Here is a 72,089-nt window from a genome sequence, read left to right on the forward strand (position 1 = left end):
CGGCGCCCTCCAATCGCAAAGGGCGCCTTCGGCGCCCAAGGGGGGGCATGGCCCAGTGGCCCCCCCCCCTGCCTACGCCCCTGGTAGCGTTGACGCTACTACATAGTATCACACAACATTAATTCAATATCAAAAATTGGTTGAATCCAGATTAATTGTCAACATTGAGGATCAACCGTTTTTCGACATCGATCCAGCATTTATTTCACGTTGAATTTACGTTGTATTTGGTTGACAGGAGATTGATAGGTATGCAATATTGTGATACAACATCAAAACAATGTTGTATGCCGATCACTTTGTATCGCGTTGTATGTATCACTTTATGCCGATTAGTTACTTTCGACGGCAGGGGTCCCTTCAATCAATATATTACCATTGTAACATGTGAATATCCACCTTGTTACAGGAACGCAAAAAGGATGCGAGGATCGCGACATCACCACTCGAGATTCGTAGATCGATGGACGGAGCGGCAGCCGCGACGCGACGACGTGTGTCGTAATGTGACGGGATGTGACCCGGAAATGGCTGTGTATTTATCCCAGAAATACATTTATTCCGAATATTGACTTTGTCGGTAACGCGGGAACTCGTGGGTGGCTTTTCAGCATTCCTGGTCAACCGGCTCAAGATGCCCGAGTCGGAGCTGAGAGACGTGATCAGGCGCAAGATCAACGATGAAAATAGCGCGGCCCTTAAGCCCAAAAAGAGGGCTGAGCAAGGCCAGTGAGGGCGCTATGACCGCCGGAGTGCCCGGGCGCCCTACCCCCCACCCCCCCTCACAGCTGGAACGGAGGAATCTGTGCCCACTGCCCGTGTGTTAATGTAAATACGTGCAAGATGTATAGAAAGCTCTTTGTATTCGTAACTGGTTAATACAGTTTTCAACAGCGGCTCAGCACAATAACAAGATGCGGAATACTTATAGAATGGCGAGTGTGGTGCCCTGTACGAGATCCTTTACGATACCCTGTACGACACCGTGCACGGTATCCTGTACGACACCGTGCACGGTATCATGTACGACACCGTGCACGGTACCCTGTACGACACCGTGCACGGTACCCTGTACGACACCGTGCACGGTACCCTGTACGACACCGTGCACGGTATCATGTACGACACCGTGCACGGCACCCTGTACGACACCGTGCACGGCACCCTGTACGAAACCGTGCACGGCACCCTGTACGACACCGTGTACGACACCGTGTACGGTACCCTGTTCGACACCGTGCACGATACCATGCACGACACCGTGCACGGTACCCTGTACGATACCCTGTAGGAACCCTGGTAACAATTTCGTCAAAAATCCTGTAGGGTCAACCATACAGGGCTACCCTGTAAGATTTTTTCACTAGGGAAGGCTTAAGTTATACCATCTGTAAATGCGTAGGGGAGAGTGGGGTAATTTGGCCGCTTTTTTACAAAACGATGTAACTTAGAATCGGCAGCACATTTCTGCATTTTCTCAACGCTGACAGGTGTGGCATACAGTTTACTTTCTTGGACAGTAAACTTGAAATGATAGAGTAACTACTTATATTGAAATTGTGACGTATTACAAAGGTCTGCAAAGCGGCCAAATTGCCCCACTAGCAGGGTTATTTGGCCGGGAGTGTGGGGCAATTTGGCCGGTGCTATAGTTTGAGGCCATGATTTTTGTTATAGGCGAGTCAGCTTCACATTCAGCAATGACGCGTGTCCTACGACGCATTTGAAGCATTCTGGAGGTTGACTCAGCCGTCACAGGGGTCGAAAATAGTCAAAATAGCGGCTCTAGATGCGATGCCAGTTTTTTTACGAATAGGTTTTGAAGTAATCAAGCTGGGCCATAACTAAAAGTACCATCGTAATTCTCTCGTCATTCCGCATCGAAACATGTATGTGTTGATCTCGAGAGGTCAAGGTCAAAGGTTGACTTCAGGTCACGTTACTTCAGGTCGCTTGACCTCAAGGTTACGTGAGTTCAAGGTCATCATGAATATCATTCGGTTCGCCTTGACGAGCTGAGCACAATGACACCATTTGCGCGGCTGTATCTTTTTCTGTAAGTACATATTTATTAGCAAAAAAGCGTTAGGTAACTTTTGATGACGTCACATGCCCTTACAGCTGTCCAATAGGAAATATGCATCAAGGTAGTCAAAGTTGGTCATGAATTATGTCCTTTATGGTATAATTGACCATGACAACTCGGCCGTCCCAGCATAGTGACTCTGAGCGCACCGGCCAAGTTGCCCCGCTAGCCCCGGCCAAATAACCCCACATTGCCATTCTGAAAATTTTTGTCTATAAAGTCGTCATGGCTGTACAGAACTATAGATGAAATTGTTCTTGGAACCGCTGAACACCCTCAAAAATGGCGCTATAATGTTGGAATTCGTTTACAGCCCAAATACTACATGTGATACAAATTTTTAAACGGAAGTAAAAGTTACCATTTTCTAACGAAATTCACCTTTTATTAATTTTGAATAAAACTAAGAGGGGGAAAATTTTGACATTTGTTCTCAAGTTAGTTCTGCCGATGACAAATGAATAGAGACTAAAAATATTTCATTCACTTTTATCAGCTTTCGTACAGATGGGGGCGGCCAATTTACACCACCGGCCAAATTACCCCACTCTCCCCTAGCTTTTATTTGTAGCCGCATTTGCATGTTGATGAAAAAGTGTGTGTAGCTAGGTGGTTGACGGCTGACGCTATTGTTATATTTTTTTTTTGTTACTTACCGACTGTTTTTTTACAGCGAACTCAAGTTTATTCGAGTGGTTCTGTTGCTTTGTTATGACTTTTGATCATAAATGATATGTTATGGAGATCATAATGCAGATAATAAATGAATGAATGAATGAATGAATTTCTTTTATTGGGCGGTGCTACAAACAAAACCCTGCCCCGAGTGAGGATCGAACTCACGACCTTGAGATTATGAGACTCACGCGCTGCCTACTGCGCCATCGAGGCCTGAGAAGAGTGTAAATGGAGGTACATTTTATCATTATATTCCTGTATATTCCTCTTACTCTCTTCCCCTCTCTCTCTCTCCCACTCTCTTTCTCCCTCTCTCTCTCCCTCCCACTCTCTCTCCCTCTTTCACTCTTTGTTTCTTTGCCATCTCCGTTCTATGAGCTGCAGCCCTAAAGCGAACGGCAGCTCACAGGTCTCTGTAGACTGTCCCGCAAGGCTCCGTTGTGTTCCGGCACAGTATATCATACAGTGCTACTTCAAAGTGCAAACCACACTATAGGCGCTAGTCTGAAATGAAAAGAAACACATGGGCCCTGTTTCACCGGTGATAGCAGCACGCTGCTATCAAATTGCGCGAGCTGACGTAATGTGATGACGTCATACTGCTGACGTAAGGGGCAATTCTGGCGCACGATTGCCGCAATATTGTTTTACGTCATCAGCTAAATGTTCGAAGTTAATGTCAAAATTTTTCCTAAACCCAACTTCTTTTAAATACATCATATTGAAAAAATATATATCAAAAATATATATACTATCATGACTGCGTAAACTCTTACTTTTAGGCTCATACGTCACTTAATGCCGCCGCCAAGGTCGCGGCAATCGTGCGCCGGAACTACCCATTACGACAACAGTATGGCGTCACGACATGACGTCAGCTCGCGAAACGTCATAGCAGCTTGCTGCTATCACCAGTGAAACAGGGCCATGGTAAACATGACACATCCCACAATATAGTGAAATTTCCTATGGCATAGTCTCGAATTCACTATAGTAAAATGTGCACTCAACAGCTTTTAGGCCCCCGTTGCCCGCGCCACTATCACCAAGCGTTCGCCTCAGTTGGCTGTCAGCGGCCGAAACCACTCGCGTCGGCTCGTTTGTAGGGTAGGACGGCCCCTAAAAAACGCACCGACGGAGTGATAACGACGAGGTATATGGTCGGGATTAAGGATATGCAGGTTTGACGAATCTCGAAGTCGCATCTATTAAATAGGTGAGGGTGGGTGGGAAACTTCTCGCCCACTCTCTGCTCCACTCGCCGTCCGTCGCAGTCGACGACTGCCGTTCGCGCCTCTCGGCTCTGCTGCCAGCGGCGCGCCCGTTCCTACACTCCCCTTCGCACCACCCCTAGTCAGGGTCTGCTCCGCGTCTGTCGGCGGGGTGATTTATCTGTCTCCGACCCCCGTCTCCCTTTGCTCCGGTCACGTTCAGTGGCGCCCGGGCAGGGTCCTAACCTTCCATAGCCGCGTCGCCGCTATGAGTTGATTAGGCCCCCGTTGCCCGCGCCACTATCACCAAGCGTTCGCCTCAGTTGGCTGTCAGCGGCCGAAACCACTCGCGTCGGCTCGTTTGTAGGGTAGGACGGCCCCTAAAAAACCAGTTTAGTGAGACTAATTTTTAAAAGCTTGACACCGAAAATAGGTACCGACTGAGCTCTGTTTCTGCGATCAATGGCGTTGCTCAGAAAATATTCTCAAAATGTGTGATCTGTTTTGAATCGGGGACATTAGCCCGAAACTGATCTCTGAGACCAAAAATGGAGAAACTGTTTTCTCAGTGTGTGCGGATTGTTCGTTCGGTCTCGTCTGCCACCGCTGAGCCCAGTGTTTCAGACATTGGACGAACGAAGTTCATAGTCTGTCGATAGCTAGATGCCTGTCGAGTTGCAGAGCAGCCGATGCATGACGCAGACCGGGTGTGTATGTGTGTGTGTGTGGGGGGGGGGGTGCGTGTGTGTGTGTGTGTGCGTGTGTGTTAAGCGCAAAGTGGCCGAGGCGTCGGCAGCGGACCAGGTGTGTAGTGAAGACAGAGTGGCCGAGGCGTCGGCAGCGGACCAGGTGTGTAGTGAAGACAGAGTAGCCGAGGCGTCGGCAGCGGACCAGGTGTGTAGTGTAAACAGAGTAGCCGAGGCGTCGGCGCCGGACCGGATGTATGCGTATGTCGATGCAGAAATACGGAGGCGGCCACTTAGAAAATACTTGAGACCTTTTTACAAAGAGACTCCTTGAGTGCTAAACCGAGCCTCCAAGGTGACTGGCTGAGATGTGTTTCTGCGGCAGCGTATGTCCATCAAGTTGCGTTCGGAAGCGCTTCTCGAAATGCGTGGTCTGTTTTGACAAGGGGCATTATCCTAAAGCTGGTCTCTGAGGCAAAAAAAAAGAGATGCTGTTTTCCAGTCCCGGCGAAGAAAAAAAAAAGAATGTCGAGTTGCAGAGCAGCCGAGGCGTCGGCGGCGAACCTGTTGTATATGTATCTACGTATGTATGTATGTATGTATGTATGTATGTATGTATGTATGTATGTATGTATGTATTCACGTCATAGGGCACATCCCCGTAATTGAGGCTTTCCTGTACCCTGGAGTCGTTAATATAAAACAGACGATCAGTTGGGTCAGCATACACATACATACACATGCACACACGTGCACCCACATGCACACATCTAACCAACCCCCCACGTTGCCTCGTCCACAAGTGCTGCTTTATCTCGCTATTGAAGCGGCTCCCAGGCAGGTTTCGTGTCACGCTTAGCAAGATGTTATATGCGATGACAATAGCGTGTCTGAACTACGCCTGCCAGACTCCAATCGAATCGCCGGCGTGACTAAATGGTCTGCGTTCCGTGTTGTACGGTACGGCGGTGAACATCTCCACGAGTGACCAGGTCGCCGGCGATCGACTCAGGCTCTGATGTCACTAAAATGCGCTTTAGTAAGCTAAGTGCCTACCGTGTTGCAGAGGGCCGAGGTGACGGCGGCGCACCTGGCCCTGTAAATTGCAGAGTAGCCGAGGCGTCGGCGGCGGGCCTGATGCGTGTGCATGGGTTGCAGATTAGCCGAGGCGCCGGTGGCGGACCCGATGTGTGCAGGGGTTACAGTGCAGCCCAGGCGTCGGCGGCGGGCCCGATGTATGTGCATGAGTTGCAGAGTAGCTGAGGCGTCGGCGGCGGTCCTGATGTACTTACGTGCAAGGGTTGCAGCGTAGCCGAGGCGTCAGTGGCGGACCTGATGCGTGTGCGTGAGTTGCAGAGTAGCCGAGGCGTCGGCGGCGGGCCTGATGTATGTGCCGTTGCAGGGTAGCCGAGGCGTCGGCGGCGGACCTGATGCATGTGCAGTTGCAGAGAAGCCGAGGCGTCGGCGGCGGACCTGATGTATGTGCCGTTGCGGAGTAACCGAGGCGTCGGGGGCGGACCTCATGCATGTGTGTGAGTTGCAGAGTAGCCGAGGCGTCGGCGGCGGACCTCATGTACGTGCGAACATGGGTGGAGAATTGTTTTCAAAGTTGGTATGGCGCCAGTTGCTTGAAACAATACTATCGTGTTTTATTCTTATCAAACTGAAAACCTTAAATTTCGTAGCTTTTACCCTGAAAAAGTTGGTATGGCATTGCCATACCATCTTTTAAGTTGGTGTGGCGCGTGCCATGCCTGCCATACCATATTCTCGACCCATGCCGGTGCAGAGTTTATGGGGTGGCTGAGGCTATACGACGGCGAGCCTGATGTGTGTGCATGAGTAGCAGAGGAGCCGAGGCGTCGGCGGCGGACCTGATGCAAGTGCATGAGTTGCAGAGTAGCCGAGGCGTCGGCGGCGGACCTGATGTATGTGCGTGATTTGCAGAGTAGCCGAGGCGTCGGCGGCGGACCTGATGTATGTGCGTGATTTGCAGAGTGGCCGGGGCGTTGTCGGCGAACCTGATGTGTGTGCGTGGGTTGCAGAGTAGCCGAGGCGTCGGTGGCGGACCTGGTGTATGTGCAGTGCAGAGTAGTGATGTCAACTACGGAAAAATCGGAATACCGATACCAAACCAAGTACCAACCTAGGGTGCATTATACCAACAAATTACCGAACACATTAGGAATCAAATACCAAGTACCGAGTTGGTATCAGTATGGTATCGGTATACCGAAAAGTTGTATCCGAGGACATCTCTACTGCAGAGTAGCCGAGGCGTCGGCGGCGGACCTGATGCATGTGGGTGCCGAGGCGTCGGCGGCGGACCTGATGTATGTGCGGTGCAGAGTAGGACGTCGACTACGGAAAAATCGGAATACCGATACCAAACCAAGTACCAACCTAGGGTGCATTATACCAACAAAATACCGAACACATTAGGAATCAAATAGCAAGTACCGAGTTGGTATCAGTATGGTATCGGTATACCGAAAAGTTGTATCCGAGGACATCTCTACTGCAGAGTAGCCGAGGCGTCGGCGGCGGACCTGATGCATGTGGGTGCCGAGGCGTCGGCGGCGGACCTGATGTATGTGCGGTGCAGAGTAGGACGTCGACTACGGAAAATCGGAATACCGATACAAAACCAAGTACCAACCTAGGGTGCATTATACCAACAAAATACCGAACACATTAGGAATCAAATAGCAAGTACCGAGTTGGTATCAGTATGGTATCGGTATACCGAAAAGTTGTATCCGAGGACATCTCTACTGCAGAGTAGCCGAGGCGTCGGCGGCGGACCTGATGCATGTGCGTGCCGAGGCGTCGGCGGCGGACCTGATGCATGTGCGTGCCGAGGCGTCGGCGGCGGACCTGATGCATGTGCGTGCCGAGGCGTCGGCGGCGGACCTGATGTATGTGCGTGCCGAGGCGTCGGCGGCGGACCTGATGCATGTGCATGAGTATTTATGTGCGTGAGTTGCAGAGTAGCCGAGGCGTCGGCAGCGGGCTTGATGTATGTGCAGTGCGGAGTAGCCGGGGCGTCGGACGCATTGCAGTTGCAGAGTAGCCGAGGGGTCGGCGGCGGACCTGATGTGTGTGCATGAGTTGTAGGGTGGCCGGAACCAGGTGTTTTGTGTGTATCGCGTCGCAGGTTGGGGTGCCGCGTTGCACGACCCTTCAAAGCGTGCCTACCAGGCTCCCCGGTTTCCTTTACGATTGTGTGTGCGCTTAGTATGCCTCTGAATAGATGCGCGTCAGTCGCCTGGGAACCATCCTCATGGTGGCGCCGCGTCAGTCGCCGGGCAACCATCCTCGTGGTGTCGCCGCCAAGGAACCGCACTCCGCTGTACGTACCCCCGAGCCGTGCTCGATACGCCTCACCTGCCGTGCCGGCGTTAGTGTGCCTGACCATAGAATCCTTGTAGCCGTTGGTACTCCCCACAGCTTCCCTGGCTCCCTTCTCGCTCGCTCTCCGCTCCACTCGCCGGCGGCCATGTCGGCGTTAAGGAGTGCGTGATCGGATAATCCTCGTAGCCGTTGGCACTCCACACGGATTCCTTAGCTCACTTCTCGCCCACTCTCTGCTCCACTCGCCGTCCGTCGCAGTCGACGACTGCCGTTCGCGCCTCTCGGCTCTGCTGCCAGCGGCGCGCCCGTTCCTACACTCCCCTTCGCACCACCCCTAGTCAGGGTCTGCTCCGCGTCTGTCGGCGGGGTGATTTATCTGTCTCCGACCCCCGTCTCCCTTTGCTCCGGTCACGTTCAGTGGCGCCCGGGCAGGGTCCTAACCTTCCATAGCCGCGTCGCCGCTATGAGTTGATTAGCTTGAAACAACAGCACCACATTACGCAACTTTGTCAACAGGATGAGGCTCAATATATCGGACTTTGAAAGTACTCTTAACATCAAAATGTGGTTTGAAATCATTCAAAGCATGTCAATTCGAAAATCTGTCATTACATTACCAATTACCATCTCAAATACAGTTTTTTTAACCATGCAGGAAATACTCGATACCTACTTCCTAGTGTTACGTTCAATGTCTCCTTTTGGTGGGTGTTAAAGGGACCCTCCCACCTTAACATTAGTTTTGAGTTGAGATAGCCAAATTGGTGGCCATGGCCTGAAAATACCGGTTTGGGCATTCACAACATCGAAAAATGCTTTAATTCGGAGATATGGAATTTCAAACTTGCAGTTTTCGGATTCTAAGGGGCTAATGCATTGGTATGCCCCCTTAGAATTTGTGACGTCAGCGGAGATCTAACGATTTTTAAATCTTTTACTAAAACGTTTGGCAGCACGCGGTGGTATATGCTGCTTTGCGCGCAACAAATGCCGCACTTTCAAATAAAGTCGCTAGGAACAGCGGAGATCCCAAAAAGTAAACAAAAGTAAATGTCTAATATCTTGAAAACCGGTGAATATTTTTCGATGAAATTTGGTAGATATTCATTTTTGCTCTTTCTGAACCGAGCGACATCACTTTCATGCCAATTCATTAACTTTTTTGAAGGTGGGAGGGTCCCTTTAATGGCATCATGTTTTTTTTCTGCTACATGACTTGCTCGAATATGGTCTATGCAGTTTGAGGCCAACACCAGCTGAATACAGCAAACGTCAGGTCAGAGTTGTAACATCCTTTGATGAATAGATGCTTACCTCACATACATATGTATCAACCGTTCAGTCTCGGTCTGACGGCCGCTTCCGACAGCGGAATGAATGCCTTGAAATCGAGCCAAGACGAGCTAGTACGCTCATCGACCGGCCCTCCGATAGTGGCCGCGCCAATATGACCCGACGAGACGGCAGCCGGCAGATAAGGAGGCCGACGATGGAGGCCGACGATGCCGAGGGCTTTTATTGCTGAGCTAACTGCTGCCGTCAATTTGTTTGTCTACCTAACGCAAGGAAATCAGCAATCGAGAATCTATTGGCCACTAGCCTATGGTGCTGTGCTTCGGCATGAGTTTTGTGTGACTCATGATGAATGAATGCTCTTTACAGCTGAATACCTACATATTCTTAAGAAATTAGCGCTGCAATTACCTCTACAATAAGGTAATTATACTACGAGCTAATAAACAGTTGCATCTCACTTCCTAGCCCGTTTCAATTAGATATTCATGCAAGCTTACCAAATTTGAGCGCATCTTTCAAACTTCGTGAATTGAACTTGCAGGCGTCTCGATGATATCGACCGAGGCGTTAATTTTTTTACTGTCTTTCTGTTTGGCTACTGTTCGTCTGTTAGCTACTCAGAGCAACCATGGTTTCTCTGAGTAAAATGCATCGGCTGTCCTCCTCTAAATCTGTTTTCAGCCCCAGTAACAACTAACCCACAACAAACCAGTCCCACCGGCCACTCAGGCCTACACTGACAACCAAAACGATTCTCTATTCCCTTTGATCATGGTGTGTCATGCTCCTATAACTCTGCCGTTTTCCTGGCGGAATGCCCTTAAGATACTCAAATGATTTCTTAAATGATTCCTTTTAAGCATATCAGGGGTTTTGGTCTAAAACAACACCCTGATCATTTTCTTCGAACATACCCAAACTATACCCTCATTCTTTAAATACCTCCCTTGAATTCTTCTAATATACCCTAATGTACAGTCTCTGCCGCTACTGTCAGATACCGTACCTGTGCCGCTCGGCGCCTCCGGCGGTGACCGGTCGGCGGGCCGGGACTGGCCGGCCGGGCGGGCGAGGAGGACGGGCAGTCGCTCCCTGGACGTGTTGCTGACCACTAACCCGCGCCCCGCTGGGCTATTCAGCCATACGCGCCCTGCTGGGGATAGAACCTTAACCCTCGTTTTGGATGTGTTACGATATATAAAGGGAAATCGGACGAGGGAGCTGAGAGTAATGAGACAGGTTCTGAACAAGTTCTACGACGAATATACCTAGGGCATTATTATTTTCCCTTCTGGGTCTATGTGGGGTCTATTGCAAGAATACATTGAGATCAGTGATGGAAATCACAGAATAATACGGGAGTGTTACGTGGTATAATGCGAGTATAGTTTGCAAAATATTCCCCTTATACGCTTAGAAGGAATACTAGAGGTTTCGATGTACGGGTATTTTGGTAGGTTAAAAGGAGTGTACTGTGGGTATCGCAGGGAATAGAACAGGAGTCATATTCCTTTACTCTTCGGTACTTACTAGGGTATATTAGAAGAATTCAAGGGAGCTATTTAAAGAACAAGGGTATAGTTTGGGTATATTCGAAGAAATGATCAGGGTGTTGTTTTAGACCAAAACCCCTAATATGCTCAAAAGGAATCAAAAAGGTTCTCAGTGTAGGGTATATTAGAAGAATTTCAGAGTGATATTCAAAGAAAGTGTATTTGGGGTATATTCGGAGAAATGATCAGGGTGTTGTTTTAGACCAATTCCCCTAATATGCTTAAAAGGAATCAAAACAGCTCTCAGTGTAAATGGCCGCTGTCGGACCACGGGAAGGCCGTAATCGGTCCTGGCCTCGGGGGAATCGGCCCTGGATATGGAGGCTGTTGGCGTGGGATGCTGGAGATGATGACTAGGTCAGACGGCTAATCTAGGCGGTGCTCAGTGTAATGAGAATATACTGCAGGGCGTCATTGTTCGCAACTTTTAATGGTGCCTGACTAGCGTATATCAAAGTTCGTGCTGCTGCAATTGCGGTTTAGATCAGAACAGACAAATAACGATTTAATTACGCTATTTGGTAAAGTGCAGCTAGGTTGGTAAACTAACCAAGCATTAACATTTGACCAGTTGTCACTTGACATTCACCGGGCATTTGAGCGACAAGATTAAAGTTTGGCAGCGTTTCACAGCATTGTATCAGGTAGAGAGGAAATACAAGAACTGCCTTTACGGCATGAACTGCTTTAGTCGATAAGAATGTTTGACAAGTACAGTGAATGCTGATTACTTTACTGAATAGTGCATAGGAGCTACACCAGACCCGTGGCTGAAGTCTGAAGACGCCGCGTGACATGCCGTGAATAATGGCGCTTGTTGCCAGAGTTTGCACCGTGAGGAAGTGAACTGGTCTTCAGTTACAAATAAATAGATAATGCCGTTTCTGCCATGTCGCTTTCTCAGACACTTAACGTCACTCCGGCAGGCACCCAGCACGGCCCACGTGCAAGTCTCAACTTCACTGCGGCCGTTCAATTTACCATGATCTACGACCCACGCCGTTAAATGGCTGGTACGGAGATGAACTGTTTTAAAGTTCGCTCTCATGCACACGTCGCTGAAACTGAGCTAGTTTCATCGTGGGAAGTTGGGATGTAGTTTAAAATTTCCCACCAAAAGCATAGTCACTGAACGGGCGAGGTTGATTGATTTAATTACAGGCGACATGTTCGCGCAATAATTTTGCTCCCAAGCGCCAGGATTGGGTACTTGTGTGCTAATCTCATGAAATACACGAGGGTGTTCAAAACTGCAGGATACTACGCAAAATTTCATAGTTTATCTCTTCATAGTACCATTTTTGCATGCCATTATCATCAATATTCTTGTTCATTGTTTTTGGAAGATTTTTAAAGGATTTCGAAGGTTTTTAAGGCTTTTGGATTTTCAACGTCATCATAAAGACACACTTTTTGCCATCAAATGGCTGTTCCGACATTCTATTGTCATTTGGTACCAGCGAGTAAAACACAATCACTACATTTCACATGCATTCAATTCTTTCATTCAATAAAGCACCCCGAGTACCTACACTCCTCTCGTGCAACTTCCTCTCCAGCATACATACAAGAGTTTCATTTCTTTCGAGATGCAGTGAGCGTTTGTGGCAGTGCGAGACAGGTAAGCTACACTTCAGTCTTTAGCAAATAGCACGATGATTGAAAAGCATACACCCTCGCAACTCACACTCTCATATCATGTGTTCACATCCCTGGCAAGGCTAGAAGCTATAACAATCGATAAAGTAGCAACAGTGAAATAATTGTATATCAATACGGTGACCCAGATGAACAGTCAATAGTTCATATTTTACAGATGTTTAGGACACAAGTCAGTAGAAGGAACATACTTTCTAATCGAAAGTAAATAGTTGGGTATCATTGTGACGTAAACAAACATTGTTTTGGTATATGATGTCAACAACGGTTCGAGTCAACGACGGTGTACGCGATGTCTCAATCTGCATGCAGATTCACAAGCTTGTATCATTCACAAGGCAATAATGACAAAAAGAAACTTTCATGTCACCTCGCCATGAAGAATGGACAAACAAACAACAATGGACAAATAAGACAAATGTACAAACATGACGATCATTTTCACTAATATACTGGAGTTGTCGCAACTATAAAGAGATCATATGTATACCCAGCACACCATATAAAATTCATCTCACTATCTTTTCGATCACTCTAGCCTGCTGTTTTCGCTTTTAACTTCGCATGAGTCTTTGGACACATTCACATGTCTTCGCCAAGTTTTATCACTCGGTGCGTCGCCACTTAACCCGCGCCCGGCTGGGGGTCCTGGATTTCCACGCCCTGCTGGGGGGGGGGGGTGTTTGAACACCCCCCCTTGTAACTCGGCTCCTGGGCCACGTAGCGATACGCGGAAGGCGGCGTTCGAAAGAGCGTCAAAAATAATGACGAAATCACTTCGGTCAATTTTTTGGTCAGGTCAAAGGTCAGGTCACCAGAGGTCAATGAAGGCAAAATGTCGCCGATTTCCAGGTCGAATGTCGAAAATTTCCAAGAAGCCAACGCATAACTCGAGAACCAATAGAGCTACAGCGCCGCGGAAAAGCGCATTCGATAGCCCTATTAAAGCCCTTTCTGAGTAATTCTCTCAGATTTGACCTAACGTCAACGGTTTTGCCTGCAGGGGGCAAAAACTGCAAAAATAGCCGATTTTTTCGGAAACAGTTTTTCTGCAATAACTTTTGACCCAAGCCTTGTACGAGCTTACTTTTACCGGCATTGTGTTCCTCTCGTCAAGACGCATCGAATGAACTATAAGTTGACCTTGAAAGGTCAACTTGAAAATTTGACCTCAGGTCAAGGTCATGACCTGACCGGAAAGGGTCATGTTGCATATCAGTCGATCCGTATCGTCGAGCTGAACACATCTAAGGCGTTTTCATCGCTCTAGCATGCCTCTATCAAAAGTTATTTGCGAAAAACTGTTAGATACCATTCGTGACCTTAGATGACCTCAGGGCATAAACAAGGGTCATGGACACCATTTTCATGTTCAGTGTGTCTAAACCACTTGTAATTCGGTGTTTGGGAGTGTTTATAATGTCTTTTGTCCAAAAGCGGCGCATTTCAATTTTCTCCCATTGACTTACCTATAATGGGGAGGTCGCAAAATTGACCTGACCTTAGGTCATCGATATCAAAATTCTGAGATATACATTTTGTACATGCTATTGCTCTTAGCAATCGCTGAAAGTTTCAAAGCAATCGGTCACTCGGTGTAGCTATGACAGACATTGAAACTTTTTATGAGGTGAGGTCACTTCAAGTGACCTGGTGACCTGACCTTGAATGACCTTGGTCTGAAATTTTCACAACATGTGTAGAATTGATGTGTGATAAGGGGTACCAAAAACGGCGGCGCTCCGCGCCGCCGTTTTTGAGATATTCGCGAAAAACCACAAGGGGGGTGTTCAAACACCCCCCCCCAGCAGGGCGCGGGTTAACTTAGGTTAGTTCCAGTCACTTAAAACCTGCAGTAGGAAACGGCACATGATCTCCCCTTTCGCTAAGCCTCGCCGCGCCCCTGACAGACACTAGCGCCTCTGGTGGCGACACGGCGCACTGGCCAGGCGACCCGCTAGTGCCTGAGGCGCCGTTCGTGGGCGGCCTTGGGTAGTGGCGCCGGCGCGAACTGGCGCAGCTCGCCGTGTAGCCGGACTCCCGGCACAGAGAAGACACTCTGCCGGGGCGAGAGGTTAGCCAGACCGGGCGGAAGACTGGCCAGGTAGCAGTGACGCAGCGCCTGCTCTGCGGTGATTCGCCGCTCCGGGACCAGCTGGAACATCAACGACGTCATCGTCATCATCAACGACGTCATCGTCATCATCACCGTCGTCAATCGTCATTGCCTAACAGCGCCAGGTGGGGTGATGCTATTTTTTTTATTGAATCAACAACAAAATGCGAAATTGCGCATTTTAAAGGGGCATAAAATACACATGGAATAAACATAAATGCCAACGAGAGCGCAACAAGCCTTAACATTGTAGAGTTAACTTCTAAACCAATAAATAAAGCCTGTGTGTAAGTGTACATCTTCATCTGATCTTATCCAGCATCTATTCCCCACAACACAGTCCCTCCTCCCTCCACTCACATGCAGCATTCTGACTGCCAGCAGTTCGGCGTACGGCAGCTCGCCCAGTCTGGGGAACACTGCCGATAGCCGGCGCGCTCGGTGCTCCTTCAGCTTCTCGGGCCGGTAGTGCGGCAGCGTCTCCAGGTCCGGCCAAGAGCGCGGGTCCGGCGTGCCCATCACACGGAATATCTTGTCCAGCTGGTCGGAGACGTCACGCACGCCGGGGAAGGCGGGCACGCCGGCGATCATCTCTATGAAGATGCAGCCGACGCCCCACATGTCCAGTGACGTGGTGTACTCTGTCGCGGGAGTGTCTCGTGAGTTTAAGGAGGTGTTATCCTGCTTGATAAGTAGCAAGTTTCATCGCCGCACTAGCAGAGCCAGACGTCAAATATGTAAAGGGAATGCTACGTAGTAAATGCCGGTTCAGTACATTAAATCACTTAATTACTTATTACATCAGTCCATACCTGTGGACCCTAGCAGTACGTCTGGAGGTCGGTACCACAGTGTGACAACTTCATGTGAGTAGGTATGACTCGGTACCGACTTGGCTCGTGCTAGACCTGAAACAAGACAAGCACTATGGATGCGACGCTCACACAACGATACATGAGCTTTTGGATTTATGAAACGCTATGCTGATAATTTCGGGACAATCCTCAAGTACATACAATTTATGCAACTCTGCCAATGTCCCCTCTCTATTTCCCTTTTTCCTCTCTCTCTCTCTCTCTCTCTCTCTCTCTCTCTCTCTCTCTCTCTCTCTCTCTCTCTCTCTCTCTCTCTCTCTCTCTCTCTCTCTCTCTCTCTCTCTCTCTCTCTCTTTCTCTCTCTCTCTCTCTCTCCCTCTCCCTCCTTCTCTCACCAAAGTCGGCCAGTTTGAGCTCTCCGATCTGCGAGATGAGCAGGTTCTGTGGCTTGACGTCCCGATGAAGGATGCGCCGCTCGTGGCAGTAGCTGAGGCCGCGCAGCAGTTGGTACAGGAACAGTTGTACGTTTTTAGCGTGAAGACCGCCAGGGTGACGGTCCAAGTACTGTGCCAGGTCCGTGTGCTGTGCAGCAGTAAAATATTTCAATAGGGTGGAGAACAGTGTGGCGAAGACTGAAATGTCGGCAAGGGGAGCTGGCCAAATTTCAAAAAGTTCATGCCGGCCAGAAATACTGCCCGAGAAAAAGTACTCGTAACGATTCATAGATGAATGTAGTCAGCTTATCATTGGTGCCTTTTCAATGCAAAACATTGACGTGAATCACAAAACCATGCACCTTTCTCAGTACAATACTTATGTTAGTATCATAATCCATCCACCATCCATCTTTATCGTAAACGAGTCACTCACCACATATTCGAAGACAAAGGTGAGCGCGTTTCTGACGTGCACGATGTCGTGCAGGGTGACAATGTTGGCGTGTTTGAGCTCCTTCAGCAGACTGGCCTCGCGGATAGCGGTGAAGGGCGCTCCCTCCTCCTCTTGGAGGCGAATCTCCTTCAGCGCCACCGTCTGCTGCGTCAGACTGACGGAGAAGTGGTAAAAGAGGGATGAAGACATGCCGAAATACCGACTTATAGCTTGGGATTTATTCTGAAAGTGAATCTGATGTGAAGGTTCCTCAATCATCCCGTCGCATCCTGTACTCCTCTGTCTTTTTTTTTTTTTTAGCAAACGTGGGCTTTGCTATAGAACGCCATATACTTTAGAGTTGCAGGCTCAGCATCACCAACAACACCGAAAGCTTCAAACTTGGGAGAGCGCTGTATCTCTTAGGCATTTCTGGGCCTCAGTGAGTGCATCTTCTTTTCATTCGATGCCTCATTTCAAGGAGAAAATGAGTTGTTTTTCTTGTGCCAGCTCAGGCAGTTACAATTGATATATAGATGACGGAAGCAATGAAATGCAATGCCTAATATGTCCCAATTGTATCGTCCTTTTCGGTCTGAAGGTGAACGAACGTGAAAATAAAACCGAAAAGCAATTTGACATATTCGTATCGACCTCTGTTTTAGGCTGATAGTGTTATCACTCACTGTAGAGTTAAGCACCAGAAGGACTCATATGCCATAAGTAAGAACTACTTCATTATATGAAATGCAACACCTGCGAAATGACGAAATGACGACAGACGCCGTGCATAAGCACGCACAGCCCGAGACGGACTGTCGTCCGTTCAACCGGCCGACGGCTGTGCCGCAGTACCCACGTGTCGGGCGGGATAGTCTACCATCCCAGGAACGTGTGCGCCGTGCGGTCTGCAGTGCCGCGCTTGACTGCTTTTGTTTTCAGTATAGGGTTAGGGTTAGGTTATGTGACATGTGTGTGACATAAAAGCTTTTCTTCTCCGTCCTTGCCATTGATTTTCCTAGTATAGGTATCTGGCATCTGCCTATTTATATCCTCTATATTCTTCTATATTCCAATTCCTATATCATATATATTGTAATCTTCCTATTCAGTCTGATTATCGAGTTCCTGAGTAGGTAATGGTAAGTACATGGCAACATTGCGTTTCACTCAAAAGTATGATGAGTTACAAGCTGATAAAGAGTTTGTGCTCTTAGACAGAACCAACTAAAAATGTGGACATTTCTTCAACTCACTTGCTGTATCCCTTGAAGACAGTGGCGTATGAGCCTTCCCCAAGTTGGTTCAGTTTCAAGTAAGCCTCCTGTCGACCAAAAGGAGAATCTCCCTGCCAAGAAGAAACATGGAATGGTTAACAGGGCGCATGAAGTCACTGCTTCAGTTAGAGAGTTTACAATAGTTCGTCACATTTTTTCGATAACTATAATTTTCATTTCTTCACGTCAGCATGGATGAAAAATATGCCTGTTTGTGAGCCACGTCGTTCACAATTTACGAGCAGTTCAAGTTCATCTTTTAGAGGAGCTGTGGGTCAGCCTTCAAACGAGAAATCGATCGACATTGAAAAACGCCCGCATCATGACGGTGAAATGCGGTCCGTTCGGGCCGATTTGATCGAGTTAGCTGACAGGAATTCATGCGGGCAAAACAGGCATGTATCCCTTTGTGTGCTGAGCGGTAAGAGTGCTTCGTGGCTATTCCTGTCATGGCGTTGGTATTATTTTTCTTTTCTTTTTTTCAACTGTTGCTGCTCAGTTGTGTCTTATTGAGCTAGACAATTTTCTTTGCGATCCGAAAACGTTTTTAAAGGGGCCTTTTCTTCTACGTGGAATCCAGTGCATTCTTTACACACATCGACCCGACGTAGGAATGAATCCGGTCGGCAAATATAGGTTAAGTTAGGTGCGCCCAAAAATATCATATGACATATCCCAATGAAGGCGCACGACTTTCACCGTGATGTCTATATTTAGAATGTCATATCGTTGCCCTCACGTGCATCATTTCCGACTTCCATCAGCCCAATCCCGCGCAGATAGATTGACGATCAGTCGGTGGTGTGATGACCTCCATTTGCGGGGTCAAAGGTCAGCTCGGAACAACTCTGTAGACTGACGGTCATATACCTCCCTGACCGCCATTTACCGGGCGGGTCGCCATTGCGCGAGTTCGCCCGGATCGATGCCTGCTCTCTCCCACAGCCGCGTTACTGTGCAATATGAGCCTCTGTCGGCCGGCGCGGTGGCCAGGTCAATGAACGCGTGACCTGTGGGTGCTCTTCTGGCCATTTCCGGATAAAACTGGCTCACGGATGTTTTCAGTAGGGACCACGGTGCACTAATAGCCGACAGTAAAAAGAGCAGCTTGTGGCCTGGATTGGATTCTGGAAGCGAAAATCGTTTGAGCGACCTCAGCGAAACATCGATCCGGTAGTTTTATGTTCTTCCGCTCCAGCTATTTTTGGTCTACTCATCAATGAAAGTTGTTAACGCTTGAAAGCCGTCACCGATGACGAGAGCGCCATAAAACTGGCAACTCATCTCCAGAGAGTCTTCCATTATTCTGGGGAGTCTAAAATGTTCAACTTGCGCCCACATCGTACACCTCTACCGGAAAACACATAACCACAGAATGGTGGTGTGGGTCTCAGGGTAAATAGGGGCGTGTTCGGAGGAAAGGAAATACCCACAATGAAAGAACGAAATAAACAGTGAAACGATGGTTAGATATGGGTAAAACTGGGAGAAAAACGTGAGAAATAAAAGTAGGAACTCGTCGAAATACTCAGCCTCTCTGACACTCTGCGTACGGATACTAAATTTATATTTTAACTCAGACACGTGCCAAAAACCATAAAGATCAAAACGAACAGGAAGTAAATGGGGGCGGAACTACACTGCCAAAAGTTAAAACACTTTTTTACATAATCAAAAACGAATCGAGTATATGGAAACGGCGAAAAGTCAATCTAGAAATTACAACAAATTAAAGCAAGGACAAATATGAAATACGGTTGAAATCTATAAAACAGAAGTGACGATAATAACGAATTTACAATAATATAAAAGAGGAAAACAAACGTTCTTGATAAAATTGTAAACATGGCGCGCGGCGGCGATCGGCGGCGCAAAGGCAGGCTGGCCGGAGGGCACGCCACAGCTAAATTACTGGCGCTAGCGCGCCACACTGCTCCCCCTCTTAGTCGCGGAGCCATCACATCACATCACAATTCACAAAAGCGGGCCTGCGCGGTGGTCACCAGTGACCCGGCGGCCGGGACCGGCGAGGCGACGAGCGGATCGACGTCCGGTGCGCGGCGGTCGCCAGCGACCCGGCGGCCGGGCGCAGCACGGCGGCGAGCGACTCGACGGCGAGCGGCTCGGCGTCCGGTGGCGGCGCGGTGACCAGCAGCTCGTCGGTCCGGGTCGGTGCGGGCAGCACCGAGTCCACGTTGTGTCGTTTGCTGGTACAGGCGGCAGTCATCTTGGGCTGGCACGTTGGAGGCGAGCTGCCGGTGTCTATGTGGTGGCTGGCAGGTATCAGGCAGGCGTCCGAGGTCTCTCCAGGCTGGAACTGCTCCAAGATGGAGGGGTCGCTGACACAGGAGAGCCTGGACTGGAGGTGGCTGGTCAGGACTGGTTGACCAGGAACGCACCTGGATTGTTTGGGAAGTAGGAAGCAGAGTCAACCACAAGACGACAGAAAATGAGCCAGAAGGGGTACAGAGACCTCAGCATACACTGGAAGGAACAACAGCGGGCCAGGATAGGAAAACAATGGAAAGGTCAACATGAGGAAACAAACGTCAGGAGTCAGGATGTCTCCTGCACTCGTAGAATGAGGCGGTCTTCAGGTCGTTCATCTGTGGTTCAGATGGCGTGCAGGTCGGTGACGTCCACAGTGACGGCGTTGACTGGTGTCCCAGCAGCTGAGGCAGTCAACTGGTAGTCAACCGGCGGAGCTCCTGCCAGGTGCGGCTTGACAGAGGCCCCATGAGGGGCGGCTGCGTCCTGCGCGGCAGGGTCGTCATCCTGTGCAGCAGGGTCGTGTCGGCTTATTGCTGGTCGCCTCTCGTCCTGCTGCTGGTGCTGGTTGACGGCGGGGGGCTGCTCAGCGGAACTGCGAGACAGCTGGTTTGTCAGGCTGCACACGGGTGCGAAAACAGCACCAACAGCAGAAGGCAGGGCCAGGAACTCAGCCACAAGCACATTATCAGTCAGAGTGAGGCATGACGAGTAGGTAGGCAATGTCAAGGTTAGCAACAAAAAAACACAAAAAATGGCAACAAAAGCACAGGATATATGAACAGGTTAAACTCATCACTTCAAATCACGTCGGGGTCACCAGAATGTGGGTCTCAGGGTAAATAGGGGCGTGTTCGGAGGAAAGGAAATACCCACAATGAAAGAACGAAATAAACAGTGAAACGATGGTTAGATATGGGTAAAACTGGGAGAAAAACGTGAGAAATAAAAGTAGGAACTCGTCGAAATACTCAGCCTCTCTGACACTCTGCGTACGGATACTAAATTTATATTTTAACTCAGACACGTGCCAAAAACCATAAAGATCAAAACGAACAGGAAGTAAATGGGGGCGGAACTACACTGCCAAAAGTTAAAACACTTTTTTACATAATCAAAAACGAATCGAGTATATGGAAACGGCGAAAAGTCAATCTAGAAATTACAACAAATTAAAGCAAGGACAAATATGAAATACGGTTGAAATCTATAAAACAGAAGTGACGATAATAACGAATTTACAATAATATAAAAGAGGAAAACAAACGTTCTTGATAAAATTGTAAACATGGCGCGCGGCGGCGATCGGCGGCGCAAAGGCAGGCTGGCCGGAGGGCACGCCACAGCTAAATTACTGGCGCTAGCGCGCCACAGTGGAATATCCCATCGCAATACAGCCCCCAAAACACTTACGCCTTTCACAGAAAAGAACACAACTGCCTCGCCCGTCTTTTCAAGGTTGTATATGTCTCACATAACCCAGTTCCCGAGGCGCGTTTTCTCCCATCCAATCCATCAGAGCGGCTCCACCGTTATGCATGCATAATGTCGGGGAGCGGGGCGGCTGATGGGAGACCCTGACAGCTCTGAGCCGCCGCCGGACCTCGCTGAGTGGTGGAATGACCGACAGATTCCGCTGCAAATACCACGGATAACGCCGACAGCGAGGTAGTGATTGACGAAACTGGGTGCGGATTGTGCATGGATAAAGTAAACAAAGACATGCGAATGCGGAATTATCTAACGCACGAACCAATGCGAGAGCAGATGTCATGCTAACTTACGCCAAACGCTGAATATCGTTTAGAAGTTTTGCTTTCCTCGCAAAGGTATGCCTCTGACTTGGGTCTCGGAGGCCGTTTGGGTCTCATGATGACGTTGGCCTCCTCTCTGACGTCATCGTCGAGAAGTTTGCTGTCGGATGAGATGGACAGCTGGCGACTGACGACATCGTGGTCCACCAGCCGATCCCACCCTGGAACAGAGGTGAGGCGTAATGGTCAGGACAGGTAATGGTAGACCTCTGAATTGGCTACCGGTGTCCGGTAGACTCTTCTGACTCCGAACGAAGACGTGCTCGTCCAGGCAAGTCATACGGAAATGTCGAAGGAAATAAAGGCCCGCTTTTATAAAGTTGGTTTGTCACGAGAAAATTGTACGTAGACATAGCATACCAATCACAAAACGTACAAATGACCGTGTACTAAGGCGGAACTGAGTCAGCCAAAGAAGTGGTTTTTTATTTTCGTTTCTTATTTTCAATCTCTGAAAGCATCTTGATGACCTCCATTTAGGGCGAACGCAGTGAGTTGGCCACTGCCGACAGTGGCACTCAGCCAATGCTGTGATCGGCATTTTCCTTTCCCCCGCCGAGCGAGAGCGTTAAGTGGCAATATGTGCCGATCCACAACGAACACACACATACAAACACCACGTCATTAGGATCGACGTTGTCTCTGCCAACAGCCGGCGTGCTTGGTCTATAGGTAGGCATATTTGCAAGGCGAGAAAACTCTACATTCTTAGAAAGTCCGAAGCAGTCAGAAAAATACCTCGCTTTTGGGGAGCTGACTATACAAAAACAGTTTCAAATCGAATTGCTCCCTGGCGTATTTGTGCTAAAAAAGCATCGCAATGCCAGACTGCAAGCAGCATGATCTCTGAAAATGCAAATGCATACCCCAAGTTCAATGCCAACACTCTTCTCGACAGCCTGGCGAATTCCGCTTCCACATTTAGTTTGTTCTATATCCCTACCCACAAGAACACATGTGCCAGACGTCCCAGGTCAGCTTCCCACTTCCCATTTAACCTCGTTCTCTGGCAGTGGAGGCCGATCCATCGCTCTTCCGCCGAGAGGTACCGTGGTGAGGTGATCGATACCAGACGCGTCCCGTGGCGCGACAGTCCGTGCATTATCCAGCGCGACTGGGACCACTCGGCCGCGTCTGTCTCTTCTCAAGGATGGCTGTTCGTCCTCAGTTGGTGTCTGCCCCTCCACAATAATGTATGTTCCTCTCAGTAGAGACTGTCTCTCCTCAGTAGTGTCTGTCCCTCATCAGTAGTGTCTGTTCCTCCTCAGTAGTGTCTGACCCTCTTCAGTAGTGTCTGACCCTCCTCAGTAGTGTCTGACCCTCCTCACTGGTGCCTGTTCCTCATCAGTAGTGTCTGTCCCTTCTCAAGTAGTGTCTGTTCCTCTTCACTACTGTCTGTCCCTCCGCAGTGGTGCATGTCCCGCTTCACTTGTGTCTGTCGCTCCTCAGCAGTGTCTGTCTCTCCTCAGTGGCGCCTGTCCCTCCTCACTAGGGGGCCACTGTCCTTCCTCAGTATTGTATGTCCTTCCTCAGTGGTGTCTGTCTTTTTTCAGTGACGTTCCATCCATCCTCAGAAGTGTTCCTTGGTCTCTCCTTAGCATGAGATGGCGTGTTTACTGTATGTCTCTCCTCAGTCGCATTAGTCCCTTCCAGTAGTGCCTCATCCCTCCTCTTCTTCTTCTTCTGTTGTTTCACACATTCCACTTCTTGTTCCCCTTTCTTTCCAGTCGTGTTCCAACACCGCCCGAACTCTCTTCTCCCGCTCCTTGCCACTCAATGCTCTTGTGGTTGACATACAAGTGTTCCATCCTTTCTGGACTCCTCTGGGCTAGAGTGGTAGGTTCACATTCTACAACCTTCCAGAGCGCAGTTTTTAATTTGAAGCTGCTCAATTCAGGAAAACACAGGAGTTGGACGGAAAATGGAAAGCGTGTAACTCATTTAAACAAAGGAAAGAATAAAACACTTTAATCATAGCTCAGCTCCCAGATATTGAAGCAAATATCAGTAAAATGAAGCCGTGCCAAAGTCAGGCAAATAATCAAGTCCCAGACGTAGTTATTTCCTATGCAGATGTTCGCTATTCGACGTTGCCATGCAGACGGGATACAATGACGGGACTATTGACATTTGGCCGCGCTCGGCACTGAAGATACACTGGCCCCACAGGGACCCAGACAGTATTTCCGGACTATTGCACTCCGGAAGGCAGTGTACCCAGAGGAATCAAACGGCACCGGGTCGTTTATCTTAACATGCATGAACATTTCAACGGCACACAGTGCTGCGTGCTGCTGATAATCCAAATTTATGTTAGACTAGATGGCATGTTTTGCGCTATAACTTTATGTTTTGATTAAATTGGTTTTACGGATGCATTATGCTGGGTTAAAAATCGTTTTATTGGTATTATTTGGGTCCTTACCCATACCCTACCCTGCCCATACCCTACCCTGCCCATACCCTACCCGTCCCATACCCAACTTCTACCCTATCCTACCAGTCACCTAACCATACCCTACCCTGCCCATACCTACTCTGCCCATACACTATTTAGTACTCATACCCTAGATGGCCAGCTTTCGGTATATTGATCTGAGAGTAAGAATGCTTTGTTGCTGAGTCGATCCCTAACGGTGCGCCAGCTCGTTAAAATGTAACATTCGCATCCCTCTCGGCGGTTGCCGGCTGGCCGAATGCTACCTAGGGACGAATTCGGGCGAAAAGCGTGGTAGCTGACCAGCCGCGAACCATCCACCTTCGGGTTATGAGACTGGCATCTTATCCACTCGGCCGCGCTGTTAGCGGAAGAGGGTCGAGTATTAGACGAATATAAAGCACACGGTAATATTACCGCGCCGCTGGCCGCGTTCAAGCCTGGCCGCCGCTCAACCGGTAAAAATGCGTCGAAAACGGTATAATCATTGCTCTGTTTCTTAGAACCCTTGATGACTTTTTGAAAATATTTTGGGTGGATATTGATCAGAAAAGAGTGTTCTTTCGATCTGGGGTAGATTTATAGCCATAAGTCGACGTTATCAATACATTATGACGGTGCAAAGGTGAGCATGAACGTAACACGTCAAACCCTCAATTTGTAAGCGTTTAATTATGAAGATGTGCGAGTGAATGGGCAAAAATATATATTTTCTGAACAGTTCAGATCCTCTTGTAGTCCGCGAAATGCATCCCGTGTCATTCCAATGCATCGTTTTCAAATGCCAACGTTTTTCCTGAAATGTGTAAAAAATGCCCGTTTTCTCAAGATAAGAGGCTATTTCTTTGCACGTGGTACATACCTAAGAAAAAAACTTATTGCATACGATAGACCCATCTCTTCTGTATCCATCAGTGAAAACCGCATGTGGCTGCGACTTACGGTTGCCGAGATATAAGCTCGGGAAAGGAGCGCTGCAGGCCCGATTTTCGCCCGTTGGCGGTTTTCGCCGGCCACGTGTTAAGCCTATGGGAGCACCCTTTTGCACGTGCCGACGGCGCACCCCTGGCCCGATCACACCCAAATTTTAATACAAAGGTCCCCCACGCCCACAAATTCGGCATGCCAAATTTCACGCCGATACGCGGCGCCTTTCAGGCGCAATAAGACACATAAGTCCTGACAGACGCAGGCACGCACAGACATCTTATAAATCATAATATAGATCTTACATTATTTGGTGACTATGGTCAGCTTTTCAGAAAGCAATGCGGTGCATTTGCATCCCTGATTTGACAAATTGTCCTGACAGCCTGACATAGCTCCGCCTCCAACAGAAGCCACCAAACACAAAAGTAAAACAGCGCGGCAAGGATGAAGGCACCTAAGCTAATGAAATTGAAGTTGGACGTTCAAACTGAACGAGGTTCTCTGCCAAATTACTCGAGGTCTCAGTTGCGACAAACAACGCCGTTAGACGCCTCTTCACTTAGTATATACGTGCGCTGAAACGACAAAGCATTAGGACTTTTGTGTTATGAAACGGCTGCAAGAAATACTTTAACCCTCGCCGGCACAGGGGGGGGGGGGTTTGATGCAACCCCTCCCTAAGATTTTTCGCGAATAACTCGCGTAAAAAGCGGCCGATCGCGACGAAACTTTCAGTACCCTCGCATTGATCAATTTTACATCTACCCTGAAAATTTCATGACCCTGACCCAAATGGCCTTTGACCTGTTGTCTCTTTTCCGAGACCATGTTTGGCCCGAATCGCGATTCGGCGTATGTCGGCTCGCATTAGCCGCGCGTTTGCAAGCTTTTCGTGGTTTCAAACGTTCAAACATGTGATTTGATGCTGCTCCCATACATTAGGGTGGGTTTCAAGTCACCTGAAGGTCAGGTCAGGTCATTGACCTTTGGTGACCTCGGGTGACCTCGGTTCACTTTTTCGAGTTTTACATGTTTCTAGGCTAGTTTTTGGAGCTGAATTCGAATTTAGCAACCATTTGAACATTTACGAAGTAGTTTTGGTGCCTTCGTAACATGTTACGAAGCTGTCAGAGGCGGTTGACACGTATTACGAATACCCGTCACAACCCCTAACGGTTGACCTGACCTGACCTGACCTTACCTGGTCTAAATGCTTAAAGACATCATCTCTGATCAAAACTAACACGATATTCGTGATCAGCACCCCGGAAAACCACATAGCAGCCACACTTTACGACTTTCTAACAGGTCCCGATTTTCCCGACTTTTGGGTCATTGACCTGACCTGGAAGGTCAACCGATGACCTAGGACCCTAAAATTGGGTATCATCGGCTTTTTCTCGTGACGGGCAACACGCTCGTTTTTTTTCCGCGAAGCTCTAGCTCGATCAGGGGCCAAACGCGAGGGGGGGTCGTATCAACCCCCCCCCCTTGTGCCGTCGAAGGACGCAAAATGGCCTGTGCCGGCGAGGGTTAAAAAAAGGCGGAAACACTACGACTTACGAGCGCAGAAAAGTGTCTAAAAGTTCTGTTCAATAATAAACACTTTTGTCATTTCCATCTGTTCTTTATTTTTATCTCTCCCCATCTCAATTCTCTCTCCCTCTCTCGTTCTTCTCTCTCTCTCTCTCTCTCTCTCTCTCTCTCTCTCTCTCTCTCTCTCTCTCTCTCTCTCTCTCTCTCTTCATATCACAATCCATCGTTTACGTTCATCCTCATCCAAGGAGCTGTTGCCATGTGTTGCTGCTTATCATTACTAAGAGACGGTTGCTATGCCTCGACAGACCGGACTTTACGCTTTGTTGCCATGACAACAGAGTACGGTGGCGATTACAGACAGGAAGAGACTGTATATCTTCCTGACGAACGCTATGCCCCCCCCCCCCCCAATTGTGTGCATATGGACAGGCATTGTGTGTGGAAGGGATGCGTTCCCGAGTGCCCCATAGATGAGCTGTGGGAAAAGGAAACAGAAGACTGGGCACATGATGTGGAAAAAAATATTGACGTAAGGGAATGACGAATGGGCAATTAAGGAAAATATGAAAAGAGAGATAGGGGTGGGACGTATTTTGATAGCGACAAAAAGAGAGTTCACCGAATTAGTTTACTGCTATGGCGAAACGTATACAAATAAAAAATACGAATTATTGTTCCGTGCCTGGCTTTTAACTTCCCACTATCGGATCCATAAAAAGCATAAGATAATAACAGATATTTTTCGTCCAATCGTTGAGAAGCAACAACGCTAGTTCATTTGAGTAAAAACGTATTTATCAAATTATGTTTGAGTGCACATACTCTCTAACAACGATCATACATATTTCGACTACGTTCGGTTTTTGCCGCCCATTGTAATGCTTTATACCACAGCCGTACTCCTGACGCTCCGTCTATCCGTAACGTCGCCCGTCACGCGACGTCACACACGCGACGTCACGCCACGCCCCGTCACGCCCCTGTGATTCATCACTTTCTTCCGGGCGGAGCTGCGAATGTTGCGACGCCCCCTGTGCGTGATATGTGACGCTCGGCCGCTCTGGCGGGCAGCCAGATCCCCAGAGAGAGAGAGGGTGGGAGAGGGAGAGAGGGGAGGAGAGGGAGGGAGACAGGCACCGAAGAAACCGTGGCTGAGATTATTGGACAGAAATCTCACGGGTCTGCTGACCGATACTGCGAGACACAAACAGGACAAAACTTGGGCGAAATGGCTGGTGCGGTATTGGATACCGCAATGGAGTTGGGCGGAAAATTCCATTTAGTATCGGATTTGATTCAGTGATGCGATTTTTATGGGCAGTGGACTCCGTGGTAAATTGCGTTTTGCTTTTGTTTACAATGATAAAACCAGCAACATAGATAGCACACGTCTATGCTTGGCTACAAGGTCGAAACAAATGAGATTTGCTGATCTACACAAGCCGACCGTGCAAAACACTTCGGCTGGTACACGAGAAATTATTACTGGAAATAACTACGATTTGTGACGTTATTTCAACGCACACTAGGTCAAGAAAGTAGCTCGAGGTGGTTTCGTTTCGGCCCGAGTCGGCCGTTTCATACACACAGAAAAATATTGACACCGTTAGCGGTGTAATTGTACAGTACATATCTGAGCACTTGAGGAAAGTTAATTTAGTCCCTTCCCCGCTTAAATTACTCGCGCTTCTAAATGAACACCAGGAAGAAGGTAATAGAACACTGTTAGGAGGGTTGGGTGTTTTACTACATGTAGCAAAACACCCAACCCTCCTAACAGTGTTCTATTACCTTCTTCCTGGTGTTCATTTAGAAGCGCGAGTAATTTAAGCGGGGAAGGGACTAAATTAACTTTCCTCAAGTGCTCAGATATGTACTGTGCAATTACACCGCTAACGGTGTTAATATTTTTCTGTGTGTATTTATATAAACTGTGGGATTTTGAAAATTTCTTACCTCTGTAGAGTGAGCCGTGTTTGGGGATGTTTCCATTTGGCTCCAGTCTGTCCAGGAACTCCTCCGAGTAGCCGCCGCTCCGCAGACAACCGACAGTGACGTCATCGGCGCTCAGCTGAGCGCCCTCGTCCACCGCATCTGTGCTCTTCGATAGCGCTGAAACGGACGGTGTGATGTCATTATGACGCCATCAGTCATCCTGGCCGGCGCCCTCATCCATAGCGACTGCCCTCTGTGATAGGGCCTGGGGAACTAATGACGCCATTATGAAATGACTGATTGGATGACAGAATACATTGTATGCGTTTTTTCTACATTCACAGATATTTTTGTACCGTAAATGTAATGAACGATATGTTTAATAGGTTCTGTGGTCAGCTTTCCCTTCAAAAAGACAATAAATTCCAAATGTTATATTTCGTTATTTGTGGCGAATGTCGTTCAAATCCTGATTTAAAAAAAATGAATAACTATGCCTGTCACCGAGAGCATAGTTATTCCATAGTTAGATAGTTAGAATAGTTAGCATAGTTATAGCAGTCGAATTTCAGCGCTCCTTTCCTTACAAATTGCCACTTCTTGCATTGCATAGTTTTACTGGCCTAATTTAGCAATGTTCACGACGCATGAACATCCGTGAGTATATGTCCAAGTACACTTGTAAGAGTTTGCAAACCTATTTTATTTTTGGAATCGACCAATATGAAACCGCACCAACAAGAAATTTTTCTTTATAAAACGAACCTAACAAGTGCTGCGTTGAGTTTGCGGATTTCCTTCCTATGACTCTCAAAAGGCAAGGAGTTACCACCCTTAGTAAGGCAGACACATCGTATTTTACTGTATCTGCTTAAATTTCCGCTTATTTCCAGAGATATGGATTTTTTATAAGGAACCCTGTGTGTTGGATACAGAACCTATGATCCGGTAAGTGCTATGAAGCCTCGTATTCACATCTAATTCACATCAATTCACACTCCAACTGCTATGTCAGTTAGGCGTCCTATGAAAGTTTTAGATCTCATCAGCGACACGTGGGCGTTCAACGGAGCTCCGTGCACCATCCAATTCGTATCCGGAGCACTATTCCAGGCGGGCTCTTGTGCTCTTTCCACCGTCTGACTCTCCCCAAGGGAACCGGGTTATAGGCCAACTGGCCAGACGCACCTGACCCTTTCTGACCTCTCTCTTCTCTCTCTCTCTCTCTCTCTCTTTCTCGCCTTTTCTTTCTCTCCTTTTTTCTCTCTCTCTCTCTCTCTTTCTCTTTCTCTCTCTATCTTTCTCTCTCTCTCCCTCTCTCTGGCTGTCATCTTTTTCTCTTGCTCACTCTCTCTCGCTCTCTCTCTCTCTCTCTCTCTCTCTCTCTCTCTCTCTCTCTCTCTCTCTCTCTCTCTCTCTCTCTCTCTCTCTCTCTATTTCACTTCCCTCTACCATTTCTTTCCGTTTCCTTTTCTTGTCTCTTTCTTTTTCTCTTTTTCCTTACCTCTTCTGTCTGAAATGCTCATTGGTGTGTTCAGTTGGTCGCTAGCTCTCTGGTTCCCACACCCATGGTCTATTAGTGGACTGAATGGCATGCATGCATCTGGTATCTTCTGGTTACTTTAGTTCAGATACAGTGAAACACTGAAATTCATGGCATGTATTCCTGTTGGGTAATTTTACGTGCTAGTTGAAGATAGTGCTCACTGCTGCTTCAATGCAGTGGCGTTTTGATCTGGTACTTTTGAAAAAATTGTGATAACTATTTAGAAGGTGGCCGGCCAGTTGAGAAATAATGTCCCCCAGGCTACAGCAGCCTCCGATAACAGAATTTGGGATTGATTTCATGAGGCGAGCTGGTCGTCCAGCCAGCATATAATATATCACCGAAATCAGCCAATTATCGGCTGATAATGGCAGCCAATCTCCGCCAATGTGCCCGCTGAGCTGCGGTTATCTACTCAGGGCTATCTGCCAATCCTCTGAATTAATTGCATGCAGTGTTGGATCCAGACAGCCGTGCCCAATGACCGTTACAGTCTGGTCCCCTCAACAGTCATGATTTCTGGCATTGCGTAGTCGATGTAGCTGTATTGAACACATACAAGCACTTGCATCAGGCTGCTACCAAAATAACACTTTGCTGAAGTACCCAGAAATTTGAGAAATTATTTCTTTTTCAAATGCTTCTTTGATGACAGCTATTATTTTTCCTGTTCAAATCCCAAAACAAATCTTGTTTCTTCTCCGGCTTTGAGTTTATCACTTCTCGTCCACATCTCTTCCACCCGTCCAGCGTCCAGCGTCCGACTGGCAGACCGCCTTCCCTCCCCTCCCCTCCCTCCACCAGACCCGTCAGACCCCGTTAGGTCAAACGCCAGGCGCGCAAGTAACGACCGAGTACGGAGCGGACCAGCGGCGCCGCGCTCGCTGGCGACCGTCGCCGGCGCGGCGGTCGGCCGCTCGGACGCAGCTACCGAGTTGTTTGTCGTCGGTGATCGAGGCGGTCCAATCGACCCAGACTCCTAGCAGTCTGGCCAGGTCGCAGACCAGGGTGCCGCCCTCGGTGGGATTGTGCTCTGAGAGAAAAACATCCAGCTCACGGTGTGACTTGGCTACTTTGTATTCTTACAAGGCGAGGGATTTCGGAAGTTGTAAAAGCGAGCAGAGGCCAAAAGTGAATGACATTTTCATTTCAATTTCAGAAGTGTTCTCACCGCTGGATTTAAGTTTCTCACGTAAAACTTAGATCATTACAGCTGGAGTTCATCTTTATTTACATTAACATTTCATTTACATCCTTTCAGAGCTACCATATCTCATGACGTCGCCAATCTAAGATAAGACCAACGCAGTTTGCAGAGAAGAAAAGAATCACATTGACCCATGCCATGGCGTAAGGTTTACGAGTACGACATTCTGCGCTGCGAGCCTTTATCTGCCGGCTACCGTCTCGTCGGGTCATATTGGCGCGGCCACTATCGGAAGGCCGGTCGATGAGCGTACTAGCTCGTCTTGGCTCGCTTTCAAGGCATTCATTCCGCTGTCGGAAGAAGCCGTCAGACCGAGACTGAACGGTTGATATATCGGATGATAAGCGGGTATGCATCATAAGGTGCGCGGTAAACCAGAGCACTCCGTCAACGGAAAACATCAAACATCGTCATAAGCCGAAAACATCGTCATAAGCCGTGGATTATCACGTAACCGATAAAACAGTTAGCAAAAGTAATCCGGCCTTTTGCGACCGCATACTTATACGATAACAATTTTGGAATTTCATTTACTAAACTTAAATAGTTTCTTTCATACAATGTGTTCATACTTCATGAGCTAACGGAATTAATCGCCTACGGAGAAAAATGATGAAAAACGAGTTGCAGAAAAGGGGAAATTTATCAATGCAGGCCTGGCATCAGCGACAATAAGTCGGTGCAAGTTTGCATTACTGTTTAATTAGTAACTAGAGAACCACTTTTGTCAGGCGGCTGCGTCGGATTTCGACCAGGACCCGAGGAGTGAGCAACACATGATACTATCACTGTAAAAAAATGTCACGAGCCAATTCTATGACAAGGAGTGGGTTACACGGTCGTCCATTGTACCTTGCTGTTATATATAGGGACATTATCAGCCTGAGAGTTGTTAGTTAAAGAGTGGCCTCGTGAAACAATTGGTTACAAACGGTAACCTAATAACTTAAATGCTTCCCTAACACCCCTTCCTGCTTATCAACAGATTTCGCGCTGTGTCGGAAAACTACGCATAGTCTCATAATGGGGTTGGGAACTCGATTTTTTAAGAATGCATGAAAATGATCAAACTATTTTCACAGAATTTATGGTGCATACCATTGCCTCATAAAATCAATAAGCTGAGAGAAATGGGGGAAGAAAGATAGGAAACTTGTTTTGAAAAGTTCTTGAAAAAAGATGCTCTTGATGCTGTTACGTCACATGTCACCTTCTGCGGTTGACAAATAATGGCGCATCTGGCGCACCACAGATTACATGTTATATCAATGGGTGAAAGATGTTGTTTGCTTCACTCTGCCATTCGCGCTGTTTTTAACTTTAAATTATGCTAAAACATCTACGGATGAAATGTTCAGTGTCAAAAATTGATGTGTCTGCCGTGTACTATATTCCCACTTAACATGAGCGCGTGATAAACATTTTATGTACCTCGAATTTTCAAATGATAAAGATGATGAATCGGAGGATGCTGAAAAGCAAAAGCTCATTCCAATATTTGGACTACTTTACGATTAAAATGTTTACATTCCTGTCATCTTATTGATCATTTATTTGTTCTTTTTTTATGAAAATAACTTAAGGCGTTGAGAACCGAGGTAATTTCTATCTACCGTGCCTTAACCCGCGCCCTGGTGGGGGGGGGGGCTATTTTTTGCCCCCCCTCCAGACTTTTCGATATATCTCCAGAACCGCTGCGCCGATCGTCACCAAACTTTCAGTATCCTCCCGGACATCAATTTTACACATTGTGACCAAAAATTTTTTCCAAAGGCTATGATAGGTTGGCCGAAAATGACGTCAGAGTGACGTCATGTTCTGCCGTTTTCGACCCAAAAAAGGGTTTCGCGGGAAGAGCTGTCAGGCCTATAGCTTTGCAAATACAGAAAAACGATAAAGACATAAAAGCTGTAGAATTGACAGGGCTACAAAACTGCTATCTCGGATTTTTGAAATTTTTGGATTTTGACCCCCCAAAATAAAAAATAGATTTTTTGAATATAATAGCCGAAAAATCCAAAAAGTTTTTTGAATTTCGCAAAAACCGGAATATATGTGATAGTCCTTACCGCCTTCTATCCACATACCAAATTTGAGATTGATACCTCTTTTTTTGGCGAAGTTATAGCGAAAAAACGGTTCAAAATTGATGACGTCAAATTTTCAAACTCAATTTTTAGCCATTCTAGACCTCGTAGCGCAAAACAAAGACCACCATTAGACTCCCCGTGACGAGCTGCATCGAATCAATACCCATTTTATGCAAAACCATCAACTTTAAAATTTGACCTTTTTTGACCTGACCTTGACCTGACCTTCACCAGAAAGTGACCTAAGCCGTACCTGATAGTCTTATAACCAACACCATTGAGTTGGAAATGAAAAATTGGCCATAAAACATGCATCGCACAACCTTAGTACCTAAAGTTAGGTTCATGTGAACCTGTGACCCTTGGTGACCTGACCTGTGACCTGACCTGGTAATGTCAGTGACCTCTTATAACAACATATGTACTAGGCAACTGACGCCATATCGCTGATTCCCGACAAAATGCGTTTTCTTCGGTGTTATAGCGCATTCCCTAGATGACCCATGAACGGTGAAACATTTCATCTTTGACCTGACCTGTGACGTCATCGGTGACCCCGAGGTCAATGAAATTTGGTTTCCCCCGACAAATTTGACAGGCCTTTCGAACGCCGTTTGAATTTCGCGGATCCGTCCAGTAGTTTCGGAGATACGAGGGGGGGGGCAAAAAATAGCCCCCCCCACCAGGTCGCGTTATAAACAGACCCCACCAGGGCGCGGGTTAACTTACCAGCAACAGCAATCTATCTACGCCCTACGGTGGCAAGGGAGACTGTGAAAGAAGCGTAAGATGGATTCTAAACAATTCTTTTGTGATATATACGTGACGTCTGAAAAGCCTCGGTTGTGTTGAGGATGTCGTTGAATAAACTGAAACTGAAACTGAAACTGAAACTGAAACTATACTGAAGGGCAAAGTGCAGAGAAGAGCGTACAAGTCCTGTTTTGTGCCAGGCTGTTGCAGTAGCACTTATGAAACTCCGAAAACGATCTTCGTTCATGTCCCGAACAACATTACCCTGAGGAGATGATCGTCTGCAATAGCAGGAAGAGCTGATGCAAGTACTTTGAAATCCACTATCAAGTCGGTGCTATTGTTGTAATGATCACTGTGAGGTGAGATATTTTGTGCAAGGGCTGAGTGTAATGCCCAGGAAATGACCTCCATTCGCCCCCTGACCGGTCAGGGTTATAAAATGTGAGTGGATGGTGGTCCGTTTGGGGTTCAGATGTCAATTGTATTTTGTTACTGTCAAACAATACATGTTATGCTGGCAGCGAATGTGTGTAACGTCGTTTTTCGAAACAGAAGTTAGAACTGTAACGGCAGAGTGCTTGCTGGTCTCATCGTAAGTATTGTAAGTGTTGTAAGCAAAAGCATTGTCAATATTGTAAGTATTGTAAGCATTGATGTATGGTAGATATCACCTCACATGATCTCGGCTCAGATAACACTCTCCGGTGTCCCTGTCAGTAAATGGCACCTGGATCATTACAGATAAGATAATTTGTCATAATTCTTAAAGAATTGGGTGGTTTTGACTCGTTTACTCGAGGTGCAGGTCGCATTTCAATACTTTTCCATAGGCTTGCAATGTAAAGGTCACGACTCTGACCTAACCTCAGGTCACAGATCAAAAATTCTGAGATATACAAACGACACATACTGCAGGTACTGTTTTGAAGACTTGATGAGAGGAAATAACTTCGTGAAAAACTCAAGCTCTGACGTGTTTGCAAACTTTTCTGAGGTGGGGCCAACAAACCCGCTCTGGTTACCTGACCTGACCTGACCCGGCATTTTTTTTTTTTTGCTGAGATGTGCGCAATGAGCATTTAGGAAAAGTCACCAAATATGAGCTGAATGTCTCGCGGCGTTTGGCAATTGTACAAGAAAATCCTGAAAGGTCTCCCCGTCCGAAATAGGGTTAATGTGTATATGAAGAGTTGCAGATGCCAAACATACCCAGATCTAAGACTGCAGTTCCCAGCGCCGCTGAAACGCTTTTAAAACAAACATACATAGGACATACAAACATGTTTATTTGCATCTGTTTTGGATAATAGCAACTCATGGCGCCATCACCCGCGATAACTGTTAGGATTTGAGATATATTTTTATTTAGGCCATTAGTTTGGCTGTAATGTTTATTAATATTAGTTGGGCGGAGTTTGGTAGTTTTTTACTTAACTTGTGGTATGTTGTGCTGATTGCGGGTTGTTCAAACCTTTCAAATGTAAGGACCTTATTGAACTCAACCCTACCCCTACACTACCCTACATACGACTGGACGCTTTCCAAGCCCACAAGCATCACGACGCCGAGATGGAATGTAGCCGAGAAATCACCCTCGCCATCTGCTCTAGAGCTAATCGTGTGGGGCGGCGTGTGGGGCGCCGCTTAGCCTATGGGGGTGCACTTCTAGTGGATGGGGGACGGGGGTGCACCTGCACCCCTTTCATATGGAAAGTTACTTCCCTGATTACAGCTCCCCGTATTGCACCTAATCAGGGCACGGCCAGCAAACGAAGGAACAATTCTGGATGACAGGCGAATAACCGCTCACGCAAGGAGCGGAGCTCCGCCCCGTCCAAAGTGGCCAACAAAGCAGAGACAGAGGCAGCATCATATCTTCCATCAAAGAACTGGTTTCTGGCTTGGAAGATGAGCTCCATCTTTGCATCCGAGTCGGTGCTGTCAGGAATCAGCTGGTCTAATGGAGTGAGAGTAGTGATCGACGACTAGCTATTGTATCAGAGCTGCCTGGTCTTCGTAGCATTTGCACCGATTCTTCTCGATCGGACTCTGAATTCTGTCCCTCCTGCGTATTACTTGAGGCATTGCTATGTAGCTAAGTCTTTGGCAGAGTTTCATTATCCATGCTTTGCAAACAGTGCCATAACAACACAGTTAATTAATCACCAAGCTTCTTTGCAAGTTCCAATACAGTTGAATCGCACGCGATTTGAGTGCAAAAATCAAGAAAAGTGCCAACTTGTTCCCGTAAAATATTTTGAATATTGACCTAAAAAATGAGTAATTTCCAGATAAAATAACAGCGAAATCAGTTTTCGCTTGCCAATAAAACTCACAGATATTGAACCTCCATTATTAAAGGAACATTTTAGTATATGCCATTCTTGATAAAACTTCTTAGCCACGCAATACCAGCGCAAAATAAAGAGACACTAAAAACACGACCAATCACTCCGATTTACCATAGGAAAATACATAGAAAATGTATGTCTCAACTGCGCCAAATATACAGACAGTTATATACCTACATGTGACGTCATGATTAGCCCGACCAATCAGAAGCAAGTTGTTTTCAGCCACAAATAATTAATTTCTGAACTAACTAGGCATTTTTTCAACAAAGTGATTTTAAATTAAATCATTAAAAATTCTGAGCTTTTTATTTTACCAAAACATACAGAGCATGCAGATAGGTCCCAACCCTATTAAATCCGCCAGAAGCTTGTTGCATGCTAGTTACATGCGTGTTTCATTATCGTGTCATATTATTATTATGTCGGCTAATGAGGCACCGCCCTGCACGTGCTTTAAATATAATCCTGCACATGCACGCCACCTAGTCGGAAACTCATCATCGGACTCATCCTGGTAGGGTTTTCGTGTTGCCAAATGAGGCGAAACGACTTTGATTCGGTAGTGCCTCATAAATGCCTGCTACGGTGAGCAGCGACGAGTCTGAGACTGCTTCTAAAACGCGTCCTTCACTTCCGGCGCGGGGCCGTCATTTCCGGCCGCCATTGTTCAGTTCTGCGGCTGCCGGCGGTTGGTGCGGTTGTGTTGTGGCTAGTGGTGTCAATTTCAGAAAACGTATGTCCAAAGTCCGTCCAATGTCCAATGCTTACGTCGATTGTCCGTCCAAAAATGTCCAAGCCAGCCATTTGTCCAAAGATGTCCGACACCTACGCAATAGTTTTACACTCAACACTGTTATTTCATTTGCTTTTCATGTACCGCTACAAGCTCAATGATAGTCCTAAGCAAGGCCTCCAAAATAGTGTACATTTGGTTGAGCTAAACTCTGTGGTGCATGAGCTATGCACGTGCAAGCCGATTGCACCCCTTCGTGCGTTGCCACGCCTGCAGGGTAAACGGCAGCTCTAACTGGTTCAAAACTTGCAGGTCACAAGAAGAATGCATTGCGTCACGACTAGTGGTGTCAATTTCAGAAAACGTATGTCCAAAGTCCGTCCAATGTCCAATGCTTACGTCGATTGTCCGTCCAAAAATGTCCAAGCCAGCCATTTGTCCAAAGATGTCCGACACCTACGCAATAGTTTACACTCAACACTGTTAATCATATCGAAAGCTGAGCTTCTAATAGCCAATCAATGTTAAACACGACTACTTTTTAAAAATGTTGAGGTGTAGCAAGCGATTGTCCAAAGTTGTCCAAAGCCTGCGGCCATTGTCCAACCGAATTCCGAATTGGACATTGGACAAAATCGGAATTCCGAAGATTCAAGTTCCGATTGACACCACTAGTTGTGGCACGGTGCGTTGTGAAGTCCTCGGACTGGGATATTTCGCAGGTACGCTATATTGTATGATATTTACGTAGCAATGGGGGATATTTTATTTATTTTGTAATATTCTGAACACATGGTTCGTCATAGAATTCACCCCTTGACCGTTGTGGGCCACTGTTTCGTTTGAATTCCGACTATTGGAAGACGGACTTTCTTTCAGTTGCTGTCTAGCCTTTTTTCCAAATGTGTAAGCTACACATATTGCCTCACATTGATTTATCTTATACAAAAGTCAGTTGATGTAGGTAATAAAGCCATCCTCACTGATATTTTAAAATCAGCAGTTAATTTTCTTTTCTGTTTGCAGAGTTGCTTAAAGTTGTGGGAGACTGAGGCATGAAGGTATACCGGAAGCCAGCGATATTTCTGTTGGTAAGCCTCGCCCAGAAAAAATACTTGCTTGAATCTGCAAAGTATGGCAAATATTTGATGGACTGCACAGTGCACAATGTACCTGACATGGCAGGATCAACTTGCTCACTCGCCTGTTGTAAGTGCCGTTGCGTCAGAGCCCGTGGAAGTGCCCGATCGTGTCTCATGCAACCGTATTATTTTGTGAATGTTATTGGTGGTGACTCGAGTCAGCTTTTGCACCACTCCACTATGATATTGTAATATGTACCTATATATTTAGATATTTTGTATCGTATGCTAATAAGTAATAAACGTTATTTTTGTGTATGATTTTTTTTTTGTAACGTGGCTGGCACGCTGTCGTGGCTGTCGTTGGCCGGGTCGTCCACCAGTCGGAGGGGCGGCTGGGGAGAAGGAGGGGGGGGGGTGACGCAATTGAGCTAGTATTACTACTGGGCAGCAATAGCAGGCGCTAGCTGGTTGGGTTACCAGGCGAGTCCTGCTCAGGAGCCTAATCGGCGTACCGCACACAGAAAAATATTGACACCGTTAACGGTGTAATTACACAGTACATATCTGAGCACTTGAGGAAAGTTAATTTAGTCCCTTCCCCGCTTAAATTACTCGCGCTTCTAAATGAACACCAGGAAGAAGGTAATAGAACACTGTTAGGAGGGTTGGGTGTTTTACTACATGTAGCAAAACACCCAACCCTCCTAACAGTGTTCTATTACCTTCTTCCTGGTGTTCATTTAGAAGCGCGAGTAATTTAAGCGGGGAAGGGACTAAATTAACTTTCCTCAAGTGCTCAGATATGTACTGTGCAATTACACCGCTAACGGTGTTAATATTTTTCTGTGTGCGATCTGCTGGTTTTGCCCTTGTTTTCAAACGAGGTACCGAATAACGAAACGAGGGCCTGACACGGGGGTGCTCGGTTTATGAGGCGTGGGCTTGTCATTTACTAACGAAATAAGCTTGTACCCTCTTACTAGCTAAATATGAGGCGATTTTTACACGTCGCTGCATGCTCATTTTTGCGCCAGCGGTTTTCCTACAAGGGGCTTGTAAGATTTTTTTACAGTGTATACCCTACCACGGAGTGAGAGGGCCGCGGCGAGCCTCCCGTGTAATGATTCCAAACACGGTATGTGGAAGGGTCCGAGAGAGCTCGGACCTATATCTGAAGCCTTTTGGTCAGATATAGATGGAAGAAAACGCGGTAAAATGTGCAGCTCATACTCTACTCCTGACTCATGATCTGTTTCGCATGCCTATTGGAATAACTCTGAAAGTAGGGTAGGTTAGGTCGCAGATAATATGCAGCTAGACTGGACACAAAATCAGCCTAACGTAGAATGGGCTACATGGCTAGGCATTCATAAACACCGTTGAAATATATTTTTTATTTATAAATTATGAAATATACTTTATATTTCAGTTAACGACAGACAGCTAGAAGGGTGTGCAAAATACTAACCACTCATATTGCGTGAGGTTTCCTTCAAATGTAGGCCCGCTGGCCGCTGCTAGCCACCTAAAATGCTGACACATGTAATCCTACGTTTAGCTTTCAAGTTTTATGTGTCTGTTGCTAGCAAGCAGCAACTACATATACAGCTCTATCTCTGTACCAAGCAATGTGACATTTAATCTGCCAGCCCTGTCGAGTCCGTCTACACTGATCCTGCGGTGACCTTTAGCACAGGTGACACTTATCGACTGGTGTCACAGGTGCTATGACGTAATACAGCTATCGGGCGTATCTGACAGAGTGCATTTACAGAAACCATTTGACATTCGGGTCGAATTTGCAGGGGGTATAGCTCAGTGGTAGAGCATTCGACTGCAGATCGAGAGGTCCCCGGTTCAAATCCGGGTGCCCCCTCTTTAGCCAACCCCCCCCCCCCACACACACACAAACGCACACACAGAGGAATGGTTGGCTAATAGGGTACTGCACGAATTAGCGTGTTTTGCTATGAACAAGGCTAATAGGAATCGAAGTTGACAGTCTGACTCAGTTTGGGTAGACGAACAGTTTGGGTAAATAGGTCTATTGAATACTGGTTACGGATTTCTTGTTATCGTTCCTTGTTGGAATGATCAGTGACCCAAAAATTCGCTGACTACACATGACATGTTCATAGAAATAAGACGTCATATAAGGTTCCAATTATAAACCACGCCATGTTTTCTTTTCTTTTCTCCAAGTTTTCCATCACCCCAGCTGCGCCAAATGGTGTACCATTCTCCGAACTGGGGTCCCCGACTCCCCAGTGACCTCCTATTGCCACCCATTCCCATGCCTTTACGGCTGCCGGCTCGCTCTCCCTATACATCACCTGGGGAAATGTCTCTGCGCTCAGACGCCCGGCTAGCTCTGCAGAAATAGCCAGCTCTCCCAGACCTCTTGTCGATCAGTCTCTAACGGAATTAGCCAGACAACCGCAGGCACGACGAGCAGCTTCCAACAAGGATTAGTCGCTAATGGTTTTGTGGAAGAACCGAGTCTAACAACCCAAAATGGCGCCTGATTTCGAACAAAGCTTACCTCAGTCGTGAAATCCAATAATCAGCTCAGTATTGGGGGATTATCAGCTGAGTTCACTTGGGATGTTGCATAGCTGATTCAATCATTAATGCCTAAGTCATATTGTGTTTATCGTGCTATTATAACCGAGCTGTCAATTACCTATGTAGTCATTTTTATCTTATCCCTCAAACTTTTCTGCTAGAGTCATGTATATCACATCATATCACTTACTAGAGATGCCACAAATTTGCAATTTCATTACCCGCCCCGCCCCGCAGCTACCCCTCGCCCAACCACAACTACCCGCAAGCTGATTTTGGCTGAGCCGAACCCGCAAAAAAACCGCAATTTCAAAAACCTGCTTTTGCAAGAAAAAAATCCAGCTGGGTCAATGCTAGAGCTATATAAACCTTACTTGCTTCATTGCTGTGCGGAAAAAGACAGCCAATCAAATAGTAAGGACTTGAAATTGCTATGCTAAGTCCTCAGGAAGTGCACACTGGATAGTGGAAAATGAATAATGCATCAATACATTTGAAATTCCTTTCTGAAAAGAGTCCAGTAAAATCTTTCTCTCACCTTACCCTTCAGCATTGGCTGAGGATCAAAATTTCACTCTGGCTCCCTCTCAATGTTAGGCTTCTGGAATGATATTGCTATAAAAATGAATGTTGATATAAAAAGATATGCGATTTCCAGTTAAAAATAAATAGTGACACGGTGAATAATGAGCATCCAGTCGATCTACACAAAACAAATCCTGCAAAATCCCAGCTAAAACCAACTAACCACCAATGAACCGGACGCCGGTGAAAACAGGGCGCCGGAGGGCATATTAGTCACGTGACATTTGGAACTTCTCCCCCTCCGTGGGCCTTCTACGATGCTAAACGTCACGTGTAAATTTCACGAACCTTGATCAAATCGCCCCAGGCGCCCTGTTTTCACCGTCGTCCAATGAACCACGCATTTCTGAAAACATGCGTCAGAAGCGTCTCCAACAGCTGATTGCAAGGAATGTTACAGCGACTAAATTATTGCAGCCGTAGTTAGTGCGAACTTATTATTGCGAAAACACCGTTGTATAATGCATATTCATGTGCCATTTTGATAAAATTATTTTACACAACAGCTTAAGTTTTACAATTCAGAGGTTAATCACCGGTTAAGAAATAAAGAGACAGTAAATACTAAATTAAATGTAATAATTTTATAGATGGTCTTGGTAATGCTCTCCGCCTGGTCCTGTCTCGGCATACAAATAATAAGGACGTAAAAAGACAAAAGAAATAAATGCGACCAGCTACGTGGTTTTGTAACATGTATAACTGCTATTTTGAGGCATTCAAAAACCAAGACAGAAAAATTGATTGTAAAATTATTATTGCATCATCAATGACAGCTTTCCTTCGCCTCAGAGACCAAAATTGACGCAGTCAAATGCCAATCCTTGTCAGAATGTCGGAAGTGCGCCAGTATTGTATTGCGTTATGTTTGGGCCGCATGCCAGTCAATATTTTGATTTTTTGTAACAGTAAGGGTAATTGATGTGCTATTTTCGTAATATAGGGTGGGACAGAACATAGAATAGGATAGGTAATCAATAAATTTGCATCAAATTTTGTTTAGCTGATAGCTCTTTTTTATGTCGACCAGACGCAAATAAAGTAACATGTGGCATTTGCTCTGATTCTGGGTTCTTCCATAATGTATATCTAGTGCACACTGCACATGGACTTCAGTTCAGCTTCCTATAAGTTTGCTTTCAGGTTCTTTTATGTTTTATGGGATGCTTTCATTAGCATTTATTTATGCTTTGTAGTTTATTGCTTGTACCCTGGTTTGGTCATTGCTAGACTGTGGATGCTATTGCTGGTTGTTTTCAGTTTTGCATTTGAAATGTGCTTCCATGATATATATTTTTTATAGTTGGTTCTGTTTTAAAAGTTGTTTTGATCAATATTGTATTGTTAACCTGAGCAAATGCACTTGGCATTGTGTTTTGCATCTAAAAAAAATTAAAGGTTCTTAAAGGAAATAGTTCACTTTCACGAAATTATTTTTTTTTTTGCAACGATTTATGATTTTTTATGTTCAAAATAATCAGCAAAGAAAATAAAACCTTTTCATAACAAAAGATTTTTTTTCTATATTTTGATATAGGAAGAACTTTTCAGTTTCTGTAAGGCACACGCGATCCAGTATGAAAAGAGCATGGGTCCCGACAATTCTTCAGAAACAGAGAAATTATCGCAGCCACCGGCATTTGGGCGATCTGCTTGTTGTTGTTGTTGTCGGTCCCCGCAGCCGCGGCGAAGCCGCGGTGTAGCCTAGTGGCTCTGGAGGGCCCTGAAGGCGGCCACCAGGGCCGCCACTGCATCGCTGCGCCGAACCTCCTCTGGGGTCGGCAGTATGTTGCCGATGGCCTGGGTCCGGAGGCGGACCCCCATCATCCCCGGACATGTCAGGAGGATGTGTCTCGGTGTGTCGGCTTCCTCTCCACAGAGCCTGCAGCGGGCCGCGATACAGCCGAGACTGCGGCACTGTGGGGCGTGGGCAGTCCACGGACGGGTTCCTCCCTATCTCGTGGAGGAACTGGGCGGAGCCGCTCCATCGCCCAGTTCGGATCTGGTGGACGTCGATTGCGCTCGTCCTGTCCATGTTGGAGATTGGCGGTGGGTACCCTGTGCCCATCAGCTCACGGTACCAGCCGGTCGCGGCCTTGTGTTCCGGGTCCGGGTAGGACGGCCTCTCCCTGGCGGCGCGGTCTCTTGCGGTACGGACCGCTGCTCGGTAGATGGTCTCCACGTCGAGCGGGACGTCCTCCTGCGCCAGAGCCGCAGCTTCGTTCGCCAGTGTGTCGGCGGCCTCGTTGCCCGGGATCCCGCAGTGGGATGGTACCCACTGTAGGGTGACCGGTCGGTCCCCAGCTGTCGCCTCCCGCAACAGCTGCCACACCGTCGCTCCTCGGGCAGACCGCTGGGCCGACGGGCCCTCCCTCAGGGCGGCCACGGCCGACATGGAGTCCGTGCAGATGATGACCGGATCCGTGCCACTCTCGTTCTCGATGATGTGCTCCAGGGTCTTCTGCAGGGCTACCATCTCTGCTCTAAAACTGGAGCAGAGGGTGCCCGCCGGGATCCGAAGCTCGGTGCGGCTGTCGTCCGCTCCGATGACCAGGGCGCCAGCCCCTCCTCGGAGCACTCCACCGCTCGCTGAGCCATCGGTCCATGCCCAGATGGCGCACTGTGTCAGGGACGCGAGATGCTGCAGCGCCGCCTCCCTCTTGGTCGAGTTGGCGGCCCCTGCGGGAAGAGCGCCGATCCCCACGTTGAACGTGATGGGTCCGCTCGGTGTCCACGGCGGTGGCCTCTTCGGTAGCAGGGGCTCGACTGGCAGCTCTACCCGCAGCTCCCGCAGGACTTCTCGGCCCACCTCCCGCCAGCCGGTGATCAGCTTGAGCCGCCGCGGTGGGTCATCCATGGCGAGCTGATGCAGGGGGTCCTCCGGCGGCAGGGCGGCGGCCTTCGCCATCATGCGCGCCGCCAGCGCAGGGCGCCTGGCCGATACGGGGAGGATCCCGGCTTCAGCCATGACGCCGTGATGGGGCGCCGAGCGGATACAGCCCGTGACCACTCGGGCCGCGGCGCGCATCTCCCGGTCCAGTAGTTCCACGTTGGTTTTTGACGTTGCCGGCAGCCAGGCAGCAGCCGCATGTTCCAGCGCGCCGCGCACGTAGCCATTGGCCACGGCGCGCAACTGCTGCTCCTTGAGTCCCCAGCTGCGGCCGGTGAGGCGTCGTAGTTGGGCGGTGCGGGGTCGGACGCGCCGGCGGAGGCTCCTACAGTGTGCGCCGAAGCCCAGCGTCCTGTCGAGAGTCACTCCCAGTAACTTCAGCTCGGCTCCCCCTTCCACCAGCTGGCCCGCCACGCGGATGTGGCAATCGGCGGCGTCTCGGGGGTTCTGGGAGAGGACGAGGAGCTGGGTCTTCTCGCCCGCGACCTCCATCTTGTTGCGGCGGGCCCACCTGACGAGCGAGGTGGCCGCCAGCTGCGCCCGCTCCCGAGCCACGGCGATGGTGTTGCCCGAGCACAGGGCCGAGGTGTCGTCCGCGAACATGAACGGTGTAGTTCCTGGGAGACGCCTGAGGGCTGACGCGAGTGGGGCCGACCACAACAAAAACAAGGTCGGAGAGAGGACACTGCCCTGGGGCAGTCCCGCTCGGTACACCCGTTCCTCGCTCCTCGTGCCGTTCAGCTCCACACAGGCTCTCCGATCTCGCAGAAAGTGCCACACCCAGGTGTTGGCGCAGGCCGGGATCCCCAGTTCTGCGAGGCGGGCTCTCAGGAGACGGTGGTCCACCTTGTCGTACGCGCGAGCGAAGTCAAAGGCTACCAGCACATACTTCTGGGCCGCCTCGCCATCCGGAACCTGCTTCTTGGAGGGTGGACACGGCTTCTTCTGCCACCCGTCCTGGACTTGTTGTGTGAGTCGGGCGATGACGTCCTCGACCCCGCGCTTCTCTCTGAACCCGACTTGTTCGGGCGGGACGAGCTGCTCGATCTGATAATGTTCCCCTGAATGTCCTAATTGATCAGTACGAGAATTTCTCTAGAGTTCTCGTAGATAATTTCTCTAGTTTCTGAAGAATTTTCGGGACCCATGCTCTTTTCATACTGGATGGAAATATATGCAAGGTACACATCCTCACCGCAAGACACCTTTTTCGGGACGAGAAATAGAATATCTTTGCCTAGGGTGATCGTTGGGCTGCAAAAGCTCCTGATTTATGCTCGTCTCAGCCCAAGCTACGGAACTGCTATTCCAGTTCAAATCCCATGTTAAAAAGTGAACTATTTCCTTTAAGTCTGACCGCCAAATACCCGCCATACGACAAGTTTTGCTTCTCGAACCCGCCAAAAACCCTGCGGGTTTTGAAAACCCGCAGAAAGCGGGTTCGCGGGCTCAAAAGTGGCATCTCTATCACTTACCCATCACTTATCGTATCGTAGCACCTAAAAAGTAATGCATCGTATCATATCACTTACCGAGTCGCCTGAAACTGGAGCTGATTCTTCGTTTGAGTCTCTGGACCCGGCCCAGCCGCACCTCTGGCTTCTGTCGCATCACCATGCCTGCGGGCAGAAACAATCTCTGACTCATCTGCCTACTCACATGCAAATGGCGACGGCTCCATCGTCAACCCCACACAACTTGACGCAGACGCTCCGACGAATAGATGTCCGTCACCGCAGCTCACACTCCAAGTTTCCAACAGTCACCATATCGTCGGGGCCGTCGGAGGCCTCAGCGCTATTCGGCCACCAATTCGACGCGAGTTTACGGCTACCCTCCCGATCGCTCGGCTCGAATATGCAGATCGAGAGCGTTCAGAGGGGGGGCAGGGGGGGGGGGAGGTCGACTATCGGCCGCGGTCGGTGCGCCGTTTTGGGATAGCGGGGCCGGCGGCGGCTGGGAGAAATGGCGAGAGGTGTGGCGATGGAGCGCCTCCAATGGTCAATGTCTGGCCTGATCTGGTGGACAGCTGGGGTCAGGTATCGAACCGGCTGGGGTCAGGTGCTGCAGCCGGCGAGGTACGACGGCAGCTGCTGGTTATGACAGTTATTACTGCAGTGGTGGACGCCAGTGGTGAGATGATGGCGATGGTGGTGTCTATATGGCGGTGCTGCAGCGGTGCCGGTGCAGGTTAGTTGTTGGTGATTTAGAATAGCGGCTGGGTTACATGGGCCACGGAGACGGTTAACCCTCGCCCGGCGAGGGGGGTTGATGCAACCCCCCCTAAGGTTTTTCGCAAATAACGTAAAAGCGGCGGCGCGTAGCGCCGCCAAATTTGGCATACCCTCTGAAGCAGCATTTTCGCACCTTTCCTGAAAATTTGAAGTCCCAGTCTTTTCAGGTCAGGTCACCAAGTCACAACAACCAGTACAAGGTCAGGGGAAAATTGGACTAGCTTAGCGGCAACTGAATTCCAGAGTTCACTTAAATTGGTAACAAGTTATATCATTCGATGCGCACGGACGTTTTGAGTTCACTGGTGCTTTTATTTTTGCTCTATATTTACTAGGTAAAAAGTTATAAGCGAAAAACCTTTGACATGTTTTAGCAAAATTTTTGCACTCATACCCTAAACCCCCCTAAATATTGACTTAGAGTCACCAAACTTTCACAGGAGCGAGATCTCCTATGTACCCACCTACCCTGTAAATTTGGCGTTTCTAAGTGCCATAGGAGCCAATCGCGAGGGGGGTCGCACCAACCCCCCACCTCGCCGTCCGTGTCATGGAAAAGGCCCTCGCCTGGCGAGGGTTAATACGGGAGGCACTTTTGGAGTGTTATGTGTGCTTGTTGTTGTGCAATTTTATTCGGAAATAAAAAGCCCATCGACATCAAAAAGAGGGCAATAGAAGTATGAACGATTGTTGAGTTAACCCTCGCCGCCCGAGGGGGGGGGGGGCGGGTGCCGCCCCCCCCATAGGGTTTTTTCGCGATAGCTCTGAACACGCTGGCGATAGAGAGCTGAAACTTGGCATACCTGACCTTTGATCCAAGCCGGATCTTTTGACACCAACCGCATTTTTGGGTAAGGTCAGGTCACTGACCTATGACGTCATAAGTGAACCTCTGCACGGTCTTCAGATGTCGCAACTTCGCAACGCCCTCACTGCCAGAGGAGATGTCACAGGGAAATGAAACTTGCAGGATCTAGTATCCATTATGAGTCTCACAACTTGTATATCTCGGATTTTTCCTAAAGGTCATATGAGGTCAGGTCATTTTCGTGACCTCACCATTATAAGTCAATGGGGAAAAATTCAAACTGCTTTTCTGGCGCCGGGAACGATCTCCAACTATCTCAAGCACACAGAATCGTGATTTGATGCACTCCTTGCAAGGTTAGATGCGTCACTTTTGCAATGTTGACCTTGCGTGACGTCATTTATGACGTCATCAAGGTCATATTAGTTTTTCGTCAATAACTCTTGATCAAATTGAGCTAGCGAGTCGAAAAAGCCACCAATGGACTCAGGAAGACCTGCCGAATCGAATGATATGCGACATGACCTCTTTCGACCAACTTCGTGACCTGGGGGTGCTGACCTGACCTTGACCTGAGGTCAACACCCCATGTTGACCTGACCCGGACAAAAAGTATATCATTCGACGCGCCTGAGCGAGGCGAACACGATGCTGCCAAAATCGCGGCTCTGCGGCCGTTTTTTGTGAAGTTATTCACCAAAAACTGAACCGTACCCTTGGGCACTTGACCTGACCTCAGAGGTCACCGGTTGACCTAGGACCTTAAAATCTGGTACCAATCTCTGCGTCTCGTAACGGCGCACACGCTCGTTTTTTCCGCGACGCGCTAGCTCCGCCAGGGGCGAAACGGCGAGGGGGGGGGGGTCGTACCCGCCCCCCCCCCTCGGCCGGCGCGTATGTAGAAAACCAATAGGTCCGGCGAGGGTTAAAGTTTCACGCTTAGAGTTAGCAGTGTTCTCGAGTTTAACTATGAAAAATAAATTACTTAATTTTCACTTTTAACTTGGAAAATCTGGCTAAAATCAACTGGCTACTTTTGATCATAACGCCAGCAATATGAGGGCACACTCTAACCTTCGACTAACTCGATCAGTCCATTATCCAGCAGAAGCTTCACATAACATGAAACAATTGCAGAGCAACGACTAGATGTTATTAGGTACAATATCAAAGAAGAGCTGACAACCTTGGTCGTCAAAGTCGACGTAGACTTGAAAATCCGTAAACCTGACGAAATTTCACCAACACATTTTGCATAATCAAAATTTCACCTCTTTTACACGAGGAAACACATGCAAGTAAACACAAACAATGCTAACATTAGGGTAGCCTGGGGCAAGACGCCCCAGATAATTTATTTTGCTACATAAATTTTGTCCCACATCACCTGAAAGGCCAAATTTGTGCTCAATGCGTTCTTTGGACATTTTACTTTAAAGTGCACCCCTCAAATTGATTCACTTCTGATCGGACTCCAAGCTAGGAAGTGATTTGTGAAGCAACTGCAAATGGGGCATTTTGCCCCAACCCCAGGGCAAAACGCCCCACGGCCTGGGGCAAGTAGCCCCATACCTTAGATTAACCCTATTCCTGGCGGGCTCCGCCGGGACAAGAAACTGGCGGGGGGGGGGGGGGGGCCGATTCGGCCCCCCCCTGAGATCTCGAGAACGAAGCAAGATAGCGACAAACGGTAAACGGCATCGGATACGCACGGTCAAGATCTACAATTTTTACTAAGGTCATTTTCAGGTCAGGTCAAAGATGACGTCACAGGGGTCGAAAAAGTCAAAATGGCGGCGCTAGATATGGAGAGAGTTTTTCTCGAATAACTTTCGAATTAGTCAAGATAGGAACAAACTAAGGGCATCATCGTGATCCTCTCGTCAATCCGCATCGAATGATATATATGTTGACCTCGAAAGGTCAAGGTCAAAGGTTGACCTCAGGTCACGTGACCTCGAGGTCATCATGTATATCATTCGATGCGTCTTGACGAGCTGAACACAATGAGACCATCCACGCGTCTGTATCTTGTTCCTGTACGGAGTTATTGGCCAAAAACCTTTGGTGACCTTTGATGACGTCACATGACCTCACAGCTGCCCAACAGCAAAACAGACCTCAAGGTAGTGAAGGTTGATCGTATATGAAGTCATGTATGGTATATGGGGCCATTCCAACCCGTTTTAGTGGTAAAAACAGGGAGTTGATTTTTCCCCCATTGACTTATAATGGGGAGGTCGCGAAACTGACCTGACCTTAGGTCACCGATATCAAAATTCCGAGATATACAAATTGCACATACTGGTACCCTAACTAAAGCCTGAAGAGAAGAAATTGATCGGTCAAAAACTCTAGCTCTGGCGTGATTGCAAACTTTTTTGAGGTAGGGTCACCAAACCGCCTCTGGTGACCTGACCTGAGGTCAGATCAACTCAAAATTTTCAGACATGTTGCGTAGAAGCCTTTTAGGAAAAGTCAGAAAATTTCAGCTTCCTAGCTCAACGCGTTTGGGAGAAATAACCAAAAAACCTCAGGGGGGGGCTCCTGAGGCCCCCCCCCCGCCAGGAATAGGGTTAAAGATTTAACATGGTAGTTGGCTAAATCTTATGTGAGAGGTCCGTTAGACCTCTGGAGGCACGGCACTGAAGTTAGCACATTCCATCCTGTCAGGTGCTCAGCATATGACACTGTTGTATGAGCAGGTTTTTCACCTACCTCAGAAGACCAAATAATAAATTATTGCAATGCAAATGTTAACAAAATACTTCCTTTGCCATCCATTTGCTGAGAAAAATACACATAAAGGCATAGAAACTTACTGTTCGCCAGCTACCGAACATTAGAAAGTGGGTAGCCCCAACAACACAAGAGGTAAAACGCCCCAGGGGCTTTTTGCCCCGCGACCTACTGGGGCGTTTTACCCCATCACGTAGTTCGGTCAGAGAACAACGCCTTGCACTCCAGTAAGACATAATTTAACACGAACCAACCCGGCATGATAAGCGTTAGACAATAGTTGTTCAAAATACATAAAAGTCGTTAACCTAATGTGGACCATAAAAGAACGCCATGATTCATAATCTGACAACAAAACATAAAAATCACTCAAAAAACACATTTTTAATTATATCTCCCGAAAGAGTCATCACAATTTCTTTCCAGTCTGCTCATATAATGATCATATAGTGCATGTTTTATAGAAGAGATGATGTTTCCCCAGAACCCTGCCACTTCCGAGAAACATCGGTGAGGCGTTTTACCTCGGCGGGGCGACTTGCCCCGGTCTACCCTACATAGAGACTAAGACCAGGTTAAACTTCAAGACTACCGTTAGGCGGCACGGGCGGACATCGATAGCAGCGCCTCTATCGGTCACTAGGGAAAGCTGGGCTGTAGGCGACGAAATACCGGCTGAGTTGTCACACGTTGAACAGGTTTATAGACATCATTCTTGTGAAAAAGTTGAACTTTTGTCTTCAATATTTCTACAGGCAATTTTAGAAGTGTCTTCACATAGATTACAAAACCGTTTAGATCATTGTATTAACTTCAAGCCTTCCCTATTGTTCTTGACGATGATGCGGGAACTATTTCAAATTAGTGTTTCTAGCTTAGTAAAAGAACATATTGTGCAAACGATGAAAAAAGCATAAATGGAAGATTTTAAATGCAATTTTCTCTAACAATTAATGGTAAATTATCTATACATCAAGGAAAAGGTGCATGCTAACTGATAATTTAAAGTTCTTGGGGCCAGTTGTTTTCTTCTTTTCTTACGTCACCCCAATGGCCGCGAATACACTTGTGATAACGCCTATCGCGTAATACGACCAAGTTTCCAAGCGTAAACTATTTCCGTTCCTTACCCTCTCCGAACTGTCCAGAAGTCGGAAAATCCAGTTTCATGGCGTCCATTCGGCAGCAGACACTCATTCTGCTACAGTGGCATCACAGTTTGCACCTGGCTCAGACTTTCCGACTGGACCTGAATCTAAGCTACTGAAATTTCTGCTCTTTATATCACAATGCAAACATCATCTAACCATCTTGATGTATGCTTGGATAGTGTGTTGTTTTTTAGCATTGTGCACTAGTCACTATAGCTCTTGCACTACTTCGATATTCCCTGATGTTGTATCCTGTTCAGCCCACCATACCGAGGTGTTCAGTGGCAGCACAGACCCGCGTACAGCGTACCCCCGCCGTGCCCGACACGCACTGAGCTGCTCCAACGGACGACAGCGGTCGTGGACACAGCGCCCTGGCGGCGACACCGAGAACCAGCACCGACGACCCAGCGTAGCCTGCGGCTATATATCTGCCGACGCTTTCTGGAGCGCCCGTTCTCAGTTTTCAGTTTGCTTTTGGTTGAAACTGGAAACGCGGTTTCAGATTACTGTGCGGTTCATGTAGATTAGGGTTGTTCAAAAAAACCGAATTTTGGAAAAGTATACGGGCTCATGGCTCATGTGGTGCTGTATTCTTTTCTGAGTCCAATGATGCCCATTTTTCTGAAAAGTATTAACTGTTAGGGGCTCCTCAAACGGCTTAAAGAGGACCATGTTACGCCCGCCGACCGGCCGGTGTCAATAAGGGCGAGAATTCGACGCCGCGCACGGGCGGCAGCGCCTTATCGGCACCGCGCGCCACGGCATCTGCCGGGCGGCCGGCTGGGCAGTGGGAAGTTACAAGCGCGTGGTCTTATTGCACACGATCGGGGTGAGCTATCCCATGTTTTCGGGGCGGAAAGTTTCAGTGCAGCATCGGTGCGGCTGCTGCGGTGGTCTGTGTCGATGGTACAGAAAATAAGTCAAACATAGCTGAGAAAAGACTGAATGATTCCGGTTAGTTGCCTCGAAACAATCCATTTCAAGAATACATTTGCCTTCTTAACGTACCGTATCACTTGTTAATTCCTTAAAAAGCAAAATCTGAGCAATAACAGACTTCTTTGCATTGCTGTTGACAATTCACGTTACTTTGGGACGGTGGCTCGCACGCCCAATATGCTGCCACGCATCTTAACCCGCGCCCTGCTGGGCCGTTAAGTGGATCATAATAGGAATAAGGCTGATCTCATAGTTCCATTTGTTTGCTTGCGTATTCATTATGAGAATAAAGTTGAGTACACGTAGCACATAGTCAAGCGGCTCTGAAGTCTGAGGAAGATACGAGATTCTGTGCCGTCAAACAAAACTCTGCCCCGAGTGAGGATCGAACTCACGACCTTGAGATTATGAGACTCACGCGCTGCCTACTGCGCCATCGAGGCCTGAGCACCCTCGCGGTGGACGCATTCCAACAAACGGTATATTATAAATAGAAGCGTCGCCCCGCCAGCGCGCCGGGCAGCGCAGCAGGACGGTCCGTTGAGTGTCCGCATCTTTTCGGCACACTTGGCAGAGTGCGGCCCGACCGGACACTCCACGGAGCTGCACTGGTCGCATACGGCCGGGCGTCGTATGCGCCACCGCGCCAGGCCCGGGAGACGGGAACCCAGATGGCCTTGGGCCGCCCGTCCGGCCAGGCCTCCTTCCAATGCGTAGAAGCGGAGCGGACAGCCACTCTCCCGTGACGATGTCGATCGGGGTGTCGTCTTGAAGAACACTGGCCTCCTTGGCGAGCTCATCGGCCCTCAATTCATCGAACTCATTCAGTGAAAGCCCGCAATGCGCCGGTACCCATTGCAGCTGGATGGGCTGGCTAGGAGCGCTGATACCTTGCAGGATGTTCCAGATGTCGGCTGCCACTGGCATCACTTGCACCGCAGAGCCGTTCTTCAGGACGGCCAGTGCCACCTTAAACTCTAAGCAGATGGTGACCGGGGGCGTCATGTCCCGGTTTGGCACTGAGATCAGGTCTTCCAGCGCGGCCCCGAGTACAAAGACCTCTCGTCGTGTACTTGAGTAGAGGCGGCCGACTGCGACACTTGAACCTCGGGGGGTCACAATCAGGGCTCCCCCTCCGCCGCGGTACTCACGCTCTTCGGCGGAGCCGTCCGATCAGATCCAGGAGGCGTCCGCCGCTAGTAACGCCAGACACTCCTAAGTCGCCCCTCTCAACTCTGGGGGGGGGGGGGGGGGTGGAAGGACACCTCTCCGCCGTCCTGCCATGGTGGGCCGGTGAAGTGGAGCCGCTCCTCGATGATGAGAGGCTCACCCTTCGGCGACAGGCGAGCGGGCACCCCTTGGCTTCTGTCCACCAGCCGGAGGTTGTCGCCGGACGTCTTGGCGGTTACGTCTCCGCCAGGCCGTTCTGAGCGGGTCTTCTACAGGCAGAGAGGCCGCCAGTAGCTAGCTGGTGTGCCGCTATGATGTCGCGGCACAGGTGTTTGGCTGCGAGCCCCGCCTCCGCCATTAGAGCGTGCGACGGCGTCGACACCAGGCAGCCCGTCACCACCCTGGCGGCAGGCGCCCGGTCGACTAGCACGGGATGGTTCTCTGACGCCGCAGGCAGCCATGCACCCGCCGAGTACTCCACATCGCCCCGAACATAGCCTTTCGCGACAGCTCTCAGTTGCCGGTCAGTCAGGCCCCAGCTCCTACCAGTCATGCCGGAGGTGGGCGGTATGGGGGCGCACCTTCTTTACGCAGCTCGTCGCAGTGGGCGCCAAAGTGCAGGAGACGACCGAATGTGACGCCCAGGAGATGCAGTGCAGCACCACCGCTGACCTCCATTCCGACCACACGAATGGAGAGTTTCGAGGCGTCGCGGGCCAATTGAGACACGTGACAGAACTAACACCCGAGCCCTCTCTCCCGCGGCGCGCATCTCCCAGCGTCCATCACACTCAGATTACTCATCCCCTCTCAAGTTTCTTTGATGGTTCGCATCTGGTGTGCTCGTCCTAACCAGTAACCGCTCGTCAGGCCCCAGCACTGTCACTTGACCTACGAGGCGTCTTTGGTGTTAAATTCAACACAACCCATCGCAAATAGCGATCGTCCGCGAACCGATCCGGTTACACTGTGTTGTGGGAGGAGGGCCGTGAAGAGCGATCTGATTCAAGACTTGAATTGACAAACATCAGCCAGCGAATAGGTATGTACAATTCTTTTTAGAGCTGACAGCAGTATGCTGAAGATTCCATCTATATGACAAATGCCGGGGAAATCACATGCTATGAGTTAACAAGCAGACATCTGAGTCATTTCTTAGGAATCGCAAATGTAAGCTGCAGCAGAAATTGCGTTTGTTTTTGTCTGTCCTCGTGAAGAGCTTCTTAGCCCTCGAGCCCTCGATATCGAATTTAGTGAAGTTACTCGAACAAAAAACAAACAAACAAACAAACAAACAGAGGTTTTGAGGATCGAGACCTGGCGACACATTACTTGAGTCAAGAAGCAACAGGTATTTCTTATTTATACATCATGCTTTGCTTTTATGTGCACCGACTTTATCCACGAAGCAGACGGATACTTTTCGGAACTCCGTCCCGAGTAATATTGTGCATCAGTTATGACGGTTTATTTTGACCGCTGACCCCCGTTTCAGCATGAATTAACATATCAGATATTCGACAAAAGTCAAGACCGTCAATCTCATCGTCTCATCGGTCCTACATTTCATCATACGCAACGCACACCGTCTTCCATCCATCCCTCCTCTCCCTCTCCTCCTCTTCCTTCTCTCCCCTCTCCGCAATCTCAGCACGTTATCACGATCACGCCTCCTACCTCCGTCCCTGGGTGACTGAAAGAGCCCCGCTTTGCCGCGCGGGCTGGCAGGACGCCCATGCCCCACTGTCACGCGTGACTCGCGCATGAGTGGTCGTGGCGAGCCTGTCGCACGGCGCACGATAAATGGTGTGGGAGTGGCTGGATCTGGGGGGGGGGGGGGTGAATGGGGGCGTAAGGGGATGGAGAGGAGGGGGAGGCAGATATCAGGACAACATGAAGTAGAGAATCGGTAGGGAGAGGCTCTGCTCACCGGAAGTTGACAGTTGATGCACAATGCATTATTGTGTATAGTTGTTTGCTTGCCTTGATTCAGAACATGAACACTGAACACTCAAGTCAGAATGCCTAATATTCTGTGATAGGTTTTGATGAACGATGACGTGTTTCATGCTGATTAAATGGTTTATGCATTTCAGTTAGAAAGACATATCACTGGCATTACAATAAAACATAGTATCTCGATTACCTTCTCCATACTGATAAAACATGAACACAATTAACCAGTAATCATCAGTACCTCTATTCTAGCATCCAAACTCCACTACTTCATCCCAAGCTCCCTAGCGATCACAAGTAATCCTAATTAGCGTGGTAACCGTGCAGACGACTTACATTAGCCACGCCCACGACTCGCGACCCCGGTCTGTGTCCACTGGCGATCGATCCCCCGACATACACCCCCCCCCCCCCCCACCTGAGAGTACCCTCTCACTCCTCGGGATTAGATACAGACCGTCACGCGATCCTACTTCCGGGTACATACAGTATGTATGCAGTGTCGGTGCTGCACAGTGGCATTGCTGCAACGACCGGGTATTCGTGTCGTTTGCGTCGCGTTCAGTTATGGATGAGCTCGATCTCAGTCAGTGCACGGTGGTTTTATTATATTCATATTTTAATCAGCTCTCTTAGTAGGTAGGCATTGACCTTAAATCAGAAACAGTTGTTTCATATGTCTGCTCACTACGCATGAAATGTATAAAACACTCACCATAAACACATGCCTACATTATAACTTAGCATGAAAATTGGGCAATGCGAACAGCAAAATGGTAGACAAATGTCGCACGAATAGTTGTCAAAGTGCGGCAAAAAAAAATGAATCGGCTAAATGTTATCAGCAAGTTCGCATTTAATTTTATGTCGTAGGTTTCATCGTAGTTCGCGTGAAGCTCCTTGCATGTTACCACTGGGAGACAATCCCGCAGTGGCCCGCGCCAATTCCGCTCCTGTTTGTTCAGTGTTTAGTCGCTGCACAAACACTGGCGCGGAAGTGGCTGGTCCGGCTCCCCGGCCGGGTTGTTTGTTTCGTCTGCGCTGTCTTGGGGATCCTTCAGTCGGCGGCCACGACTCTCTTAAACACCATTTACATCAGCTGTTCGCAGCCTCGGCGTCATCGATCGACCCAGTTCCGCGTCGTTTTGTATCTCCCGCGCCAGTATTCAGTTCGTGTTCTAATGCCATTCGCAGGAGCCGCTTTGCAGTCCAGGCGATTTATTGCCGCTCTTCTGTGCAATAGTCTTGTGTTGCTTCTAGACCGGTTGATATGGTGAGGTTTCTGGATGTTGTTTTTCTTTTGCTCTCAGCTGCGTGGTATTTTCAGGTTAGCACAGTCTGGTGCTGTGCATGAATGCTGCCACTGGCAAAATATTCACACGGTTCCATCCTTTACTTACAGCACATTTGTACATTTACACTTGTACATTCTATGGTTGGAAGAGCCCTGGCAAAGCTTCATTAAATTGCGGATTTAACCCGGCGGCCGCTGGGCCTCCGCGCCACCCGCCGGCCGCTGGGGGGGGGGGGCATAAAGTTGCCCCCCCTTTACTTCTGCGACGATATCATCGCAACGCGAAGAGATAGAGAAGCGAAACTTTGCACACATCTTCCTGAATACCTAGCCGAGGTTGTGTCCAAATTTGGTGTCGATCCCATTTGAAATGACGTCACAGTGACGTCATAAGTGAAATTATAGATTTGCGACTCTCATATTCCTCACGATACATCACATATATGGGACCAAATATAAAGGGCCGATTATTGGTCAGAAACTAGATGGAAGTGTAGTAAGATGTTTTAGGGTGACAGCAGGTGCTGTCTAGTTCATTTACAGTCGAGTTTCATGCTCAGCGTCATCAGAAACGGTCGATATCGGAAAACGACAAAACTTTATGACGTCACTGTGACGTCATCTTAGGTGCTACAACCACCAAACTTTCCTCAAACATTGCCTAGGTATTCATTTGAAGCTATGCCAAGTTTCACGTTCGTAGCTCATCAGGTTTCGGAGATATTTCACAAAACGTAAAGGGGGGCAACTTTATGCCCCCCCCCCCCCCAGCGGCTCGTGGGTTAAGCAAGTCCCTGAGTCCCCACGGTATCTTCTGCGCATCGCCAACAATATAATCTGAAACCGAATCCGCCATTGACGTAGGCCTCTGTGAGTTGGATTGCTGAGGCCGACATCTCTGGCATTTCTGACCAGTATTTATGACCTGTTCCACCAGCGCCCGTCCAGTACATTAGACCGTTTCCATTTAATCCTTTTGATCTAGACGCTCGCACAAAAGCCCCAGTCGGCGCAGCCGGACATGAGACGTACGACCGAGTGCCAGTCGGCCGGCTGTGACGTCTCTCTGCTCTCGGCGCAGGGTATAAACCATAGCCGGGTAATTGATGCCCGTGCCGGCGGGTGTGCCGCTCTGGGCTGGCCGTCATCGATCGGTCCGCGCGCTGGGTCACTGGGCTGGGACCGGTCTGAGCGCGCCCCACTCCAGAGACCGGGGACGTGACCTGCCCGGGTCGTCTGCGGCGCACCGGTGCGACCTCAGAACGATGCCGTGTAGTTACCGGGAACGACTCTATCAGGCCCGTTCGCGGGCCGTGAAATCACTTTCTCAGCCCATTGAGCTCAATAACGTCTTGTTTCGGTCGCCGCTGCCGGCAGGAGGGACAATAAGGCGGACTGGTTTCGTCAGCAGCTGAAGGGTTCCATTCAGAGGTAGCTGGGGGAGCGATCGTTTGCAGAATGTGGGTCAAGTCCCACGAGTGTTGGCTCTGCGAATATGGGGCTCACCGATCAGCTGCGTGCTGGAAAAGAGCCTGGTACGAGCCTCGTATATGGATGTAGCCCAACCAGCTCTGTGTGATGGAAGGGGTGTTTGGAAGCAGGGGCATTCCACGATAGATCGTACCAGGCCCGTCACCCTCATCTCTCAGATTTTAATGAAAATCGGTCCTAGGGGTAATCATAGGCCCCAAAGACGCCTGGCAAAATATCAGACTTCTCAGATCAAAACTTTTTGAGTTATATTGCATTACATTTTTTTAACTTCGGTATGTAACGGTGAGTTTGATGGACTATAACTCAAGAACGGATTAAGCAACCAACAAAAAGTAAACAACACTAAGCTTACGGTGAATCAAAAATTAATATTTCTATTTAAAAATTCCAAAGAAAAAATTTCATTGTTGAGCAAAAACCTTAATCTTTTTTCATTTGCCTCTAATGACTTTTGGGACCAAAATTTTTCACATTTTTATTTTTTCAAAATAATCTTCATGTCATTGCAAATCGACATGCAAAAAATTAGAAAGGTGTTCTTTCTATAAGTTCCTTATTTTCCCGCAAACAAAATGGGTTTCGGAGGGGTTGATACGACCCCAGCACGCCGTTTCGCTTCTAGCAGAGCTAGAGCCTCGCGGAAAAAACGAGCGTGTGTGCCGTTACAAGTCGCAGCGATTGGTACCCGATTTTAAGGTCTCAGGTTAACCGGTAGCGTCTGAGGTCAGGTCACGTGACTGAAGTTACGGGTTCAGTTTTTAGTAAATAACTTCGCAAAAAATGGCCGCAGAGCCGCGATTTTGGCATCATTGTGTTCGCCTAGCTCAGGTGCATCGAATGGTATACTTTTTGCTAGGGTGAAGTCAACTTAAGTAGTTGACCTCGGGTCAAGGTCAGGTCAGAGTCCCTCAGGTCACGAAGCTGGGCAAAGGGTATCATATGGCATATCATTCGATTCGGAAGGTCTTCCTGAGTCCATTGGTGGCTTTCCCGACTCTCTAGCTCGATTTGATCGGGAGTTATTGACGAAAAACTCGTGCGACCCTAGTGACGTCATAAATGACGTCACGCAAGGTTAACAATGCAAAAGTAAAGCATTGGACTTTGCAAGGAGTGCATGAAATCACGATACCATGTACGTGGGATAGTTTTGGATCATTCTCGGCGCCAAAATAACAGTTTTTATATTTCCCCATTGATTTATAACAGTGATGTCACGTGACCGACCTGACATCATGTAACCTTGAAAAATTCCCAGATATACAAGTTGTGAGACCTCTGGAGGACACCATGTATGCGTCCTGTAACTTTCATCTTGGACAGCTATGGTCATTGGCGTCCAAAACAATGTCAGAACCAAACAGCCTTTTTCACCCTCGCACTTATAGGAAAGAGGGTTGAATGAACCCTCTTTTCACTTTTTTCAGATGACTCAGACTTGAATTGAAATTTCAGTAACCCGTGATGTCACTAGGCAGCTTTACCACGCCATTTGAAAGCTCACCTCCCGAAATCACTATTCGAAACCCTTATCGTGACGTAAAATAAATACATTTATAGAAAGAACACCTTCCTAATTTTTTGCATGCTTCTTAACAATGAACCAAATATTTTTTTAAAGAAATAAAAATTCAAAAAAATTTGGTCCCAAAGTCCAAAAAATACAAATGAAAGAAAACTCGATATGTATTATATCAAAAATAGCGTATTTTTCGAAATTTCAAAAATACATATTAATCACTGTTTCATTGCAAGTTCAATGTTATATAACATTTGGCATTTGAATAATCCGTCTCAGAGTTACAGCCCGCCAAACTTAGCGCTGCAAAGCAAGATCCAAAAAATGTTATACACCATAACTCAAAAAATACTTATCTGATAAGCCTGAAATTGTTACAGGTGGATTCAGAGCCCCTGATTACCCCTGAGACCAATTCTCGTCAAATTCCGAGAGATGAGGGTGTCAAATTGGAAAAAAGTGGTACGATCTATCGTGGAATGCCCCAGCAGCTAAGGCAAAGAGCGTAGAATAACGCTAGACGGCTCGGCGGGCATCCCCCTGGAGCAACAGGACAGCCATTCCACCATGCAAGGGCCAGTCATTTCGTTTCTACCACTCCGCGCAGACGCAGCTTTTAAGCTATGTGGTAGTTGACTACGCATCGATTTTTGCTAAATGAAATAATTCAAACATCTTCTCTAGGTATCTACTTCGATATCGTTGGCAAATTGTTTTCTGCACCGAACACCCTACCCAGCTCTCGCGCTCTGGCACGTCGGCTCGTTTCATTTCACCTCGCCGAGTCTGAATGGGCGCTCGGCTCAACACCGCGGTGGGGTCTATGTGCGCTCGTTCTGTCAGAAATGCCTGCACGTGGGCAGCGCTCGGTGGCGAGTGAGGTCAGTGGCGCCGGGGGCCAGACGATGGTGTGGGAGGCTGCTCCAGCAGCGAACACACCCACGCGGTACATACTTCTGTTAGCTAAGCTGGCCTTAAACTCACGACTGGGTCTTTAAAATTTTATTCGCATTTGATTCGGTTCATAGATCCTTCGTTTTTGCGTAACATTGTGCGTGGCATGTGCATTGCACAGATCAATGCACATTGTACGAGACTAAATTTTATCACAGCAAATAATCACAGCCTAAGTGAGGATTTCTTTTTTTGGGGGGAGGGGGCTAACTTGTGAAGATCGTGAGGACAGTGGGGATTGAACTGACAATTCTGAAGCTGAGATTATGATGCCCATGTACTGCTCACTGCACCATGGAGGCCAATAAAGCTGAAAATGACACCTGCAGTTTCAAGCTAAGCTGAATATTTGTTTGAAAAGCGAATTATATGCATTCCAATGTATTCATCACAGTGCGATGGTTTCTTCAAATTACTATGCTAATCTATGTTAATTGTTCAATGCGCATAGTTCTTATCGTTTATATCAAACATAGTCAAAATGTCAAAATTGCCAAATGCAGACTGTCCCTGCGCCCTCGATTGTCTGACAAGTTCTCCGATGGGTGCAGTATTCCCTTTAGGCATTAGGTACTGGTAAGGTAACTCTCCGGCAATGGGCGGCCGCCCGTGCCTGCAGGGCGACTGTACCGCGGAGCAGGCGGGACATGCGGTACAGTCTACCATCGCAGGGAAGCCGACTCTGATATTCAGCCCGCATTACGGGCGGAGGCAATTCCATTCCACTAGCAGCTATCTCAAAAGGCTGGACACAGAACAATATTGTGAACTTTGCAATAGGAAGGGCATTTGCTAGCATGGGGTAGCATCTAACAAAAGTTTGCTCTGAAGGCCAGTGCCAATCGATTCATGTTATCTATGGCCAATCTAATAAAGCGTCGTGACAAAAAGCGTTGTAACATAGGTACAATGGATGTGTAGAGCGACGCAGTTATGAATTACATTACTTGAGTTATTTCACTTTTCACTTCCTAGAATATTTAAATTCATAGTTATTTAGCAAGGACTCGGTCATTCTGACGCTGTCAAAAACATATTTTAACTCAATGCTCCCATCTCAGGTATTCATCTCGCATGCACCTGGCGAAAACAGGGCTATTCAATTATTCGTATACCGTCTAAGTACTGTGCTGACGTCAGCAATTTCAAGCCAAACTCTGGTCAGAATCTCTAACAAACAACACTTGGTATGCCCGACCCACGGCGCCGAGAGACGGTAAATCACAGACAGCGATCGCGCTCCCTTTTTTAGCCGCCGGTATGTTCCACACAGCGCGTGCCTCTGGGGTCAAATGGCGAGCGCGGCCGGCGGACAGCCCTCGTAAACCGCGCCCCACACCGCCGCCAGGTGCCGGGTGAGGTTATAAAAGTCGCCTCTCGGCCCGCCGACCTGAGTCAATTCAGCGCGAGTTTGGTGCTGGTAATACTGTGGCTGGCGGTCAACGGTCAACCATGCTGAAAACAAGTGAAGCGAAACGAAATTGGATTGACCCAAATGCAAAAAAAAAATGCTAGTTTGGTGCATTTACTACACGCAAAACAATAAAAGACATCTTATTTCATCTTCCGCTTTTTCTAACAAAGCAAAAATGCTCATCAAACACTGCTGAATACCGCAGAAGATTCCTGTTGCCTCTGCGAGTCGCTGGGGATTACGCGCCATTTCCAGCCGTGCCACCGAGATCGTCGTCGGCCGCGCTCATTTGTGCTGGCGGCTACATTTGCAGCGTCGCTCCCGATCTGCATACCACATGTTAATGGCTACCATTTGTTCCGCTTATCCGCTGAAAGCAGGCGCCTCAGTGCCGACATAATGTCGACATAAATAGCGCGCCTGGTTAGTGCTATATGTAGCAGTGGTATTCTGGTGTATAATAACTTTTTGCATTAGCTGATATTGCTACCTTTATTTCTAGCAGCAAATGGGATTCGCTATGTCTGTATTAGACCCCGATTCGCTGTATCTCTATTGGGGTGTGATAACTATAATGTTGGATAGTGTTTCGGGTATATGTGTGGATGAGTAAACTGATCTTAATTTGCCCTGAAGGGGCATAATAATTTAGCACCGGCAAATGTTAAACACCGGCTTGCGATCTTTCATTAAAAAATAGCGTCTCTAAATAGGCTGTCATTAACACTAATACCTAATTACTAACACTAACACTAATTACTAGCTAACCACCACCGTAATTAGGTGTAAGCATACGTATCACTCTTTGAATGTCTCCAGAGCATTCATCCTGGTGCAGCAGACTCGCCTCGGTACTCGCCCAAGTTACTGGCTCTCTTCGTCGGCAGGCCTCTCACTGCCACGTATTTTCCAATCAGCGTTCCTGGCTGGGCGCTGAACCACGGAAGTTGTGCGGTCGCCCCGCCGTGAGCCGTTAACTTTTCCTCTTCCGCCGTGGCTAACCGGCCTCCGCTACCGTGCCGACGCGACGACCGGCGGCGGCGGCCCATCGATTGCTGTGCCCGACCCGCGGCTGGACGGCGGAAACTGAAAACCGCGCACCCCCGACCCGGCCGCTCCGGGCACGGAGATTGAGCAGTGGGAGTAAAGTGGTGTGAGAAGCGACAGTGGGGAGGACTCACTTAGCGGAGATAGAAAACGAGGCCAAAAAATGCTGGTGGATGCTGCTGGTCTTGCTGACCTTATTTGCGCACATTCTTGCGTGACCCTTTTCTTTATTTATTGATGAATGACGTTGAAAGTATAAGAATCAATAGTTCACCCTTTGGTAACAACATTGGATTGTCTCTGCATTGTCACGGCTCCGTGTGAGGGAGTGGCCGAATAATATGATTACCGAAATTCGGCGGTTGCCGGGCCCCTCGGCTGATTGTGTGGTGCTGACGGCACGACATTAGGCGGTCGTTATTGTGGACCACCATTGAACGCTGCTCCTTTGTTGTTCGTCATTATGGGACGTGCATCACATCGGGCATTATTTGATGGCAACCATGCGTGGTGCTCCGTCTCTGACCCTAATTAGAAGCGCGGGAGTAGGGTTAGGAGTTGCAACGTGATAAAAGCGACCGGTGCACGCATAGCAAGTGATGCATTCTGGACGTTTTCTGAATTACCTTCTGCTTTCACCGTGTAGAGTGAGATTTTAATCAGTTCTCGGTTCCCTCACCCTTGTCATTATGAATTCATTAACTCTTGAATGCTGCAGTCGTTCCGAGAGTTTTACACTTCCTTACGAAAAACGTCACACGAGGGAGTCAGGCATACGGAAAGTTTCTCGCACCCTCGTCTGATTTTAGCGCTTTATGTGTTGAAGTTCCAACGTTTGACATTGTGAGTTATGAGGCTCGAGTTTAATTCACTTTGGTAATTAAGTTAGTCACCAGGCAAGCATTGCAAACACCGTGGCGAAAATGGAAATGAGGATGCTTCACAAAGGCAAAATTCAGCATTGTCTGGCTAAAGAATCCGATACTAGGGAGTCGCATCTCGGATGTTCAAGGAAAACAAACAAGCATAAAGGCACAATGAAATTTATTTCAATCTTGGCACAAAACGATGAGCACGCGCAGGAGCAAGTCAGTTCCAGTAAAACAACTATACTTTTCAAGCATGCTTTTCAAGAGTTTTGCCACATTCAGACAAAGATATTGCCGATTTTATTTTCCTAATTCGTTATGCGATAAATGATTTAAGAAGTCAAGCGGCATGCATTGGCATCCGACAACAAAGACGGAAAATCAGCTAATAGTGCATGGAGTTGCTGCCAAATTTAACCCAGCTTGTTTTTATGGAGTAGGGTGAATAGGTCAAAAACGCCCCCCATAAGCGCGAAACCTTCTGACACTCAACCCAACACAGATTACTTAAACCTTTGGGCACCATCATGTAGCTCATTCTTTTTACTACGCTTTGAGACCAAGAAAAGACACCTGCGTGTGGTATTTAACCCCCAAAAAAGGTTTTCCCATACCCTTACAAAAGGGCGTTTTGCCCCATACCCTGGGTAATACGCCCACACCCATGTGCAAAGCGCCCCCACCCCATCCATCAACAGAAAATGATGAACATGGCAGAACTTGACGTCATTCTGACGTCATTTGTGGTCAACCTTTCATAGCCTTTGGAATACAATTTTGCTGCAATGTGTAAAATCGATGCCCGGAGGAGTCCTGAAAGTTTGGTGACGATATCTGCAGTCGTTTAGGATATATCAGCAAAAAAGGACAGGGAGAGGCCTTTTCGGCCCCGACCTACAGGGCGCTACCCTGCACTCTCACCACCGTGCAAAACGCCCCCCTTTCAGAAAACTGGGGGCGTCTTGCCCCATGCATCGAGTAGGCGTCCTGCCCCATCCACTCCATTTCCGGTCAACAAAATATTGACAAAAAAACGCGCCACTAACGCCGCAGGGTAATACGTTCAACAGAATGACAATAAAACGCAGTTTTGAGTGATGTGCACAATAGCAAGTTTTGTGATATAAAGAGGGCATCAAAATGTTAGGAATCTTCTGTAAAAACAACAAAAACAACACCCAAAACCAACATCAGCACCTACCCACGCTGCTCCTCAAGACGCAAAACCGGAAATAGAGACCTACGTAAACAAGCAGCTGACTGTTCTGAAAGACAGGATAAAACACCTATCCGTCGATAAGAAATACGATTTTTTTAGGGGAGGCGTTTAACCCAGGGGTGCGTCTTCCCCACAGTTACCCTATCTTTCTCCGAATTTTGACAAAATCGTGCCACACTTGCACGAATGACCTGGGCATTTGAGGAATCATAATGCTTACTAAGCCGTTACGGACTGCAATAAATCAGACGCAACCGCCTGGAACGCCTGGAGAAAAAACAGCCGCGTCTCTGCCACGCGCAAAATGGCCCGCGTCGTGAGGAAAATAGGTGAGAGTCGTCTTCCTAACCTTGTATTAGAGGCGAGCAAAAAATGGAGTAATGAGAGAAGGGAAGAAGTTAATTTAACGTAGAATATCTGGGGACTCTCTCTCTCTCTCTCTCTCTCTCTCCTCTCTCTCTCTCCTCTCTCTCTCTCTCCTCTCTCTCTCTCTCTCTCTCTCTCTCTCTCTCTCTCTCTCTCTCTCTCTCTCTCTCTCTCTCTCCGTCTCCGTCCCCGTCCCCAGTGGCACGGGAACTTCTTCCAGACTGGGGGGGCTGAACCATAATAGAAATCAACCTAGGGTACCCCCAAATCTAGTTTTCTCACCGGTTTTAGGCCACTTATTTTTCAGACCTTGGCCTTTTCAACAACAAAAAAAAAAACGAAAATATTTTCAAAAAGTGAGGTATTCCGTCTCAGCTGAGTGAAGAACTACCGTTTTGGCAACCTGGAGTAAAGGTTTTAATCTGCCAAATGAGTTGCCGAGCCAGTGAAATAGGTGGATTTTTCACTTACATGCTTTCTTCCTTTGTGACCCACAACCCCTAATTTGGGGAGGACAAGCTGCCCACCGGTTCCTGGCCTCATGAAACGTTGTGGGGCACCGCCCCCACGGCCGCAGAGTTGTGGGGGCAAGCTTCCCCCACTGCCCCCTCCCCCGGTTCCCACGCCTATGTATGAATCTATGAAATTATGTTGGTAGATTTCCGATTTCGATTCCTCCAGCTGGGGGGGGGGGGGGGCTCAAATACATTACGAGCCCCCCCAGCCGAAAAGCTGGGGGGGGCTCAGCCCCCCCTAGCCCCCCCGGTTCCCGCGCCACTGCCCGTCCCCGTCCCCGTCCCCGTCCCCGTCCCCGTCCCCCCCCTCTCTCTCTCTCTCTCTCTCTCTCTCTCTCTCTCTCAAACTTGAAAGTTTAGGTGTGATAAGAAAAACAAATAAAAATGAACCATTTCCCCATAGACTTTACATTGGCTCCAAAATCGCATGGATCCAGAATTTCTGGAAGTGCCCTCGCCACAACTGCACGTGCGCTGCGCTCGAAAATGATCACGTGACCAAATCCAGATGAGATCACCGTATTTATAGTCACCGTGCGTTTTTTAATGCCATTCAGGGCTGTCTCATCCCTATCTCCGTAACGTGTCGTGTGCGACCAATGACGTCACGGCATTGCGGCGTTCTGATTGGGCGGCAGCTCTGAATCGCCCGACTGGTGGTCCCCGCTCGACAAGCGCACGTGCGCCGACTAGACATTTGTAGTGGCATTGACGGCAGAAAAAGTGAGGTAATGCAGAGCTCTGAATATACTTGAATAGAGTCTAAGCCGTTAGTAATACGTAAAAACGTCAAATAGGTTTCTTGTTCGTCTTGATTCGGGCTTTTATGTGATATAACTTTTACCTTAGTGTCGAGGTTGGCAGCTATGTGGGAGAGCCCTAAAGTTGGGTCATTTTCCATAGGGTTGCATTACAGCCGTCCGACCCTTCGTACCAGTGACGTCACGGAAATCGCTGCTTCGGCCTAATGAGCATACCTTCTATATAGGGCCTTGAATGCCATTGTTTTGTAGCAAAGCCAGAGGTCAGCACGCAACCACTCGCTTTGACGTTGGACGTTTCGCTACTGCAGTCGGCTCATGGCAGCCATTGGCGATTACACCTGTTGGTATTGTAATAAAGTTCGCAAAATTTCTCTTTCGTTTTCCGCAACCAGTGAAACAACAGCGAGGCACAAGAAGTTTCAGCCATGTACAAAACACCTGAACCGTTTGAACTGAAGTTTGAAAAATTCGAGAGAAGTTTGGAAGATCTGGAAGCCGAAGCAAAGGAGAGAAAAGGAAATCAGACTCTTAACGAGCAGCTGGCCTGTCAGACACAGCTCAACTCAGTCCTGAGGACACAGGTGGAGAGCATGGACCCTAGAGGCTGAAACAGACTCTTTCCGCGTTCAGGAAATCGCATGCGAGAGCCTATTCAAATACATTATAATTCTTCTCGCATCAATGGCTTGCGTGAGGTGCGTGCGATTGATGCGAGCGTGCTTCCATGCATTTGAATAGGCTCTCGCATGCGATTTCCTGACTGCGGAAAGAGTCTCAGGCTTTACAGGAGGCTTTCCACTCTAATCTTCACCTGCGAGGTTTTCGGACGCAGAGAAGCGAACGAGAACTTAGAGAAGATTGTGATGCTTCTCAATGCGAGAATCCCCGACTTGAGCCTGACGAGGTCCGACATCCACGCAGCGCACTGACTGCATCGGGACAAGGTAATTGTAAAATTCGTCAAGCGGAGCGTGAGGGACTTCCTCTACGATGCCCGCTTCAACATGTTCTCGAGCCGGCCTGGCGGACGCCGAGAGGCACCGCTGTGTATCAACGAGTTCCTCACTGCTCACAACCAGCTTCTACAAGTTAGACGAACGAGCGGTGGCACCAAGGTGGCGTCCGTTTTCAGTCGGCGCGGACTGGTTTTCTGTCGTTAAGTCAAGGACGGGCCCAACATCCCAGTACCAGACGAGCACGCCCTGCACCGCATCATCGGGACCGCTGGAGCGTCTCCTGCGATGGGTGCTGGGCAATCCTCTGCGACCTCTGACAAGGCCAGCCAGATTCAGCCGGAAACGAAAGAGACCGGCGAACAGACACGCCGGACCCTGAAGTGGACGACGGCTACACAAACCGGCCCCCGCCGAAGTTAGTTGGTAGCACTGCTGCTCCACGGCGTACATTTCCTACCAGCCCATAGGGTTTACATGTTAAATGGCCTGTTTTCGGCGAGCGATATCTCGGTCAACCTTTGAGGGAATCAATGGTTCTTAGTCTCAAATGATAGATCGATGAATTTTCTTTCGACAATTCCTCTACCATTTTTCACGAAACCCAGCCGATCTTCTACGGCGTACAGGGTAAAGATTTCTCTGCACGCCAGCACCCGCGATCCGCCTCTCCGATCGTCGGCGCGCGGTCCTCGGTAGCGCAGTCGGTAGCGTATCGGGCTACGGATCCGAGGGTCGTGAGTTCGAATCCTGGGAGCGCCGTGTGATTTCGGCTAGAATTGAATGATGTAGAATCTTGGATGTTTGCGTAATCAATTATTAATAGCTAATTGAATGTATCTGCGCAGTAATCGGCCCCTAAAACCTGTTATTTAAGAAATTTAAGAAATGAATGTCACGTGCGCGTCACGACTGCCAACCATAAGCGCTACCATATTCTAGTTTGAACTAACTTTTTGCTAGTTCCGACCACATATAGTAGGTTTTCTAGTAGTTATACTAGAAATTCCTACCAAAGTTCGTCCTACCTGTTCTGTTCTGCGCCCGCCGGATCCTCAGTCCGCACTGACACGACACGCACCGCTCTGCACATATATTGCCGGCTCGGACGGCACGCACACCTTGACGGCTCGCTCGACACTGCCCGCTCTCCGCCGGCGCCGGCCGGCGGCCGCTCGGCGGGCCAAGGCCGGGCCCTTCTCATAACGGGGGTTGCGGGCCCGTATCATAACACCTCCCCCCAAGACCTTCGCTCTAACAAAAGCATACCTTGATATGTTAGACGAATGTCTTCAAACAAAAGTAATCTCCGTTAAGCGAAGCATCCATCAAGGAAGACGAGAACTATCGCGCGATACAACGAAATGCAGTTACAATAACAAAACACATGTCGGGGCATTCGTAGCGTGCACACGCTATCAGTCATATGTGTTGGTGTCCCAGCGGACTTGCAGTCGCTGCGGCTCACGACGCTGGCGACCACTTTGACGGGGCTCCGCCGCTCGCGCCGCCGCCGTTCGGCGGGTGGGCGGTTGCTGCAGCGCCTCCCGCCGGATCGGCGGCGCCCGCGCCGCGCCGGGAACCTCCGGTGGCTGCGGCTCCGCGCCGCTGGCCAACATCGGGCGGTGTGGTCTCAGGAAACGCCTGTTTCTCCAATATATGCGTCCGCTTGGCATCTTTACAAGGTAGGTGCGGCGCTGTCCCACGCCGACGATCACACCCGTACGGTCCCAGCGGCCGTTCTCGGTGCTCTGCACGTCGACACGGCAGCCGACGCGCAGTCCAGAGAGGGGGCGCGCTGTGGCGTCGTGACGGCGCTGTACGTCGTCTCGGAGGTCGGCCGCCCTCGCGTCGCACGCGTCGGCGGCGCGCTGCCATTCAGGTGCGTATGCTCGGTGATGGGTCGGCACACCTGACCGCAGCGGATGACCAAACAGCGTCTGGGCTGGTGACCTGCCGTCGGCCCGTGGCGTGTTTCGCAGCTCGAGGAGACCTCGGTCGAGCTGATCGTCGTCCAGCCGTCCGCTCGCCGAGGCAGCCACGATTATTTTCTTCACCGTTTTCACGGCAGCCTCGGCGTGACCGTTGGATCTCGGGTACCGTGGGGATGACATCTCGTGGCGGACTCCCCACCGGTCCAGAAATCGCCGGAGCGTGGAGGAGGCGAACTGCGGTCCGCCGTCTGTCCGCAGTACGGTGGGAACACCCGTCTGAGAGAACAGCCGCCGCAGCTGCTTCACCAGGTGGTCCGCCGAGGCCGTCCTGGGGCAGACCGTTACATACGGCCAGCCTGACAGTCTGTCCACGTACACGAGGTAGGTCCGGCCGGCGACATAAAAATAATCTGCCGATACCGACTCGAAAACGCGGCTGGGAAGATCGTCTTCCATCCATAAGGGCTCATTGCTGTGACTGGCAGCGAGCTGCCTGCAGCTCTGGCATGCAGAGACGGTGTTGCATATGTCCCGGTCAATCCCCGGCCAATACACGGACAGCCGTGCGCGGCGTTTGGTTTTCTCCATTCCTTGGTGAGAATCGTGTAGCCGGTCGAGAACGTTGCGGCGTAGACTGGCCGGAATCACGAGCCTCGCTCCGTAGACGATGAGCCCGTCGTCGACCGCCAGCATTGAGCGGACACCCCAGTAGGGCCGCAGAGCTGGTGCCACGTCGTGTCGGTGGTCGGGAAATCCTGCCAGGATGACGTCACGGAGGGCTCGGTACTCGGGATCGCGGGCGGCTGCCGCCCGAACCGAGTCCAGAGTCCGGTCTTGGAGCGGAGCGACTAGGACACCGTCCTCGGAGGTCGCGCTCAGAGTAGCGACCACGGCGTCGTGCAGTGCCTCCGTCACCTCCGCAACCTCGTCTCCCGTTGCTGGATCGGAGACTGGAGCGCGTGACAGGGCGTCCGGGATGCAGTGTGAGGCCCCCTTTTGCCATACAGCAGTGAAGCTGTAGATCGACATTTTCTCCCGCATCCGCTGGAGGCGAGGGTTGTCGATCTCTGATAACCTCTTGGAATTGAGGATCGGGACGAGAGGGCGGTGATCCACGATGAGGTCGAACTGTGGAAGTCCTGCCAGAAAGATGTGGCACTTGCGGAGGGCCCACAGGCATGCCAGGCACTCCAGCTCCACCACCGCGTATCTCGACTCTGTATCTGTAAGGAAGCGGGAGCCGCACTGCACCATCTTCCATGTGTCTCCGTGGCGCTGCTGGAGAACGAAACCCAGACCGCGGGTTCGTGCAGAGTCCGTTTGAAGCTTGGTAGGCAGCTGCGGGTCGAAGAAGGCCAGAACGGGTGGCGACACCAGCGCTCTCTTGACGTCCTTGAATGCCTCTTCATGTTGCTCAGTCCATCTCCAGACGGTGTGCTGCTTGAGCAGGTCTCTGAGGGGCTGAGCTGCACTGGCGATGTCTGCTGAGAAGTCGGCCAACTGATTGGTGAGTCCCAGGAACGATCTGAGATCGGTGAGGTTCTCCGGCCGCGGGAACTCAGAGATCGCTTGCAGCTTGCGGTCGTCAACCGTGTAGCCCTGTTCCGAGATGCGGTAGCCGCAGTAGTCCAGCGACGGCCGCGCAAACTGGAATTTGCGCGGGTTGATAGTGATGCCTGTCTCTCGGCAGCGTCTGAGGACCGCGACCACGTGAGAGAGATGGGCGCTGTAGGTCGCGTCGTGCAGCAGCAGATCGTCCACGATTTTCAGCGTTCGCGGTATATCTCCGAGTGCTGCGTCGCCCCGCCTGTTGTATTCGTCACCTGACGAGATGAGACCCATCGGGGCCCTGAGGAACTTCATCCGGCCCCATGGAGTTATGAAACAGGTGAGGTCTTGAGATTCCTCGGCGATCGGGACCTGAAAGTATCCCATGGCGGCATCCAGCGTGGTCAGCCACCGCGCGTCCCCGTCGATAGACGCCACTGCGTCGTGGATCGGTCTCACGGGGTAGGCAGGTCTCTTCACGAACCTGTTGATGGCGGTCATATCCACGACCAGTCTGGCTCCTCCCTGGCGCTTCGCAATTGGCACCATGGGGTGACACCACTCCGTAGGGTAGTTCACCGGGGCCACGATCCCTCTGGCGACCAAGTCGTCGAGCTGGCTCTTTATTTCCTCTCTCCAGCAGTATGGGATGTTTCTGGCAGCGGTGAGAGCTGTGGGGACTGCGTCGTCTGTCAGGTCGATGACCATCGGGCCACCAGCCATCTCGCAGAGCGTCTCATTGCCGTCGAACACGTCTTTGAATTGTTGTCTCAGGGCCGCCTCATGACCTCTGATGACATCGTCTGACGGGTCGTATTCGTGCTCCCACACAGGCTGGGCACTGGCCGCTGTTTGTTGAGACGA

The 72,089-nt window shown here is 48.8% G+C and overlaps 1 protein-coding gene and 3 non-coding genes across 4 annotated transcripts; 1 reads left to right on the forward strand and 3 right to left on the reverse strand.

Annotated features, from left to right (window-relative positions):
* Positions 1 to 2,904: 2,904 nt before the first annotated feature.
* Trnam-cau lies at positions 2,905 to 2,977 on the reverse strand. The gene has a single exon. It is a non-coding gene; the product is annotated as a tRNA-Met (tRNA).
* Positions 2,978 to 14,359: 11,382 nt separating this feature from the next.
* On the reverse strand, positions 14,360 to 51,585 carry LOC122375991 (cyclin-dependent kinase 14-like). The gene is made up of 10 exons (XM_043355618.1): positions 51,247 to 51,585; positions 45,868 to 45,954; positions 28,546 to 28,701; positions 21,654 to 21,844; positions 17,581 to 17,672; positions 16,325 to 16,499; positions 15,850 to 16,036; positions 15,452 to 15,547; positions 15,000 to 15,280; positions 14,360 to 14,678 (listed from the first exon to the last, which is right to left on the reverse strand). Exons 1-10 carry the CDS (start codon positions 51,311 to 51,313, stop codon positions 14,481 to 14,483), a joined length of 1,530 nt encoding a protein of 509 aa, XP_043211553.1. The 5' UTR covers positions 51,314 to 51,585; the 3' UTR covers positions 14,360 to 14,480.
* Trnac-gca lies at positions 40,100 to 40,171 on the forward strand. The gene has a single exon. It is a non-coding gene; the product is annotated as a tRNA-Cys (tRNA).
* A 994-nt stretch (positions 51,586 to 52,579) lies between the features above and the next one.
* Positions 52,580 to 52,652, reverse strand: Trnam-cau. Its single transcript has one exon. It is a non-coding gene; the product is annotated as a tRNA-Met (tRNA).
* Between the last annotated feature and the right edge of the window lie 19,437 nt (positions 52,653 to 72,089).

This window comes from Amphibalanus amphitrite, unplaced genomic scaffold (assembly GCF_019059575.1).
Source record: "Amphibalanus amphitrite isolate SeventyFive unplaced genomic scaffold, NRLGWU_Aamphi_draft 001979F_arrow, whole genome shotgun sequence".
Lineage (NCBI taxonomy): Eukaryota > Metazoa > Arthropoda > Thecostraca > Balanomorpha > Balanidae > Amphibalanus > Amphibalanus amphitrite.

Excerpts from the sequence above, each read along its gene's own strand:
- LOC122375991 (XM_043355618.1), bottom strand. The coding sequence starts at position 51,313 with ATGAGTGTCTGCTGCCGAATGGACGCCATGAAACTGGATTTTCCGACT. Across the intron at positions 45,955-51,246 it reads TTCTGGACAGTTCGGAGAGG|GCATGGTGATGCGACAGAAG; the intron begins GTAAGGAACGGA and ends TTCTGCCCGCAG. Across the intron at positions 16,037-16,324 it reads CCTTTGTCTTCGAATATGTG|CACACGGACCTGGCACAGTA; the intron begins GTGAGTGACTCG and ends ACTGCTGCACAG.